This window comes from Erpetoichthys calabaricus, chromosome 2, assembly GCF_900747795.2.
Source record: "Erpetoichthys calabaricus chromosome 2, fErpCal1.3, whole genome shotgun sequence".
In the NCBI taxonomy this organism is placed as follows: Eukaryota; Metazoa; Chordata; class Cladistia; order Polypteriformes; family Polypteridae; genus Erpetoichthys; species Erpetoichthys calabaricus.
This window is the reverse complement of record NC_041395.2, coordinates 166,476,272-166,548,360: the sequence shown is the minus strand read 5'-3', so window position 1 is coordinate 166,548,360 and position 72,089 is coordinate 166,476,272. Positions and strand designations below refer to the sequence as shown.

The 72,089-nt window shown below is 39.6% G+C and overlaps 3 protein-coding genes across 4 annotated transcripts in view; 1 reads left to right on the top strand and 2 right to left on the bottom strand.

Moving 5' to 3' along the window:
* ubxn7 (UBX domain protein 7) overlaps nt 1–3,556 on the bottom strand; it is a 143,181-nt gene extending 139,625 nt beyond the window's left edge. The window contains exon 1 of the mRNA XM_028825689.2: nt 3,446–3,556. Coding sequence (XP_028681522.2) covers nt 3,446–3,554 — 109 coding nt within the window. The 5' untranslated portion in view covers nt 3,555–3,556. The remainder of the gene's footprint in view (nt 1–3,445) is intronic.
* LOC114669508 (presenilins-associated rhomboid-like protein, mitochondrial) overlaps nt 1–10,512 on the top strand; it is a 1,019,231-nt gene extending 1,008,719 nt beyond the window's left edge. The window contains exon 11 of the transcript XR_007934129.1: nt 10,500–10,512. The gene's annotated coding sequence lies outside the window, so the exon portion shown is untranslated. The remainder of the gene's footprint in view (nt 1–10,499) is intronic.
* A 17,347-nt stretch (nt 10,513–27,859) lies between these two features.
* rnf168 (ring finger protein 168) lies at nt 27,860–66,955 on the bottom strand. Of its 2 annotated transcripts, none has more exons than XM_028825709.2 (7): nt 66,808–66,955; nt 64,214–64,543; nt 60,144–60,220; nt 54,013–54,183; nt 42,658–42,743; nt 42,297–42,381; nt 27,860–29,051 (listed from the first exon to the last, which is right to left on the bottom strand). In XM_028825709.2, exons 2-7 carry the CDS (start codon nt 64,518–64,520, stop codon nt 28,164–28,166), a joined length of 1,614 nt encoding a protein of 537 aa, XP_028681542.1. In that variant the 5' UTR covers nt 64,521–64,543; nt 66,808–66,955; the 3' UTR covers nt 27,860–28,163. The 2 variants fall into 2 exon arrangements, with proteins under 2 accessions (XP_028681542.1, XP_028681541.1); XM_028825708.2 differs by lacking the exon at nt 66,808–66,955 and adding an exon at nt 66,299–66,505.
* Nucleotides 66,956–72,089: the final 5,134 nt, after the last annotated feature.

Here is a 72,089-nt window from a genome sequence, read left to right as displayed (position 1 = left end):
CAACCTCCTGTGTTTCTGCGCAAATCTGTGACCCAAGCATGACAATATAAAAATAACCATATAAACATATGGTTTCTACTTCGCGGATTTTCTTATTTCGCGGGTGGCTCTGGAACGCAACCCCCGCGATGGAGGAGGGATTACTGTACTTACTCTTTCAATTTAATTACGGCCCTATGCACTAGTAATTTCCCGGATCTGCTGCTTGCGATGAATCTTGCTGTGCTTTTGGATAAACACAAATATCAACTCTGTTTTTCACATCTCAGTCTTTCCAAACAATTCGTCACATGTTGGTTTATTATATATGCGAGCATGATCGTTCAGATTCATATAGAAATCCAAGAAAACTTCTTTATTCATGTTTTTCAGATAAATTTCATGTAAAGTGCGATACTTTTGGACGTATGGATTTGTATCTATTATTGGCTGTAGAATTTCTAATACGTCCGATCGTTTAACTCTTTTGATTCTATGTTGCATCGCTTCTCCGTGATCATAACTATAAACCAAATGAATTGTGGTTTCTTTGAAATTCAACTTGTAGTAGCTCTGTCATATCACCTATGTCCATATATTCAATCTCTTTTTGCTGTTCCATTATTTTACCGAGTAATAATTTCTGCTTGTTAGCACTAATGCGATCTTTACTATCAGGTTTTTGAGACTTTCGAATTTTAGTACTTTCATAATCTCTAATCTGCTCTGCATGTGTATCGTGCCAACGTTTTTGAACCTCTTTACGATGTTCTACTTTGTCTTCTACTCTTTGTCTTTTCTTCTTTTACTGTTTGTCTTTTATTTCTGCCCCTGCTTGGACCTGTTAGGTTTTCACTTCATCTCTTGGCACAAAGTCTTGTCTCGCGGGACGTGAAATTATCTCTCTGAAAATGTCTCGTCTCGTCCTAAGATTTTCTTATATAATAGAAAGATTACTTTTTTTAATTCCTTTGTGTTCATTCTACATTAAATGTATGATTCAATGTATATTTACTTCATGATTTATGTATTAATTTTATAATAACATGTTTTAATGTTAGATGTGATTAATCCTGATCAATTACACACATTTATGGAATTAATTAGTTAAAATTTTTTTAATCGATTCTCAGCCCTAGTAAACTGCATACAAATATGTGCATGCCAAGTTTTATAAGTCAGATTTTTTTTGATGGCACGCAAAGTTTCCTGTTTTTTGGCATACACATACTGTCATGCTTGAATCCATGCAAAGCTTCATAAAAAATAAAGTGACAACCAAGGATAGGATTTTCTTTTGTTTTTTGCATTTTAAGGAAATAGATGAGGGCTCCTGAACTGAGAGGGGGGGGCCCACAAAGGTGTCCACTTACATAGGTACTCACTGAAATTACAGATCTACAAGAACCCCAAAAAGTAATCATCATCAGTAAAACAAAAATTACAGTTGGAATGAAAGCTGTCAACCCGACTAGGAGAAGAAACCAATGGCCCGATGACAGTTGTCTAACTGATGGTGAAAGTTTGCACCAAGGAGCAGAAGCAACTGAAAACACCTAGACAATGATGAACGTGGCATTAAATGTATGTTTGACTTGATCTCTGCCTGTTGAGAGCATGTTCATATGTTGTATGAGATCAACCATGTGCCATGAGAGGCTTTCAACTCTAGCTCTAATTTTAATAGAGCACAATGTTCAAATGTTGTTGGAACTGAAGGATGTATTGGCTGCAATTGTAGTAGTCAAAGGCCGCAGAGATTTTGAAACTTACAAAAATACCTTTATGGGCCATTATGTGTTCGTTTTTAATTTATATTATGTAGACTTATTTTTTTTTTACTATTACAATGTGCAATTTGTATTTTTTATTTACCATTGGCATCTTACATTTGTTTTGTGTTTTATTTACTTTTTACTTGTTTAGATTTTTAAAATGTACTTTATGTTGTTGTTTTTCTATACAAATTTATTTATTGTGTTGTATTTATATGATCAGTTTTTCGCAAATTGAAATGATGGTTTTGCATTTATTATATTCCCCTGTTAATCTTATTAATTTAGACTTTGGGCTAAAACAATCATAATAAACTTTACCATGGGGGGTATTGGTGATTTGGAGGGCCCCATGGAGTTTTTTTGCCCAGGGCCTTCAGTGTCCTTAGAATCACTGCTGTAAAGTAGTTTGAAACAGTTTGGCCAAATGTCAAAATGTGGATGTAAAATCAAGTCCGAACAACAGGTATCAAAAATGTTTTACATATGACCTTTACATGTGCGACTTAATGAAAATAAATTTACCATTTTTGTCATAAAACCGTAAGCTACTTGCCACTGTAACAGTTTCTTTTGCAAAAGAAACATTCTTTCAGAAACTGATTTTTGAGCACAGGGCACAGCATGCCAATGCTGGACATAGACCCAAAAGCCATTTTATAATTTTCAATGAGCCTAACATGCAGCTCTTTATGGAAGAGGCATAAATACCACATTTAAACCAATGCTACGGATGTGCACACTACTGATTGATGATGATCCGGCTGCGAATGATACCCAGGTCTCTGGAGCTGACAGACAACATTGCAAAGCGCCAGTGCAAAAGTCCATCGGAATTTAAGGGAAGACTGATGCTAGTTAGCATGGTTTCTGTATTGTATTTAGACTACTGGATGATACTTAGTTTAAAAAAAGATCAAACAAAAGGTGACCCTACAGTTAAATGTAAGTGTGTTCTGGAGCTTGTCAGAATAAAATGTAACTGTTTTCATTTCTGTTTAAAATTTAGGATCACTTCGAAAGAAATTAATAATCAACTGCAAGAATTCACGTGGTGCTTTCTTTCTCTGCATACACATAAAGAAAGCTGCTGCACTTTTAGATCGCTGAACACTCTCCTCAACCACCCGCACACTATGCCCACAACTTCTGTTCTGAAGCGCGCTGAATTGAGGTTTGTGCCCAAGTTTACCAGGAGCTTCATCTGACCACCACTGGCGCAATCCTTATCCAATACCAAAAGCAATAGAAAACAAAAATGCCGCTTTTAATAACCGGCGAACCTGCCTTCTGACAACGTTAACAGCAGCCGCTGTTCGGAGAATGACGCTGAAGTGGGGAGCAGTGTAAAATATCACTGTGCTGTAAAAGCCATTCCCCAAAAGCCCGGAATGCTATAGTAGCGCAAACTAGTTGAGAAACCGTTAAAAGCCCAACTGTGTTTTTCTAAGTTACATTACTCTCAAACTCGCGCCATCCGTATTGGATGCTTATACGCCCATCTTTCGTAAAAATGAAAAAAGGCAGGCAAGTCCCTCACTCTATGACAGGGGGCATCACTTGACTGATACCCCCCCCCCCCCCCGAATATTTTTGCAAACGTATAATCATTTTTCAAACATGTTAATGATTTTACATGATATCCTTTTAAAATGTACGAATTATACTAAAATGAACCAAAAATTATTTACCAGTTATGGCTGTAAACTGCTGAATTAACCCCTTCAGTCCCGGAGTTGAACTGTCCCCGCGCGCCGCCATCTTACTGCTCCTGCCGAAAAACAACACTCTAAAACGCATGCGCATTGAAGGAGGCGACGTTTTGACCTCCGGCTCCGCCTCTCGTGAGGTATATACAGGACGGGTTGAAAGCCCCGGAGGATGCTGGGCATTGTAGTTTATGCTAATGAGCAATCGATACAGAGACGTTAATAAAAGGAAATTAAAATGAGTGCTTTTTATGTGTTTTTTTCCCAATACAGCATGTACACAAATTCGGAAAAAATGTATTGACAAACTGTTAATTCTTCTTTTCTGATTTAGCTGGCAGTGCCATTTATCATCATGAGTGATGCCTGTCAACAAGCAATCCACTGCATACACAACCCTTACAGATATAACAGTTCCTAATAATATTTACATTAGATTAGATAAAATAAACTTTATTAATCCAAAGGGGAAATTTAGATGCATACAGTAGCAGAAACATAAAAACCAAAGGTACAGTATCATTGAACAAAGAATACAGCAAATCAAGCAAGCGATAAATAAATATGTATCTTGTGCAGAAATTTCAAAATTAATTTAAGAGAAAGCATTGAACTGAAAGCATTTGCACAAACTAACATAATAATAAATATAATGATCATTTTCAATATCTGGTTGAAAATCCTTTATAGTCAATGACTGCCTGAAGTCTGGAACCCATGGTCAGCTCCAATTGCTGAGTTCTCACTCTAGTGATGCTTTGCCAGGCCTTTACTGCAGCTGTCTTCAGTTATTGCTTGTTCATTGAACTTTCTGCCATCAGTTTTGTCTTCAGCAAGTGAAATGTATGTCCAATTGGGTTGAGGTCACTTGATTGATTTGGCCTTTGAAGAATATTCCACTAGTTTGCTTTGAAAATCACTTGATTTGCTTTTATAGTATGTTTTAGCTCATTGTTAATCTGTACTGTGAATCGTTGTCCTAATAGTTTGACAGCATTTGGCTGAATCTGAGCAGATAGTATAGCCCTATACGCTTCAGAATTCATCATGCTACTTCTGACAGCTGTCATATCATCAGATCAGATATTCATCAGACCATGAGTCATTTCTTCTCTTCTCCATACTCTTCTCTTTCCAACATTCTGGTATATATTGATCTTAGCTTCCTTTTTCCAAGAAGATTGCTCCAGAACTGGACAGTATTTTAAAAAATATTTTCTGGCTATGTCTTATCTGTCCTTCATATGCTTGAGGCTTACCAGTGGTTTGCACCTTGTGGTAAACCCTCTATATTTACTTTAATGAAGTCTTCTCTTGATTGTAAACTTTTGGCAATAATAGGTCTACCTCCCGGAGAGTTTTCTTGGTTTAGCTAAATGTTGTGAAGAGGTTTTTCATCACCAAGGATGGAATTCTGCAATCATCAAGCTCAGTTGTCTTCTGTGGTTTTTCAGGTCTTCTGGAGTTTTCGAGTTCGAGTTGTGTTCCTTTGTTTTAAAAATATACCAGATAGTTGATTTGACCACTCCTTGTGTTTCTGCTATCTCCCTAAAGGGTTTGTTTTGTTTTTTAGCCAGATGAAGGACTGTTTTTACTTGCATGGATACCTCTTTGAACCTCACATTGACAGTTCACAGTGGCAGCTTCCAAATACACACTCCACAAACTCCACACTTGGAATCAATTCCAGACCTTTTACCTACTTAATAATTATAATGAAATAATGAGGGAACTGCTCCTACCTGGATATGGAGCAGCTTGTCAGTCAAATGCCCAAATACTTTTGAGACCGTGGAAATGGGGGAGCTATGTAGAAAAATGGCTGTCATTCCTAAAATGCACATACAATATTTTTCGTAAACCCCTTAAAGTAAAACTGAAAGTCTACACTTCAATCATGTAACAATTGCTTTATTTCAAATCCTTGGATTGGATCTTGGATAGGAGAGCTATAGCACCACTATTTGCCACAACCAGGAGGCGGCCTGACCGTACAGATCATTCACCCATTTTGGAGAATGGCAGGCCCAACCACCTGCCTCAGGAAAATAATGACAACACTATTTTACAGGAAGGCCTCAACATCTACTACCACCATCATGGACAGTACCCTGCTGCACAAATGCCAAGCTAGCCACATTTGATGGGAAAGAAGACTGGCAGATATTTTTTGCTTCTTTTGAGAGGGCAGCATGTAGGCATGCATGAACTGGGGCTGAATAAGTGGATGGCTATATGAAAGACTCAGAGGGCCAGCTATGCATTATGTGTGTTCACTCCCTGAACACATTCAAGAAGGCTATGCCCTTCTGGTGGAGCAGCTGACCCAGTGGTTTGGACAGGTGGACCCCCCCACCACCATTTGCCGATTTGGTGAGCTTCACTAACAAAAGGATTCCGGGGCAGAGTCTGCAGAGGAAGTGTGTCGTCTAATGACATTAGCATATCCTGGAGTAAATTTGGACCTGCAGGACCTGTTAGCCACTGATATTTTTCTGAAGGGGCTTCACAACCAGCGTATGGCTTATGAAGTCATGAATAAAGATCCAACAACTCTATCCAAAGCACAAAGGTTAGTTGAGGTGCATGAACATAATTACAGAGTAATACTTGCCAGAGAACCCAAGGCAAGGGGATGGGTTAGACGTGTTTACTGGGGCGATGAGGACATGGATGTTACTCCAAATACTGCCCTATGTCGTCAAGAAAACCCTAGTCAACTATCTGTGACCAGGGATCAGAGTCAAGATATACTTAATAAAGTGGAGAGACTTCAGGTAACTCTGGATGATGTCCTAAATCATAGTGGGCCCCCTTCCCATGAGCCACCCTCATACCCAAGGGACAGATTGTCCAGTATTCGACCAGAAATGGACTGAGAAAGGACCAGTGCACACCAGCCACCTAGCCCTAGCAGAACAACCCGGCTTCATTCACCAAACCCATCTTCTGTTGGCAAAGGAGTTTCCTACTCCTGTGGTGAAGAAGGCCATTTCAGACACGAGTACAGAAAGTCAGAAATACAAGTTAACTCGGTCCCAGATGAATCATGTCCTAGAGTCTGTGATGGAAGTGTTAAGAGGCTGACCAACTTATCTGTTGCCAGTATGGGAAAGATGGCTGCACCAAGACCAAGCCTACATATTTCAATCACCATAAACAATTTGCCTATTCAAGCTATTGTGGATACAGGAGCTGAGGTCACCATCATTTCATTAGAACTACATGAGAAGCAGAGATTGGGAGAACTATTAGCCTCCACAACAGTGCTGCTGCGTAATGCAGTCAGGAAAGGAGATGTTCGCTATAAAAGGGACAATAGTGAAGTTAAAAATTGGCTGAAAATTATGAAGATGGGAGGTCTATGTTGCTCCTATCCAAGATCAACTTCTCCTAGGCTTAGATTTCATGTTGGCCTCAAGCATGACCATTCATGCAGGAGGTAAGGTCTTCATTGGAGGCGAATCCATGCCCACTTGTATAGTGGAAAGAGCTATAGTGGAGTATGCTGTATCCTGCGAACATCTAGAGCACGCATCAACAGTCCCTCCGTGTAGTGAACTTGATGTATGGGGGACTGTTGAAGATCCAAGGCCTGGTGTTACAGGCCAAGTTTAGCAGATGGCATATCATCTGGTACTGTGCTGGTTCAAATAGAAAACTATATACCTGTTAGTGTGTGCCATCTTTCACTACGGGAGGCAGAACTTCCACTGGGGCACATCAATTGACTCAGGCGCCGCCGAGAGTGGCAGCCTTTTCAGCAGCTCCGTGTACGACTTTATTTTTCTACCTTTTATTTTTCTCTTTATTATTTTTTATTGATAACTCCTATCACTTTCTTTTATGTGGATTCGTTCCCTGGACACTTTTACTTTTACAACGTGGACATGGATTTTTACATGCCGAGACTTGTCTATTCAAGTAGTCAACTTCAAGCGCTGAGAACAAATGCCAGTGTCGGTGTGGTTCCCTACTTACCTGACGAGGTAAGAAGGTGGTATCGTGGCAGCAGAGCCGGCACTAAGCTAAAAATGAAGCGGCTTGCGAGAAAGTGGCGTTTTAAGCCTTCTGTGCCTTCTGTGATCCTGGGAAATGTGAACTCACTACCAAATAAGATCGACGAACTGGCTGCGCTGGTGAAAAATGTCAGAACCTACAGAGAATGCAGTTTGTTGTGCTTTTGTGAAACGTGGCTAACTACCACCATCCCAGATGCTAACGTGGAGCTACCTGGGTTTAGCACAGTTAGAGTGGACAGAGACGTAAGTACCTGCAGGAAGCACAAAGGAGGAGGACTCGCTCTCTATGTCAATACAAAGTGGTGTAACTCTGGACATGTAAACGTCAAAATCTCCACTTGCTGCAGGGACATCGAACTGTTGGCCGTAAGTTTGCATCCCTATTACTTGCCCAGAGAGTTTGGACATGTCATTGTTGTTATTGTTTACATCCCTCCTCGGGCGGACGTGGAGATAGTGAGTGACATCGTCCATTCTGCTGTTGCTAAGTTACAAACGCAGCACCCTGAGGCACTTGTGCTAATCACTGGGGATTTTAACCATGTGACGCTGGACAAAACATTACCCGCCTTCTCCCAGTATGTGGACTGTAACACCCGGGGAAATAAGACTATTGACTTACTGTATGAAAACGTTAAAGACGCATACAGCGCCACCCCGCTGCCTGCGCTTGGGGAAGCAGATCATAACCTGGTTCTGCTTCAGCCTCACTACAAACCAAGAGTGAGGGAGCTACCTACAACCACACGGTCATTCAGGAAGTGGTCCCCTGAAGTAGAGCAGGCGCTGAGGGACTGCTTTGGAACTACGGACTGGGATATCCTGCAGGGATCACATAGTGAGAACATTGAGGAGGTTGTTGACTGCACTACTGACTACAGCAACTTCTGTATGGACATTGTAGTTCCAGTAAGAACAGTACGCTGCTATGCTAACAACAAGCCATGGATTAAAAGTGACATCAAGGGTCTTTCGGAACCAGAAGAAAAGGGCTTTTAAAGGCAGTGATCAGCATGAGCTCAAGCGCGTGCAGAAGGAACTCAAAGTCCAGCTCAGGGCGGCGAAGGAGCAATACAGGAGAAAGCTGGGGCAGAAGTTGCAGAATAACAGCATGAAGGAAGTGTGGGATGGGATGAAGATCATCACTGGCTGCAGCTCGAAGCGGGGTGCCACCATCGAGAGAGACGTGAAGAGAGCAAACCAAATGAATAACTTCTTTAACAGGTTTGACCACCCTAACCCTCTCTCACCTCGGAGTACTACACCCTCCACCCATCCTTCTGCTGATACCAGCATAGGAGAGACATCCCCACCCACAATTACAGCAGCGCAGGTGAGCAAAGAGCTGAGGAGACTTCGTGCCAGCAAAGCAGCGGGTCCAGATGGAGTATCACCATGACTGCTGAAGGTCTGTGCACTGGAGCTGGGGAGTCCTCTACAGCGCATCTTCAACCTGAGCCTGGAACAGGGGAGAGTCCCGAGGCTTTGGAAAACATCTTGTATCACCCCAGTCCCAAAGGTATCACGTCCTAGTGAGCTGAACGACTTCCGACCTGTCACTCTGACGTCACATATGATGAAGACCATGGAGCGGCTGCTGCTTCACCACCTGAGGCCACAGGTACACCATGCCCTTGACCCTCTGCAGTTCGCATACCAGGAGAAGGTGGGAGCAGAGGATGCCATCATCTATATGCTACACCGATCCCTCTCCCATTTGGACAGAGGCAGTGGTGCTGCTCCTTAGGGACAAGCTGACAGAGATGGGAGTAGATTCATACCTAGTGGAATGGATCGTGGACTATCTTACAAACAGACCTCAGTATGTGCGTCTCGGGAACTACAGGTCTGACATTGTGGTCAGCAACACAGGAGCGCCGCAGGGGACTGTGCTTTCTCCGGTCCTGTTCAGCCTATATACATCGGACTTCCAATATAACTCGGAGTCCTGCCATGTGCAAAAGTTCGCTGACGACACTTCTATCGTGGGCTGCATCAGGAGTGGGCAGGAGGAGGAGTATAGGAACCTCATCAAGGACTTTGTCAAATGGTGTGACTCAAACCACCTAACAGACCTGAACACCAGCAAAACCAAGGAGCTGGTGGTGGAGTTTAGGAGGCCCAGGCCCCTCCTGGACCCCGTGATCATCAGAGGTGACTGTGTGCAGAGGGTACAGACCTATAAATACCTGGGAGTGCAGCTGGATGATAAATTGGACTGGACTGCCAATACTGATTCTCTGTGCAAGAGAGGACAGAGCCAGCCATACTTCCTTAGAAGACTGGCGTCCTTCAACATCTGCAATAAGATGCTGCAGATGTTCTATCAGATGGTTGTGGCGAGTGCCCTCTTCTACGCAGTGGTGTGCTGGGGAGGCAGCATAAAGAAGAAGGACGCCTCACACCTAGACAAACTGGTGAGGAAGGCAGGCTCTATTGTAGGCATTGAGCTGGACAATTTGACATCCGTGGCAGAACGATGGGCGCTCAGCAGGCTCCTATCAATTATGGAGAATCCACTGCATCCACTAAACAGTATCATCTCCAGACAGAGTAGCAGCTTCAGCGACAGACTGCTGTCACTGTCCTGCTCCACTGACAGGCTGAGGAGATCGTTCCTCCCCCAAACTATGCGACTCTTCAACTGCACCCGGGGGGGGGGTAAATGTTAACATTATTCAAAGTTATTGTCTGTTTTTACCTACATTTTTATTACTCTTTAATTTAATATTGTTTTTTTTTTTGTATCAGTATGCTGCTGCTGGAGTATGTGAATTTCCCCTTGGGATTAATAAAGTATCTATCTATCTATCTATCTATCTATCTATCTATCTATCTATCTATCTATCTATCTATCTATCTATCTATCTATCTATCTATCTATCTATCTATCTATCTATCTATCTATCTATCTATCTATCTATCTATCTATCTATCTATCTATCTATCTATCTATCTATCTATCTATCTATTGAGTAGGCAGGACATTGGCACTAACCCAGCTTTCATACAAGATGTACAAAATTGGAATACACCCACATGTATCAAGGAGCTACAGATATTCCTTGGACTTTGCAACTATTACCGGTGATTTGTACCAGCATTTGCAGAAATTGCCAGTCCAATGACCCAGCTAGCATTCAAGGAGTTGAAGAAAAGGTTGACACCAGCACCAATATTGGCTAACCCTGTGCCTTAAGGGACCTTTATACTAGATACAGATGCTTCCAACTTTAGCATCGGTGCAATAGTTTCCTAGCTGCAAGAGGAAGTTGAAAGGGTAATTGCGTATACCAGGTCATGTTTACAAAGCACCCAGCAGCGTTACTGCACAACAAGAAAGGAGCTGCTTGCTTTGGTAATGCTTACAAGGCACTTTAGGACGTCATTTTCTCATTCATACTGATCAAGGCCGTAATTTTGAAAGTGACATGTTCACAGAAGTTTGCCGTCTGTTGCAGATAACAAAAACAAGAACTACCCCATATCATCCCTCCAGCAACGGTCAGGTGGAACGTTTTAACAGAATCCTCTTCCAGATGGTTAGGTGCTATGCTGATGAAAATCAAAAGAATTGGGACCAGGGCTTGCTTCTACTCACTGCTGCATATAGAAATTCACTACATACAATTACTGGGTTCACTCCAAATCGGCTAATGCTGAGCAGAGAAGGCCAACAGTCCCATTCTGTCTGCCTAGGCATTGCCCAGGCTAATGCACAGGGGTCTGAAATCCCTGAGTATGTGAAAAATTTTAAAGAAGGTATGCATCAGGCACAGGAGATGGTCAGGAAGCACCTAAAGGTGGCAAAGATTCAGTAGAAGACGACGTATGACTTGTAGGCTAAGGCGCATCCTTATAAGGTTGGTGATTTAGTATACTGTATGTGAGGTATGTGAGGGACAGTACCAAGAAGGTGGGTCACAGTCCAAAGCTACAGGCACCGTGGCATGGACCTCAGGTTATTACAAAATGCCTTGGCCCAGTTCTGTATCAGGTCCGGATCAGCGCAATTCAAAGTTTTTGCATCATGATCGCCAACTTCCATACACTACTGATAGTGCTCCAGTGTGGATGAGGAGGCTATGCCATTCTTTGCTGGAAAACAATCTGGAGGAGGGAGAACCCTTACAACCCGGCACATCCAACCAAAGGGAGGATTCAGGTCACATGCAGCGTCTCTCCAGTGAAGAGACTTACAGCACACTAACACCCAAGAAAAGGCAGACAGCTGCCAGTTGTAGGCATCATAAAGAAATATGTGAATTGCCACATTCCCACAACCAATCTCATTCTGAAGATGATGCTCATGTATCAGAGTAGGGAGGGCTATAAGAAAACCTGTCCACATAAGAAATGTAACTTTTTTGTATTTTCTACTAGCAGACTCTCCCACTGTTTTGACTCTATTACTAATGCTTATGGTTTTGCATTATTTTCTATTTATAATTAAATCCATTTTTATTACTTTATACAAATGTGTACTAGTTTATATAAGTTCATAAATATTACTTTAATAGGTTGCTACTGTCCTGAATTTCAACAAATTCTAGAGGATGGGTTTCACTATCAATTCTAATTTATAGCATATAAAACATTTCCCAGCTAGCAAATTAAATGTAAAAAAAAAACCTGTCACCCAGGTAGCATGCTAAAAGGACTGGGCTTAGCAGGGGCCAAAGAGAGGAAATCTCACACTAGCAATTGCAGAGTACTTCTACATACACTTGGACTATCCAGTACTGAGAGTAGGCAACCTAAAAGCTACTAGGTAGAATTGGTCCTTTGAGAGACAAATACAACTTTTGACTGTGTGTTATGATGCAGGGCTCACAAATATCAAAAATAGGTCTCAAATCTCAAAAATCAGGGCTGCACTCTGGGTAGGTCACATTTAGTAAGGTAGTGAGTGAGGGTCGAATCCTCTGGATATTATGGAGAAAGAAGTGACAGGAATGGGTCATCGAAGATATATGTTCAATGAATGAAATCAATGTGTCCAGAGTCACATGAAGATTCTGAACCTTGATTGTGGGCCTTGACTTTTGTCAAGGGAAGAGAAAAGCAAGGAGTGGTTAATGGTATCAAAAGCAGACATAAGGTCAAGGAGGATAAGGACAGATTTCCCCTTGGGATTTGTGAATTTCCCCTTGGGATTAATAAAGTATCTATCTATCTATCTATCTATCTATCTATCTATCTATCTATCTATCTATCTATCTATCTATCTATCTATCTATCTATCTATCTATCTATCTATCTATCTATCTATCTATCTATCTATCTATCTATCTGACAGAGGAGAGAGAAGCAGGTCAAGCAGATCTAAAAGCATTAGTGATAGAAAGTAGTGCAGTCTCAATAGAGTGACCTTTTCATAATCCAAATGTAAGCAAATCTAGCAGATAATTGTCACGGAGAAAAGAAGAGAGTCATATGTGGTCTATACATTCTAGGGCCATGGACAGGAATAGCATCACAGAGACAGAATAGAGGTTCTCAATGGCAATGAGAGTTGAGAGAGGGGGTTACTTTAAAATAGGGGTTACATGAGACTTCTTGAAATCAGTAGAGAAGTAAGGTATTGAAAAGGCAATAGATCTAGGGAATCAAGAAAGGAGAGATGGATTGCAGAAAATGTGAAGGAATGTGGTCCAAGACACAGGTGGTGGGTCTGTGGTTACAGAGCAGGCCAGAATTGTTGGAGTCATTTACATTATTGTAGTAGGAATAGGAGAATCACACAGAGAGGAGGGTCAGAGTATGTTTTGGGCTCTTGAATTGTTTTTAGATGTTGGTGATTTTGGAAGAGAAGAGGGAAGGAAATTTATTAGAAGAGAAAGCCAATGGTTTTGGAGAGAGAGACTTGAAGGTTGAGAAGAGGTGGTGAATATTTCTTTCAGAGGATATGATTATGTTTTGAAAGAAGGATTTATCAGAGATGCAGAGAAGGAAGACAGGATGGACCTGTACCTATCCAGGAGGGGGAGTAGCTCTATGCTGTGCACAGTTCCCTGCAACCAACACAGAGAGGGGGAGATAGCCAGGGATGGACAGGAGCAGGACAATGGACAGAAGAAGAGGAAGGAAAAAGAAGAGTGCTTGTTGCAGAGTCTACAGAGAACTGGGTAAAGCAATATGGGTAGAGAAGTGCAAGCAAAACAGAAGTAGAAACGATGGTAGGACATACAGGTAGAGATGAAACAATTTGTTGCATTTTGACAGCTGGAAGTTATGGTGGAGAAGGGAGGGAAGGTAGAACAGAAATGAAAAAGTGTTCTGGGATATGCAAGGGATTGATAGATGGAAAGATAGGAGAGGATAGGTTGTGTATAAAAGTGAGAACAAGTTGATGATCTTCCGAATGAGTAGAAGAGAATGGAGGCAGAGAAAAGGAAGGGTAAGAAAATCAGATGAGCTGTGAGAGGCAAAATTGATGTTGATGCTTCCTTGAAGTATAATGAGACCCAAACATAGGGATACAGAAGAGGAAAAAAGTCAAGTTCATCCAGAAAATTCACATTAACCCGAGGACAACAGATTACAATGAGATACAGGTTATAGGAGAAGGTTAATGGAACAGCATGAAATTCAAAAGAAAAAAAATGAGAATGTGCTAAGATGATCAGAAGCGATAAATATCCAGTTAGGAGACAACAGAGGACCAGTGCCTCCACCTTGTCTAGAGGCACATGGAGTGAGAGAAAATCTTTAAGAGGAGGAAAGTGCAGCAGGAGTTAAAGAGCTGCATGGGCTGATCTCCGTTTCTGTTGGAGCTAGGAAGTCGAGAAAAAGATGACAGGCATAGACTGTGATGAAATCAGCCTTATTTGCAAGCTGAGCAAAAGCTCCACAGTGCAACAGAAATTGAAGACCTTGAATAAACTGGTGGAGATATTAGGCTAGAAGGAATAGAGACCCTCCAGAGTGGGAGGCAAACACAGTAATGATAAGAAATTGCAGGAAGACATGCTGGAAAAAGAAACGTCGGTACAAAATGAGAACTGCAGACAAGCAGGATATTGAGAACTATCACTTCTTCACCTAAATGACCAATAGGCACAAGAAAACTTGCATCAAAATTGACAACCTGACAAAGAAGGACTGTTAAATTAATAATACAAAGATTCAAACAAACAAGGAAAGAGCAAAAATGTAAGAAAATTCCCTAGGAGGCAAATCAAAATATAACAAAGTTGAGTCCATAATCTAAATAACAAAACAAGAAATGAAAGCAAGGGTATAAAACCACAAGAATCAAAAGTGAGTGCTTACAAAAGCCTGAATTCAAAATAAGTCATACAACATGTGCAGAACAGATAATGCGTCAGCACTGGTTCGGCAACATTTCAGACCTTATAAAGGCCGAGTGCAGATGCACAGCTGTACCATGAGGAGTTCCTGCTTCCCTTTGGTTCAATATATACAGCACAAGATATAAAAATCTTAATTGATATACACTACAGAAACAGTATAATTTGAATAACAAGATAGATTATATAAAAATATCAAATACAAGTCTCAACTAAAAAGCAGCACAAAATAATAACATAAAATAATCAAAACCAAAGAAAATAAAAACAAAGAAAACAGAGACCAAGTACAGAGCCCTGGCAAATCAATTTGATATCTAAATTCACAAGCACAGGGCAGGTGAAATTCAAGCATAGGTTTCTAAATCAAAATATGTTGAGCTTAATCAATACCTGCAAGAGTTAATACAAAAATGTGGATGAATGGATCACTGAGACGTTTAATAAGGAATTGCATGTAATGTGGCACTATAAATTGCATCTACTCCTTTATTTACATGGTCTGTACTTTTTCTCATATACTGTTTTCTTCCCATTATGTTTTGTTTTGACACATTTTTCATTTTAAAATAATATCTTTCTAGTAAATAAGACTTTTCAGTAATAAAATCACAAATCACAAGAGGATTTTTTGTACATCAGATGTTGTAATTAAATGTGTGTGCTGTATTTGGAATAGAGGAATTACCCAAGGAAGGTTACCTTAAATGTTTAAATATTACGGAGCACATCTCTCACTGTACTTTGATAAGTGCACCAGCATCCTGTTCCATTTCTAGCGGTTATGTTTTTGGCCACAGTTTCTGGTTAAGGTTTGGATATCAAACCCTGAAATTGTGAGTTCAAATCCTACTAGTGACACTGTGTGACCATAAGGAAGTCACTTGACCTGCCTGTTCTCCAATTGGAAAACCAAAAGAACTGTAACCAATTGTATCATAAATGTAAGTTTCCTTGGATAAAGGTGTTAGCCAAATATGTAAATAACTAGTCATTTAGCACGTTACAATAACGGGCACTAGAATAGTAGTGCATAAACATTAGTAGGAACAGTCTATATTAAATGGCAAGGGACTTTGACCTCATTCTTTTTGTTGGTCGTATTTTTCTTTCTGTCAGCCTTTCTTTTTTTGATGTTTACTTGCTGAGCTGACTGTTCTTCGTGGGCTGCCGCCGTGTATTGTGTGTCTTTAATTTTCTGTGACAGTAATACTGTCTTGTACGGCTCTATTCAATAAGGGCGCGCACTAAAAGGTGAGCTTCAAAAGGGCGACCTCAATTGAGCGCGGCGAATAAAGGCGTTCGTAGATAATTTAGTTCAAATGGCTCTGGAATATGTGAAGAGCAACAGGTGCAGATCTTTATTTACGCGCGCCTTTATTCGCTGCGCCCAATTGAGGTCACCCTTTTGAGGCTCGCCTTTTTGTGTGCGCCCTTATTGAAGGATGCCTGTGCGCACCCTTATTGAAGGATACCGTCTTGTACATCCGCTGGCTTATACAGTGGTGTGAAAAACTATTTGCCCCCTTCCTGATTTCTTATTCTTTTGCATGTTTGTCACACAAAATGTTTCTGATCATCAAACACATTTAACCATTAGTCAAATATAACACAAGTAAACACAAAATGCAGTTTTTAAATGATGGTTTTTATTATTTAGGGAGAAAAAAAATCCAAACCTACATGGCCCTGTGTGAAAAAGTAATTGCCCCCTTGTTAAAAAATAACCTAACTGTGGTGTATCACACCTGAGTTCAATTTCCGTAGCCACCCCCAGGCCTGATTACTGCCACACCTGTTTCAATCAAGAAATCACTTAAATAGGAGCTGCCTGACACAGAGAAGTAGACCAAAAGCACCTCAAAAGCTAGACATCATGCCAAGATCCAAAGAAATTCAGGAACAAATGAGAACAGAAGTAATTGAGATCTATCAGTCTGGTAAAGGTTATAAAGCCATTTCTAAAGCTTTGGGACTCCAGCGAACCACAGTGAGAGCCATTATCCACAAATGGCAAAAACATGGAACAGTGGTGAACCTGCCCAGGAGTGGCCGGCCGACCAAAATTACCCCAAGAGCGCAGAGACGACTCATCCGAGAGGTCACAAAAGACCCCAGGACAACGTCTAAAGAACTGCAGGCCTCACTTGCCTCAATTAAGGTCAGTGTTCACAACTCCACCATAAGAAAGAGACTGGGCAAAAACGGCCTGCATGGCAGATTTCCAAGACGCAAACCACTGTTAAGCAAAAAGAACATTAGGGCTCGTCTCAATTTTGCTAAGAAACATCTCAATGATTGCCAAGACTTTTGGGAAAATACCTTGTGGACTGATGAGACAAAAGTTGAACTTTTTGGAAGGCAAATGTCCCGTTACATCTGGCGTAAAAGGAACACAGCATTTCAGAAAAAGAACATCATACCAACAGTAAAATATGATGGTGGTAGTGTGATGGTCTGGGGTTGTTTTGCTGCTTCAGGACCTGGAAGGCTTGCTGTGATAGATGGAACCATGAATTCTACTGTCTACCAAAAAATCCTGAAGGAGAATGTCCGGCCATCTGTTCGTCAACTCAAGCTGAAGCGATCTTGGGTGCTGCAACAGGACAATGACCCAAAACACACCAGCAAATCCACCTCTGAATGGCTGAAGAAAAACAAAATGAAGACTTTGGAGTGGCCTAGTCAAAGTCCTGACCTGAATCCAATTGAGATGCTATGGCATGACCTTAAAAAGGCAGTTCATGCTAGAAAACCCTCAAATAAAGCTGAATTACAACAATTTTGCAAAGATGAGTGGGCCAAAATTCCTCCAGAGCGCTGTAAAAGACTCATTGCAAGTTATCGCAAACGCTTGATTGCAGTTATTGCTGCTAAGGGTGGCCCAACCAGTTATTAGGTTCAGGGGGCAATTACTTTTTCACACAGGGCCATGTAGGTTTGGATTTTTTTTTCTCCCTAAATAATAAAAACCACCATTTACAAACTGCATTTTGTGTTTACTTGTGTTATATTTGACTAATGGTTAAATGTGTTTGATGATCAGAAACATTTTGTGTGACAAACATGCAAAAGAATAAAAAATCAGGAAGGGGGCAAATAGTTTTTCACACCACTGTACGTCCGTAATATACCTTTAATTTTCTCTGGCGGTAATACAGGCGTGCGCGTCGGTAATATGCCTTTAATCTCCTCTGACAGTAATACTGGCTTGTATGTGGCTGGAATATGAGTCACTGTATTGTGTACCTTTAATTTCCTCTCGCAGTAATACTGGTTTGTATTTCCGTAAAACGCTTGTAACTTTCTCTGACAGTAATATCGTACATCGCACTGTGCCCCGCGCATGCGCACTTCACCAGAAGACACACACGGACACCTGGACGCACACAGGGATTTTATTAAAGAGGATTGTAATAATTTTGTACCTGGAAGCTGAGGAGGTAGGGCTATCCTGATGTCACTACTGCCGAGTTGTCCCTCTACCTTTATATTGAGGTCAGACAGAAGAGCCCAGCAGTGGATCATTGAGCTGGTGTTTATTGTATTGCTTTCTTTTGAATTTTTCCATTTTATTTGATTATTGCTTCTGCTCTTGGATCACTGATATTGGATTATGTATTGGGACTTGTTCACCTAGGATTGCCTTTTAGGCCAATTCTTTCTTGCTCTTTTGTGACACCTTCTGTTCTATTTTTGATTGTTTCCTAATTTTTTTTTTTTTTTTTGGCGAATAAATTCAAATTTACAAGCACTCTTATAAGTCAGAGGTTAGTGGTTACGCTCTCCTTTGTAAGGAATTTTTAATATATTTTGGGACTTTCATTATATTTTGAACTTCCAAAGTCAGCTTTTCATTTTGTGGCCTGCTTAGAACAAACTATGCCATTAATAGCTGGGGCTGGGGAGTAGCCTTATCTGAGCAGGCTCGTGAAGGTCCCAGTCTGCTTTGTGGCTCATATTGGAGCTCTCATACCCTTTCTGCCATATTTGTGACCGCAGTACACAAGACCAGCCTAGATTCCTAAATTGCTTATTTTTACATGCTCAGAATAATGAGGAGATTCTTTTGAACAAACCATTCTAAGAAAGTCTTGTACATTTACTGCTCAGGGCATTTTCTCTGAAAGTTGTGACTCATTTTTTTAGAAAACAAGTATGCAAATAAAAGATCTAACATATTTCAAAGAATATCAGCATGGTGACTATCATATGAATATTCTGTCTGTCTGTTAGGGTACCCATCAAGCTAAACATACACTGAAAAATGTCATTCACACTGTTGGTGTGGTGGCCTAGCTGTCCTTTATTGTATTTATCTCATAATCAAATGGTCCCTTATGAAATGTAACATCTGTTAAAGTTTGGCTGCCAACTACTGCTGGGTTTATTTACCCTTCATCTTCCCACGATGCTGTCCACAATATTTTCTGAGAGGTCTGTTACATTCTATCTGTTCAGGATGTGCTTCTTTGTTGGTGCATAGCAATGTCATGAGGCATTTCATTTCTCCCAAATGTAAATTTGCTACTCATATGTTGCGCAGAATGAATTAAGAATGTAAATTTTCTCACTCCTAAGAGAGGCCAAATGCTTACTGGTATTTTCTACAGAGATTTGTCTATTATAACTTACAGTCATGAAAAAGTTTGGGAACCCCTCTCAGCCTGCATAATAATTTACATTCAACAAAAAAGATAACAGTAGTATGACTTTCATTTCCTAGGAATATCTGACTACTGGGGTGTTTTCCAAACAAATATTTTTAGTGAAGCAGTATTTAGTTGTATGAAATTAAATCAAATGTGAAAAACTGGCTGTGCAAAAGTTTGCTGATTTGAATGCATGTAACTGCTCAATACTGATTACTTGCAACACCAAATTGGTTGGATTAGCTCGTTAAGCTTGAACTTCATAGACAGGTGTGTCCAATCATGAGAAAAGGTATTTAAGGTGGTCAGTTGCAAGTTGTGCTTCCCTTTGACTCTCCTCTGAAGAGGGACAGCATGGGATCCTCAAAGCAACTCTCAAAAGATCTGAAAACAAACATTGTTGAGTCTCATGGTATAGGGGAAGGTTACAAAAAGCTATCTCAGAGGTTTAAACTGTCAGTTTCAACTGTAAGGATTGTAATCAGGAAATGGAAGGCCACAGGCACAGTTGCTGTTAAACCCAGGTCTGGCAGGCCGAGAAAAATACAGGAGCGGCATAAGTGCAGGATTGTGAGAATGGTTAAAGGCAACCCACAGATCACCTCCAAAGACCTGCAAAAACATCTTGCTGCAGATGGTGTATCGTTTTACAATTCAGCACAATTTGCACAAAGAACGCCTGTATGGCAGGGTGATGAGAAAGAAGCCCTTTCTGCCCTCACGCCACAAACAAAGTTGCTTGTTGTATGTAAATGCTCATTTAGACAAGCCAGATTCATTCTGGAACAAAGTACTTTGGACTGATGGGACAAAAATTGAGTTATTTGGTCATAACAAAAAGCGCTTTGCATGGCGGAAGACGACACTGCATTCCAAGAAAAACACCTGCTACCTACGGTCAAATTTGGTGGAGGTTCCATCATGGTGTGGGGCTGTGTGGCTAGTTCAGGGACTGGGGCCCTTGTTAAAGTTGAGGGTTGGATGAATTCAACCCAATATCAACCCATTCTTCAGGATAATGTTCAAGCATCAGTCACAAAGTTGAAGTTACGCAGGGGTTGGATATTCCAACAAGACAATGACCCAAAACACAGTTCGAAATCTGCAGTCATTCATGCAGAAGGAGAAGTACAATGTTCTGGAATGGCTGTCACAGTCCCCTGACTTGAATATCATCGAAAATCTATGGGATGATTTGAAGCAGGCTATCCATGCTCGGAACCATCAAATTTAACTAGAGATTTTGTATGGAAGAATGGTCAAAAATACCTCCATCCAGAATCCAGACACTCATCAAAGGCTACAGGAGGTGTCTAGAGACTGTTATATTTGCAAAAGGAGGCCCAACTAAGTATTGATGTAATATCTCTGTTTGGGTGCCCAAATTTATGCACCTAATTTTGTTATGATGCATATTGCATATTTTCTGTTAATCCAATAAACTTAAATGTCACTGTTGAAATACTACTGTTTCCATAAGGCATGTCATATATTAAAAGAAAGTTGCTGCTTTGAAAGCTCAGCCAATGATAAACAAAAATCCAAAGAATTAAGAGGGGTTCCCAAACTTTTTCATATGACTGTATTAGGTGTTGATCAATCCATAAAGTGTTTTTGTTTATGTTAATTGCCTTGTGTTACAGTATGTGTTGGAGTGAGGAACATAGTGAAAAAGATATGAGGTCTACAAAAATGCCAGGTCTTAAAAGCATCAAAATGCCTCCCAAGAGACATAAACAGAGCAAACTCCCACTTGAAGAGACAATTAAAAAGCAAAGAATCTTAATCAAAGATTAATTTATTAACAAAAAATAAAAGGGGGCTCAAAAAGGGCAAAAACGAGTGGCCTAGAAGGCAACCAATAGCAGAAAATTCCTAATACACAATCCATAATTGAAATACAGAAAACACAACAAATGAATATAACCACAAAATCCAAGCAAAATAGTAATACTCCCAAACTCCAATGCCTCTTCCAGACAGAATATAAATTCAGAGAGGAGGTCTGAACAACAGTGACTTCAAGGTGGTCCCAAATCTTGGGGCTCCACAGACAAAGCACAGGAATGGAGACGTATTTAAAAATAAATACAGTACTGTGCAAAAGTTTTAGGCAGGTGTGAAAAAATGCTGTAAACAAAGAATGCTTTCAGAAATATAAATAATGATTGTTTATTGTTATCAATTTACAAAATGCAAAGTGAGCGAACAAAAGAAAAATCTAAATCAAATCAATATTTGGTGTTACTACCTTTTGCCTTCAAACTAGCATCAATTCTTATAGGTACACTTGCACAAAGTCAGGGATTTTGTAGGATTATAGTCAGGTGTATGATCAACCAATTATACCAAACAGGTGCTAATGATCATCAATGTCACACGTAGGTTGAAACACAGTCATTAACTGAAACAGAAACAGCTCTGTAGGAGGCTTAAAACTGGGTGAGGAACAGCCAAACTCTGCCTCACAGGTGGCACAGTGGTACCTGTAGTGCTGCTGCTTTGCAGTAAGGAGACTGTGGAAGATTGTGGGGTTGCTTCCCGGTTCCTCCCTGTGTGGATAGCGCTTTGAGTACTGAGAAAAGTGCTATATAAATGTAATGAATTATTATTACCACCAAGGTGAGGTTGTGGAAGACAGTTTCATGTCATGGCAAGATTGAGCACAGCAACAAGACACAAGGTAGTTATACTTCATCAGCAAGGTCTCTACCAGACAAAGATTTCAAAGCAGACTGGGGTTTCAAGATGTGCTGTTCAAGCTCTTTTGAAGAAGCACAAAGAAACGGGCAACGTTGAGGATCGTAGACCAGTGATCAGCCAAGGAAACTTAGTGCAGCAGATGAAAGACACATCAAGCTTATTACCCTTCGAAATCGGAAGATGTCCAGCAGTGCCATCAGCTCAGAACTGGTAGAAACCAGTGGGACCCAGGTACACCCATCTACTGTCCGGAGAAGTCTGGCCAGAAGTGGTCTTCATGGAAGAGTTGCAGCCAAAAAGCCATACCTCCGACGTGGAAACAAGGCCAAGCGACTCAAGTATGCACGAAAATATAGGAACTGGGGTGCAGAAAAATGGCAGCAGGTGCTCTGGACTGATGAGTCAAAATTTGAAATATTTGGCTGTAGCAGAAGGCAGTTTGTACGTCGAAGGGCTGGAGAGCGGTACAATAATGAGTGTCTGCAGGCAACAGTGAAGCATGGTGGAGGTTCCTTGAACGTTTGGGGCTGCATTTCTGCAAATGGACTTGGAGATTTGGTTAGGATTAATGGTGTTCTCAATGCTGAGAAATACAGGCAGATACTTATCCATCATGCAATGCCATCAGGGAGGTGTATGATTGGTCCCAAATTTATTCTGCAGCAGGACAACGACCCCAAACATACAGCCAAAGTCATTAAGAACTATCTTCAGCGTAAAGAAGAATAAGAAGTTCTGGAAGTGATGGTATGGCCCCCACAGAGCCCTGATCTCAACATCATCGAGTGTGTCTGGGATTACATGAAGAGACAGAAGGATGTGAGGAAGCCTACATCCACAGAAGATGAGTGGTTAGTTCTCCAAGATGTTTGGAACAACCTACCAGCCGAGTTCCTTCAAAAACTGTGTGCAAGTGTACCTAGAAGAACTGAAGCTGTTTTGAAGGAAAAGGGTGATCACACCAAATATTGATTTGATTTAGATTTCTCTTTTGTTCATTCACTGCATTTTGTTGATTGATGAAAATAAATGATTAACACTTCCATTTTTGAAAGCATTCTTTGTTTACAGCATTTTTTCACACCTGCCTAAAACTTTTGCACAGTACTGTATATAATTACAAACATAGTGGAATATACATAGACATGATAAAAATTCAAAAATAACAAACAACAATATACCACAAACTCAGGCTGATACTGTCATGACCTTGGGAATACCTTAGCATAAGTACCAACAATAGAAACAAAAAGCCTCACAAGCTGAAGGATCTGTTAACCTTCGGTTTGCAAAAACATAAAAGGCAGATGAAAAATCTTCATAAAAAGTATGGTTATTACACAAAAATGCACTGTAGCACAAGGAAGCTTGGATAAGGATAAAAAGCACAGAAGGAGCGGCCTTCCAGAAAAATAGGCAATCCAGTGAGGATGAAAAACAGCAAGAGGTCAAAAAGCCAATAAATTCAAAAGGCAAAATAATAATAATCACAAGAACTCACTAATACCAGCGTATACAATGTCCCACAAAGGACTAGGGTTTTTTTGAGCCTTTACAGGACTAAGAGCAGTCCCTCAATAGTGATAGGCAGGTGGACCCTTCTCTTGGAAAAACACCCACAAAACACATGAAACATAATAGAAAATATGTACATCGACAATCAACAATATTAACATAAGTAAAAGGAATCAAAAATGAAGACAAAAAAATAATTACATTAGATGAACCCTAGTTGAAACAATACAGATACATCACAGTGAGTCATTGCATTTTTGAATTCTGAACCTTAACAACAAGGGGGCTTCACTCGCCTACCCCCGGCGTTTTGAACCCCTGCCCGCTGGGCAGCCACGTGTGAGGATGACGCACGTTTAATACGGAGCGTTCGCCCGTGTCACTCTGGGGCCCCCCACTGTTAATACGGAGCTCCGTCCGTACTATTATGCTGTGCATTGTGGACTACTGCGGACCCCGTAGTGTTCCCCGTTTCAGTTTGTATCTCGGTCAGTCGAGCTTTTGTTTTTGAAGCTTTTGAATTCCGGTCTTCATTATCTGTAACCTGCTGTCCATGTGTTTGGCCCACTCGTTTAACCCGTTTATGACGTTTTACTTTGCTTTCTACTGTCTTTCATTTCTAATCTCGCTTTATTCTGCTTTTGTTTCAATGACACCTGGTCCGTGGTGAATATATTTTCCCTTTTTCGAGTAATAATTTTCATTTGTTTGCGATACTGTGATGTTTATCGTGTTAATAATGCATCACTGTAATGTGATTCAGCTACGCTGTATAGTTTGGACGTGTGAGGATGACGTATGTTTAATACGGAGCGTTCGCCCGTGTCACTCTGGGTCTCCCCACTGTTACTACGAAGCTCTTTCCGAACTATTATGCAGTGCATTGTGGAGCACTGCGGACTCTGTAGTGTTTCCCGTTTCACTTCGTATCTCGTTTAGTCGAGCTCTTTCTTTTTGGAGCAGCGCCTGCCTGGTCTGCGGCATTTCAGACGCACGTTGTAGGCGCCTGCGTTCATTAATTATATCCAGGCAGGCGCGTGTTTGTATCTCGGTCACTCAAGCTGTGTCGTGTTGAATCCGTGCCTGCTTTGCCTACGCAGTTTGAGACGCGCGTTGTAGGCGTCCACGTTCATTAGATCTGTCCACGCGGGCTCGGTGTCGAAGCTGTGTTAGTTGTTGAGCTGTTTGGTTTTGGAGCCGAGACAGTTTTGCTTCCGCGGTTTCAGACGCGTGTCCGTAACATCTCGGGTTTGTCTGTAACCCGCTCTCCATGTGTTCATCCCCGTTCTTTAATCCCTTTATAAAGTTTTACTTTGTTCCCTACTCTGTGTTTTATTTCTGACTTCGCTTTATCCTGCTTGCGGCATGTCAGACGGCTCGTAGTCTCTCTCGTTTTACTCTGGGCAGGGTGGCTTTGTTCTGTAACCTGCTCTCCATGTGTTTGTCCCTGTTCTTTAACCTCTTTATGACGTTTTACTTTGTTTCCTACTCTGACGGTTCGTAGTCTCTCCCGTTTTGCTCTGGTGCGGGGGGGGAGGTGGGCTTTGCGTGGCGCCTGCGCACGTGCGTTGTCTCTCCCGTTTCACTCGGGGGGGGGGGGGGCTTTGTGTGGCACTTGCACACTATGTCTTTTGCGTCCAAGGGCAGGTCCCTGCGTCCATATCCTGTTTACCATTCTCGTTTAGTAATATGGATTAACATGGCCAGTTTTTTTTATCTTATCCATATTTCTTTAATGTCAACCATTTCTTTTCTAAGCCTGACTTTGCCATTCCTCAGAAACTGGAAGACATGCATAAATACCCCAAGTCCTGACAAAGCATCCCCTTGAAAACAAACGGAGAAACTGTCAGTCAGACCATTTGTGAAAGACAGAGAAAAGAAAGAAAATGTGTAAAAATTTAATTACTGTTAACAGCTGTATCAGTCATTTATTGTCTGTAACAATTAGTTTATGGTGTAGTTTTGGGTGTCTTTTGCCCGCTAAATAAAAAAGTGAGTGCAATTGCTCATCCCAAGAGCTTCTGTAGCCGAGGATCGGACTGCCAAGGTTCCCGCCTTCGGCCACCACCCGACTCACACTGCACCCAACCCTCCTTGGCCCCCTCCTACAGGTGGTAAGCCCATGGGAAGGGGGACCCACGTTGCCTCTTCGGGCTATGCCCGGCCTAGCCCCATGGGTGCAGGCCTGGCCACCAGGTGCTCACCATCCAGAAAGGGAGCCCCGCTGACCTATGTATGAGTGAGGGAAAACGCCATCCAATGTTTATGTATCATAGGAGGTTTTCTGAACCGCTCTTTGTCACGTTCCTTGCCTAGGACCAGTTTGCCTTGGGTGACCCTACCAGGGGGTGTAAAGCCCCCAACAACAGAGCTCCTAGGTTCATTGGGAAACACAAACCCCTCCACCATGATAAGGTGGCGGGTTGAAGAGGGGATGTGCATGGGAGTTTGCCCAACTAGTCTACATGTGTTTTGTGGACTTGGAAAAGGTGTTCGACCGTGTCCCTCGGGGAATCCTGTGGGGGGTGCTCCGAGAGTATGGGGTACCGGACCCCCTAATAAGGGCTGTTCGGTCCCTGTACAACCGGCGTCACAGCTTGGTTTGCATTGCCGGCAGTAAGTCGAACCCGTTTCCAGTGCGAGTTGGACTCTGCCAGGGCTGCCCTTTGTCTCCAATTCTGTTCATAACTTTTATAGACAGAATTTCTAGGCGCAGCCAGGGTGTTGAGGGGGTGTGGTTTGGTGGGCTCAGGATTGGGTCTGCTTTTTTCAGATGATGTTGCCCCGTTTGCTTCGTCAGGCCTTGATCTTCAGCTCTCTCTGGATCGGTTCGCAGCTGGAATGGGAATCAGCACCTCCAAATCTGAGCTCATGGTTCTCAGCCGGAAAAAGGTGGAGTGCCCTCTCAGGATTGGGAGCGAGATCCTGCCCCAAGTAGAGGAGTTCAAGTATGTCTGAGTCAAGTTCACGAATGAGGGAAGAATAGAACAGGAGATCGAAAGTCGGATCGATGCGGCATCTGCAGTGATGCGAGTTCTGTATTGGTCTGTCGTGGTGAAAAAGGAGCTGAGCCAAAAGGCAAAGTTCTCAATTTACCAGTCAATCTACGTTCCTACCCTCACCTATGGTCATGAGCTATGGGTAGTGACCGAAAGAACAAGATCACGAATACAAACAGCTGAAATGAGTTTTCTCTGCAGAGTGCCTGGGCTTTCCCTTAAAGATAGGGTGAGAAGCTCAGCCATCCAGGAGGAGCTCAGAGTTGAGCCACAGCTCCTCCGCATCGAGAGGAGTCAGATGAGGTGGCTAGGGTATCTGATTAGGATGCCTCCATGGTGAGGTGTTCCGGGCACGTCTAACCGGGAGGAGACCCCAGGGAAGACCCAGATTACGCTGGAGGGACTATGTCTCTCAGCTGGCCTGGGAATGCCTCAGAATTCCCCCGAAAGAGCTAGTAGAAGTGGCTGGGGAGAGGGAAGTCTGGGCATCTCTGCTCAATCTGCTGCCCCGCGACCCAATCTCGGATAAGCGAAAGAGAATGGATGGATTGCTCGTCTTTCTTCTAGTACTTCATTGCACTAAAGAACAACAAACAACAGGATGTAATTTTATATTTTTTTTCCTCTATATAAAGTTACATACTAGCTGGTAGTAATTTGTCATGCAAAAGAAAAATGGAAAACACAGAACATTACAGCATCCTTCCTTTGGATGGATAATGTTACTATGAAAAGCTTAAATGATGTAAAGATCCAAACTCTTCTATGTTTGCCACAAACTGGCAAATGTATGAAAATTCAATAAATACTGTGAAAACACTTATTATTGTGATTATTCTTCTTGTGACAAATAACCGCATATACTTCTCCCTACTAATGGCAACAATTAAAAAATTATGCATCAACAATTATTAGACCCAACATTTTTATTAATACTATTTGTAACAATGTAAATACAACATTTGCATTCAATGCAAAGTAATTTTTCTGAACATTGCATCTTAAGTGCAGAATTTACAGATTGCTTAACCACAGTATAAGGCTCTCCGAGAACCTTTAGTTACCCAGTATTCCTTACACTTAACTTTTTTTAATTCAATTTGAAATAAACTAAAATAGCTGAAAAGTGTTAAGACTGGATGGCAATAAATTTGTTGAGTGGGAACTGGGTGGTGTTTAAGAGAACAAGAATTTAAGAATCCACAGAGAACAAACTGTTCAGTTTTCATTTGAAATTTCTCGGAAATCGCAACAAAAACTCTTTAGTGATCAGTATGAAAATTGGAATTCAGATACTTTAATTTAAATACAAATGTGTAACCAATCATTTTATTTAAATACAAAAAATGTGGTGTGTATCTAACTTAAGTAATAACCTTACACAAAATTTCAAATATGCACAATTTACCAGATATTCATCAATACTGAGCAACTATTATTTTGTACAAAACAAAAAAAAATTACTATATGTGAACTAGGAAAGCCTGTAAATCTTAATTATCCTGACCTTGGAACATTTGACTTATTTTTAGTTGTTTAGTATTTCTTGGTTTAGCAGTAGGTGACAGAGGACTAGAAACAGATGATACTTTCAAATCTGATCGATGTGCTGCAGAAGGTTTTGCACGAATATAACTTGAACTGCTTTTAGATCTTGCTTCTAGACTGTTACCAGGTTGTGACTGAGAAAATAATGTTGGGATTTTACTACGGAGTTGATACTCATTTTCAGAACCTTTCACTCTGACAACTTCTCTCATTTCTTTATTTAATCTCTGCTGCAACTCTAAAGCAAACATCCTATCTTGCTCCTCCTGTTGCTGTTTCCTGAAGAATTCCATCTCCTGTTCTTTCAAATTCTGGACATGTAGGGAACTAATATGGATGTTGGGCTGGTCCTGGAAATTGCATTCAAGTGACTGCAATGGTGTTTTCTTATTACTGAAACTGTTCTCTAAATCAGCATCAATCCAAATCTTTCTTTTTAAAGTATTTCCTAGAGGATACTGGTTATTCAAACGGTGTTCTTCTTGTTCTTTGCTTCTCTGAAAGGGGTAGCTTCTACAGCTAAAATGAACATTGGTACTTCCAGATCCATCCATAGGCATAAAAATGCAAGTATTTTTGTCGATGGTTACTCTATTAATTACTTTTGCAAGTTTTCCTAAAATTGCACAGTCATTTATGTTTGAAGAAACTGCAGGGCGATTTATCCCTGAAGTTCCTTCACTATTATTGCCTCCAGAGAAAATTAAGTCCGATGTAGACTCTTCAAGCATTTCTACAGCTTCAGTTTCGGAGAAATCTTGCATTTCATGACAGTTTAAAATTGGCATGTCATTTTCCCATAATACATTTCTGATATTAGCTGAAGTATTTGCCTAGATAAAAGAAAAAAGTAGATAGTTTAATTTCTCACACAGGCAAAAGTAACAAATTTTATCAAAATATTTATAATATGAAGCTTTTAAAAACAAAATAGTTCATGTTGCAACATATGTATTAAGTGCCAGAAAAAGTATGAATATCCAAATATATTTATGCACAACAAGGCACACTGCTTCAAGCTTCTTACAGTTTGTACTGTTTTGGCAAACCATTTTATAACAGAAAGAAAATAATTTTATCTTAAGTTTAAGAGAGAAAAAATATATACATAAAGTAAATAACTTAAATTGGTGGTCTTTTGTATTATAATATTTAGTATACAGTAAAATCTAAATAAAATCAAAATATTTTGTCTCTCTTTCCGGCTAAGCTTCTAACATGTTTTCTTTCTTCACAACATACCAACAGGTAACAAAATGCTGCCGACAGTGGTTTTTTGGTCAGAAAAAATGTCAAGGAATCAAATTCTTCTGGCACCATCTTACATACCATTTCAAACCATATTATTAATAAATTCTGTTTTGTGACTTCTACTGTCTAAAATGAACTCTTCATCTATTCAAGAAGCACATTCAGTTTTGATCATTTTCAAAATGATGATGCCCTAGCTGACTTGAGCTTTTGAGTTTCAACAGTTGCTGCAAAATTACCAAGATAATGCTTTCAATTCTACATTATATATTGCAAAGCTGTTTTAAAACTCTATCCATTTACTATTAACAATCCTGTATATTTAAAATTTTTTATGTGACAATAGTGTTCAACCCATATAGATAAATGAAGCGAAGCAGACAACAGTTATCCAAGCAAACGTCATTTCATTAATTTATATCAATGTTTTATTTAATTGCTTTCACTTTACTCCAATCCTGGTTATATGCCCATAGTGCACAACCCCACCATTCAACACACCAAATGAGTACAGGCAACTTTAAGGATGGCATTGGTTTATAGAGGTTTACACTAGATTTTAAGCAAAACTTTGCCAACAACAGACATAGATGTAACAGTTTTTCTTTTCACAGATAGCGAAGCCTGCCAAAATTCTGTATTAGTACATGCTTAACAAAGAAAAGGACTTTGGTTACAGTGATCTTTGATTACACTGCCAAAGTAACTAGACAAAGAATGGACATCCACATCCCTGTTTCTTTAAACTTAACAATATTGGTCTCAGCTACTTTTCAGACAGCTGCATTGCATTCTGGCCACAGTATACGTCATGTTGGACAATACGAGATTGATTAATTTCTTGTCTATTCTATGTGCACTGACCATGAAACAGCCAACAACCATGTCCCTGTATTATCACTATCATTTCAAACATCAATCTGCATGTATAGCATGACAGACTGACAGCACTTTTAATCTAACTGATTAAAATGTTCTCAATGTGAAACTCAACTACTCAGTTGTTAGTACCTGTAATCTCTAAACTCGCTCTGTCACTGCATGCATGAATGTTCCGTAAGCCATGGAGTGCTGACACATGGGAGCCGACCAATCACCTTGTATTATGCTGCCAGAAAAGTGAGACCATTTTATTCATTAAAAATATGTGGAGTTAACTAATGGAAATGCCGGCATAATTTAAACAGTTATACTATTTCCCATAAAGTTAGTATCACAGTTTCATTAATGGCCTCGAGTTATGAGGATGAAATGGCTGTAACCTCTGACTAGCAACAACAATAATAATACACATAAAATTATATCAACCAATCTATTTCAACCATACGTTCAAATACAGTCATATGAAAAAGTTTGGGAACCCCTCTCAGCCTGAATAATAATTTACTCTACTTTCAACAAAAGAGATAACAGTGGTATGTATTTCATTTTCTAGGAACATCCGAGTACTGGGGTGTTTTCCGAACAAAGATTTTTAGTGAAGCAATATTTAGTTGTATGAAATTAAATCAAATGTGAAAAACTAGCTGTGCAAAAATTTGGGTACCCTTGTAATTTGGCTGATTTGAATGCATGTAACTGCTCAATACTGATTACTTGCAACACAAAATTGTTTGTATTAGCTCGCTAAGCCTTCAACTTCATAGACAGGTGTGTCCAATCCTGAGAAAAGGTATTTAAGGTGGTCAATTGCAAGCTGTGCTTCCCTTTGACTCTCCTCTGAAGAGGGACAGCATGGGATCCTCAAAGCAACTCTCAAAAGATCTGAAAACAAACATTGTTCAGTATCATGGTATAGGGGAAGGTTACAAAAAGCTATCTCAGAGGTTTAAACTGTCAGTTTCAACTGTAAGGAATGTAATCAGGAAATGGAAGGCCACAGGCACAGTTGCTGTTAAACCCAGGTCTGGCAGTCCAAGAAAAATACAGGAGTGGCATATGCGCAGGATTGTGTATGCAAATGCTCATTTAGACAAGTCACATTCATTTTGGAACAAAGTGCTTTGGACTGATGAGACAACAATTGCATTATTTGGTCATAACAAAAAGTGCTTTGTATGGCAGAAGAAGAACACCACATTCCAAGAAAAACACCTGCTACCTACGGTCAAATTTGGTGGAGGTTCCATCATGCTGTGGGGCCTTGTCGCTAGTTCAGGGACTGGGGCCCTTGTTAAAGTCGAGGGTCGGATGAATTCAACCCAATATCAACACATTCTTCAGGATAATGTTCAAGCATCAGTCACAAAGTTGAAGTTACGCAGGGGTTGGATATTCCAACAAGTCAATGACCCAAAACACAGTTCAAAATCTACAAAGGCATTCATGCAGAGGAAGAAGTACAATGTTCTGGAATGGCCGTCACAGTCCCCTGACTTGAATATCATTGAAAATCTATGGGATGATTTGAAGCAGGCTGTCCATGCTCGACAGCCATCAAATTTAACTGAACTGGAGAGATTTTGTATGGAAGAATGGTCAAAAATACCTCCACCCAGAATCCAGACACTCATCAAAGGCTATAGGAGGTGTCTAGAGGCTGTTAGATTTGCAAAAGGAGGCTCAACTAAGCATTGATGTAATATCTCTGTTGGGGTGCCCAAATTTATGCACCTGTCTAATTTTGTTATGCTGCATATTGCATATTTTCTGTTAATCCAATAAATGTAACGTCACTGCTGAAATACTACCGTTTCCATGAGGCATGTCATATATTAAAAGGAAGTTGCTGCTTTGAAAGCTCAGCCAATGATAAACAAAAACCCAAAGAATTAAGAGGGGTTCCCAAACGTTTTTGTATGACTGTAAGGGTCTTGTGGGTATCTTATGTACTTCTTTTTATATATATAATTATATATAAACATTTGCCGGTTATGAATTTAAGTATAGACTTTGCATGTGATTTTTATTGTAAACAGATTGCACTTGAGCTAATCTAGGTTTACAAGAAGACAGAAACACATTTTTAATAATCCAGTTTCACTTTCCAGGAACCAAGATAGAAAAGGATCATCAATTGTGCACTGATAAATGCAATTAAGGAGTATGATGTCTTTAAGGGCAATCCACCTAAAAAAAATTATACAAATTCAGGGCATGGAACCACTTCAAATACTGTTAAATCAACTATGCCGACAGAACACAGGAAGATTGGAAAACAAGGATAGCAAAATTCAGAAAACAATACAGAAAAGGACAAGTCTGAGAAAGACTGATAGGAATGGCACACAAGAATATGTCTCATATATTTGGTTACCTAGTAAAAAAGAAAGGAATTTAAAATAAACCAACCAAATGGGTAAACTTTGATATATTCATTAAACAGCCTGCCTTTGTATTCATATTAACATATTTCTTCATTTGGGTTGTCAAGGATATAACATTAACAAAAATATTTCCTACCATTATAATTCCAGGTTACAGAGCAATAAATGCAATTATAAAACAGTTCTTTAAGGTGTAGGATGCAAGCATATACAGGGATATTTCAAAATGAAGGAGCAGATTTCAAAAATTAATTTCAAATGCAAGCATATACAGGGCTATTCAAAATGAAAGAGCAGATTTCAAAAATTAATTTCAAACAAACTGTATAAGACAGAAACACATTCCGCACATCATTGGATAGAGGAAAGTTCAAAGTTTAAAAATACAACTTCAAGAAGATTCAAATGACTTCATTTTCATGCAAGATGATGGCCCGCCTCATTTCTGCTTGGAGCTCCACCATTACCTGAACAACACCATTCCAGGACGATGGATTGGAAGAGGTGGACAACAAGATCTTGCTCATCGTCTATGGCCTCCCAGGTGTCCATGCCTTATCCCATGCAATTTTTATCTATGGGGTGTGGCAGACGGCTGGAAGGACTACCGAAGACCCAGCAAGCAAGCCCAAGTTGAGAGGTAGAAGACAGTGCTTGATGGGAGGTGTGGAGGAGAGAACTGCATTGATTTATTGTGTTTATGGTGGCTGTTGTGCTTGAAAGACACTGTGAAGAATAAAAAGAACTTCTTCATGCTTTTATCCTGTGTCTGACTATCTGTCTGTTGGGTTTAACGGGGCGACAGCGACCCCTGGTGTTCACATCAGGCGTAGTTGGCAGGATTGTGGCCATCAATTTGGTCAGAAACCTTTTATAATGTGAACGCCAACCCAACAGGCAGCGCTGCAACACAAGGGAGCCAACGGAAAAACCTCACTGTACATCGGTCCGTCATGGGGAAGAAGACGACGAGGCAGATCAGCAAAGCGCCTAGGAAACCCATGTTTGGGATTGTCTGCGTCAGTGAAGAGATGGGAAGAGGTAACTGTCTTCAGGGAAAGAATCTTCCGGATGATAACGTCCATGAAGAGGTATGTGCCAGGGAGGGACTCAAGAATTTTTACGAGTTAATAAACTTTGTCCTGTGCACATACCTCACAGATGAAGACGATCCGGAAGACTGGCAAGGAGCCTGGTACAAACCTGAAGACAAGGAACGCCTCTCTGACAGTCAGCCGAGCGACAAGGAGGGTTTCCTACAGTCTGTCGAAGCAGGACACATGACCTGCCCCGAAGGATTGTGGGAAGGAGAAGGTCAGTGTCATCCTGTCTGTGAGGTCGTCGTTTCCCTGATGGATTCGAATTCCTTGAAGGGGAAGGGGAGGCGAGCGAAGCACCGCCCACAACATACGAAGGTAAAGAGGGATGGGATATGACTGAACAGTACGCCATAAATTAGAACAGGCGGATCGCAGTTGGCCGGTGATGGCACCCCAGAACTCTATTTTTCGAAGCTCCAACTCCCAAGAGTCTATGCAAGTCCCGACGGCACATGCGGAGGGAAATGGCAATGCTTGCTGGCTCACAGCTGGGGGACAGGGCTTATGAAGGTCCAAGCCTGTCACCAGCCGATCAAATTTATGATTTTGACGTGCAGGAGCTGGAGAGGTTGATCCAGCTGGTACAGAACTTTATACAGACGATATCTTCCATGAAGAAGATAACGGAGGAGCTGGAAGTGATGGATGAGACGACAATAAGACCGGTGGAAGACCTGCAGCGACTTGGGCGGGAGCTTCCCCAGTTAATGAATTCAGCGACACAGGTAAGTCAAGCTGGTACCATACATGAAACAGGAACGCAGTGTGAAAGGGCCCAGCGATTGGTCAGTAGAGGGTGCCAAGTAATCTTGTGTCCTACAACTGAGAGGGAGACCATGACCTATTGCCTGGTGGAAGGGTCAGGTAAGTCAGCAGCCGTGTAGTGCTGACATCCGGGTTGTCCCACCCCCTGAGACATCGGCATCTGTCATGCATAAATTGAAAGGGGCACATACTGTAAAAAGTCTCTCTGTTATTCATAGAGAGACCCAGACTGTCAAGAAACTCCAGATAAAAAAGGGGATCCGCAGTGAAAAGCTGGGATCTCCTGACACTACAGAGCCTGGAGCTGCGAGCTCTGTGTGGCTGAAGGACCATCACCGCGTGGGCGGAGAGATGGTCCACCCTCAGCTGCTAAGGGGGCAAAGCAAGCGTTTCCAACCTGTTTTCAGTCTCGCAGGGGGAGACTATCCGGAGGGAGGCAGCTGTGTTATGAATGCCGCCGGCCAGGCCATTTGTGGAGGAATTGTCCACAGAGAACTGGGGAGGTGGATAATCGACAGCCTGTATGCAGTATCTCCCCACAACACTCCTGTGCTTGTTTTATAGGACAAAGCCACGGTCCGGCCATTGCAGACAGTCCCTCCTGGAGAACAACAACCCTCGCTGGACTGGATGCTTCGCCCCACAGTGCTCAGCTGAGGGAGGGGCACTGTGGCGGACGGCCAGCTGCTCAACCCAGCCAGGACACCCAAAGGAGAGAAGGACGGGGGAAGGCAGCAACTGTGGGACACTGCCTCCCGCAAGACGCCAGAAGGCGAGTTCTCTGCAGCATAGCGGTGCCCCAGATTCCCGCAGGGCATCATGGAATCTGTAATTCAGCATCACAGCCCTGCTGAGTACTGTGGGTGCCGCCAGGAGAAGCTGCAGGAAGATCTGGGGATTCGCATTTCCCATATAGCCCAGAAGTACTCCCAAGTCACGGATCAGAAGCCCCAAAGTACTTCCAGGCTGAAAAGAAACCTCAAGTCCTCCATCTGACCCGGAATTGCTGGCAAGTCACAGGGATGGAAGAACAGAAGCACTTCTGGGTCAAGGACTATATAAAGGACTACTGAAGACCCAGCAAGAAAGCCGGAGTTGGGATGTAGAAGATAGAGCTTGCTGGGAGGTGTGGAGGAGAGAATTGCATTGATTTATTGTTTATTTATTGTGTTTATGGTGGCTGTGGTACTTGAAAGGCACTATGAAGAAGGAAATGAAGAAGAACTTCTTTGTACTTTTATCCTGTGTCTGCGTATCTGTCTGTTGGGTTTAACGGGGTGAAAGCAAACCTTGGTGTTCACAGAGGTACATTAAAGAAAGAGTGTTTGTTCCACCTATGCTCGCTAATCTTCAAGATTTGCGACATCAAATTGGGGAAGCTGTGAATTCAGTAACTAGGGACCAGTTGACTCGTGTGTGGCAAGAAATGGTCTACTGTTTTGATGTTTGTTGCGCTACACGTGGTGCCCATGTTGAGTGCATGCAACCTCAAGGACCATAAGTGATGTGCGGAATGTGTTTTTGTCTTATACAGTTTGTTTGAAATAAATTTTAAAATCTGCTCTTTCATTTGAATAGCCCTGTAAAATATGTCTGCATATACTACATATTACAATACAATAAATTTGAAAATCCATTGTGAAGGAAAAAAGGTACAGGCAGAAGCAGTGCTCCAATTAAAAAAACTGTATTAAAATTAATTTTTTCAATTAAGGACTTCAAAAGAGAGCGATAAACAATTCAAAAATGGTGGGAACAAATCATTTGGGAAAACAAAAAGATGGCACAGACATAACTAACAGACTGCCGATACCATCTATAGTAAGCTAACTTTGAGCAGCAGCACATGCATTGGTTAGGAGAGGAAGCGGTGCTGCTGCAAAATCAATACTATGGAAAAGGACTAATAATCAATCAATACGTTTAGCTATATTGATATTTTTCTCACTACTAGTGGTAATAATAGTGTCCATGTTTGTGATGTTGCTAATAAAATCTAATGTTAAGCTATCAATTTATTACAATAAAATTTTAAAATCTTTTTCACATTTTGAAAATACTCTTTTCTATAAGATTTTTTTAATGTCCATTAAACAAAAATGTAATTTATATATGCATAAAACGAAACCACTAAGGCAAACAAGGTTACCCCGATATTTATTATAGTAAATGCTAATTTAATTTGACAACAATCTGCTTAGTATCTTTTCTTTGGGGATAATGAAATGTGGCAGCACTGCAAAACAGTTTTTAAGCTATGCCCATAACCCAGTAATTTATGATCATATAAAATATTATGTCCATCTGCTCACTTCGCAACAGCTGTCATTTGCTGCACTTTCTATAAGGTGTGTCTTGTAAATACCAAGGCATTTCATTTGGATTCTGCATCATAACCACAGGTTGAGATCTGTGATTTTTTGTTTACGCTTCCAATAACCATTTGCCTTGTTTGGAATTTTCCCATCATTATACCAAACCCTATGCTGAACATGTTCCAGAATTTTCAAAAGAATCACAGGGTCAAATTCATTTTAAGAGCAAGCATTAGAGCTGCTTAATTACACTAACAGGAATTATATGAAGGATAATCTTGTTCTGTTTCCACACGATAATAAATTACATTTTTTGAATAGGCAACATGGGCATACAGCCAAAATTATGGATTGGAAACTAGAAGGTAGTGCATTTGGGGTATTGTATTGAGCCATGAATGCTACATACAATACAATATTATACTGATGCATAGTTCATCATAGCAAAGGATCATCTCTCTATTATAAAAGGAAATCCTGGAAAGCAAAGCACAAGCAAGGCTACGATACGTGATCCTCTCGGAAGACATTTTAAAAACCCGCGAGACCAAAGAGACTTGCCACGGTGCAAGACATGCCCTACTTACAAGATAAGACCACGGGAAGAAAAAAAAATCAGTAGTGTAAAGGCAGTCACGCAGCACACACAGCTCCATGGCTCTCAGTGCATATAAAGTGTATAAGGTCAATACGGTAGAAATGAAACGTCAACAACTAAACGAAGAAGAAAAGTGCAGAGAAAAGGGACCCAAAAGCGGTGGAGAGAAAAAAATGCTAAAAAAAAACCCCAATAACCTAGGTGCAAATTTAGAAAATAAGGAAAGTGATAATCAGCCCGGAACAAGTGGAACTGAAAACAAACCACGTCCAATAGGGCTCAGAATTAAAAGATTAGAACTTCATAAACGGAAGCAGCATTATACGTCCTGTAAGAAAGAGATTTAACCACGCCCGGGCCGGAAATAAAGGACAATTATTGTTTTTACAACGTCACGCGAGATAAGTCATGGAGCCATCATTTAAAACAAGTCCACAGACATCTAACTAAGCAGTTGTTGGATTGCTTTTGGCAGACATGCATCATGTGCTCCCTGCTCTTAAAACAATGACATGCGACAAGCAGAACAGGCATCTCGCCAGCAGGTTGAAGCCTTTTTTGTTTTAAGTGACTGATAGGTCCGATTGAGGGGGGCAGAGTACAGCACGGAAGACTGATAGCGGGGTACTGATTGATGCGGTAAGGGGGAGGTGAGGTCGGAGAGGGTGCTAGACAGTTGTGTTTGGGGTTACGAGGTCGGCGATTTTTCAAGTAAAACTTTTGTGACACTATTGCGTCAGTCGCAAAGATAGTAAAGATCTCATTAGCACAAACAAAAGGTAATTAATCATCAGAGCCAGGTGTAATTGAAAAAATAGCAGGACAAAGCAAGGTCGTCCCGCAATAGTTAAAGCAACGACAAGTTTAATTTCAAAGAATACACAATTCGGTTTGGTGTATATTTATGATGACGGAGAAGCGATGTAAATTTTAACAGGCGACAAGAAAAGTGATGTAAATATTCCGCGAATAACATTAGACACCAAAGGAGATTGTGATATGCCATTCATATTAAAATGTTTCCAGTTTACCGTGAGAATAGCTTTTGCTATGACAATTAACAAATCACAGGGACAACCATTAGAAAACATCGGATTATTTATTAGAGAAACAGAAACAATATTCACTCACGGGCGATTATACATTGCGTTGTCACAATGTATCTCCAAAAAACGGATTCAAAATTCTATGCGATCTTGAAGAAAAGGTAATTACAAATATTTTTTTAATAAACCTTTAAAGTAAAAAGTGCAACTAATGAAACAAACAATTCCAAAGAAAATAAAAAGCTTTTAAAATTGTATATCCGATTAACCAAACAGCGGCATTGTGGCGCAGTGGGCAGCGCTGCTACCTCGAAGTTAGGAGACCTGGGTTTGCTTCCCTGGTCCTCCCTGCATGGAGTGTGCATGTTCTCCCCATGTCTGCGTGGCTTTCCTCCGGGTGCTTCTTCCCAAAGTCCAAAGACAGGCAGGTTGGGTGGATTAACGATTCTAAATTGTCCCTAGTGTATGCAAGCCCTGTGATAGGCTAATGCCCTGCTCGGGATTTGTTTCCTGCCTTGCGCCCTGGCTGGGATTGGCTCCAGCAGACCCCAGTGACCCTGTAGTTAGGATATAGCAGGTTGGATGATGGATGGATGGATGGATTAACCAAACACAGGGGTTGGCAAGCGAAGTGAGCAGGGGGCAGAGCCCCCTAGTCTTTTAAAATATTAAACATTCCAATTCCAATCTGCAGTATATTTTAACATGTTATTCCCTGTTTCACAGAAATTAATGCTGAATTCCCTATAAGGAAAAATGTGTTAAGTATTTGAATCAACACATTTAGAGATTAATTTCAATTATCTCAGCACATACAAAACACATAATAAGGGTACATAGTCTAAACTAAGTAGGACTGGGGAGCCCTGAAGTCTGCAGTACTGCTATTAATATTTTAAATTAAAAACTTAATTCTTAAAATACTGTGTAAATGCATAAATCTTTCTCTAAAACTTGCTGTGTTACCTGGCTCCACCCCAAAATTTCAGAAGACTATGGCTGTCAGTTATAGAGATATTGGTCAAATGGGTGCATCAGAAGTACAGTACTATGAAACTAAGTAAGTGTTTATGTATACAATACTATCAAGGTTTTTTTTTTTAACAAAAGGCTAATATTATTGGCAGGCAGTGTGCTGTAATGGTGGGTGTATGTGGTTTAAATCCTTCTGCAAACAATGTGAGACCATGAGCAAGTCAATTCACCTGCCTGTGCTCCAACTGGAAAAACAAAAGAACTGTAACAAATTGTATCTCAAATGTTGTAAAACGACCTTGGATAAAGCCACTATTTAAACAGTAACTAGTAATAATATTATTAGGATAAAGAGCTAGAAGGTTGGGAGAGTGACTTCCCTTAATGTTTTATGGACCACAACTGAAGAGCAGAGGTGGGCGGGAGGGAGGCTAGTTTTCAGTGGCCTGACCTGGGGCTTGAGGTTGATGGAGCATAATGAATAACTAAGATGAGAGCCAGTACTATGAGTATCAGTAGTCAACAGTAAAAACCATGCTTGCTAATCACTGAGCCCTGCTGAACTTTCTCTTTTCATTTCACAACTTGATCATGCTTCTTTACTTCTGTTCAGGATACCCACCACACCACACTTCATCAGTTGTCCTTCCACCCTACTGGTTAGTGGTGCCTGTGGTGAGGCCCGTCAATCATTTCTGAAGCATCTCTCATTTGCATAAAGCACCCTACGTTAGCATAATAAATACCAAAAAAAAGACATTTTGGCTAATTATCTTTTTTCATAAGTTACCAAATTTCAATCAAACCCATCAAGACATTTGAGATTTCAGTTCATTTACTTTTTCTACTGGGGGGAGGGGTTACCCCTAATACCCCCGATATATATCGAAATGTCCTTTTCTACCACATGTCTACTGACCTAGTGTTTCTGTTCTTGTGTAAGTGAGTCAAGCCAGTCAGTCAACTTTGCATTGTATATATACATTCTTGGGATTGCATAAGTATTGTCATTTTCATGTGTAATAAGTGGTATGTGGTGCTATGCTGATTTTAAATAAATAATTGCTCCAATCAGGCTCGGGTGTGCACAAGCATTATGGTTAGGGGTACCTGGCTGATTGCGTTTGCACATGCAAATGCAAGCATCAGTAAGGAGGCTTCATTATTGCCTCGGAGGGATTGGAGCACTACATCTGTGCCTAATATAAAGCCAAATAAAAGAGGAGCCTACACAGTAGGAGGAGGCAGATATGAAAAGACAAATGGAGGTTAAAGGATGGAGAAAAAGGCAGGAACAGGAGAGAGGAGGCAGGCAGCCAGGAGGAGAGCCCCTAGGGGAGAGTGATGCTGACACTCAGGAGAAGAGAACATGGCCACTCCAGCTGAGTAGTCAGGTGTAGATGGAGTGACCCAGAGCTTGCTCCAGCATAAGTCCAGGGAGAATCGTTGGGAAAAAGATGGAGCAAGGTGAGGCTCAGATTGGGAGTCCTGCTGGGATCCATGGACAGCAGGGACCTAGGCATGGAAATGAAGGTTAGCTGTGCCTGTCGGTTGGACGTCTCCACTGCTGCGAGGGCCCATGCTTGGAAAGCAAAAGAAGACGTTGGTTTCAAAGGGATGTACCACTGACTGAAATTTTAAGAAAGGTTTCCTGCAATGGAATTTTAACCTTGTTTTTATGGTTTTATTTATTTGGCTTGTTTAAACCTCTACAATTATTTTAGACTTTTAATGGATTATTTATTTATGGAAGGTTTAGCACACTGCACTGATTTGAATACTAACTTTTTTTTTTTTTTTTTAAATTGTTTTTTAACAAAGCACTAATCACATTTGGCACCTATCCCTTGGCTGGACATGTGGGTCCTCATTTGTCCAGCTCATCTCAGTTACGACTATCAGCAGTGGCTGGTTCAAGAGGCTCCCTATAGATAATACAAGGAAGAGTGAAGCTGACCCAGACCATCACATCATGATATACATGTGATATTTTCTCTAGAAATGATTAAACTTTCATACACTATCAAAATATGTTTAGCACTACTGTGTTCTGAAATACTACTAAAAGGTTCATTTTAATTAACTATTGGTGGGGAGACATCCTGTGATGCTTTGTATCCCCTTGCCATTTTTTTAAATTAGCATTCATTTCTTTTGCTTGTAGTGTTTGTTTTTTCAACCAAATATTAATTTTTTCTTGCCAGGCAGAGAGCAAACCATACACTTGATTTTAACCCGACAATTGCAGATTTCATATCAAGCTATAATGTAGTCAAAACCAAAATAAACCCAACACTTGACTTAAATGTGCATAGATTATTTGGTATAGGAATCTTTCCAGCAGAAGGATAGCAGCAGGATTGCAGTATGCTTCCACATTCCTACAGAAGATTCCATGCAAACAGTAGTACTGCCTCATTGAAAACCTTAACATTAAGAAAAAAACCAAACAAAATAAAACATATCCTGATAATTTCTTCACTTCATCAATTTTCCCCTAATTTCAAGTGTGGAATATGACTACCAGTACATAACACTCCACAGATTATGTGGGGTCTTTAACAAACCATGTTTTTAATAGCCTTATCTGAACATGTCATCTGCGCTGTTCAAAGGTGGTATAGAGATTAATGCTGTCTACTGTACGTTTGTACTAGCCATCTTCATTCCAAAACAGCAGGCTACTTTTAAATTAGTTACTTCCAGAAAAGTTTAGATATATTCCAATAAAGATATATTCCAATAAAGATTAAATAATTTACCTTCTTTACGGACTTCTTTGCACTTCTGCTGGTCTCTGGATGCACTGCAGAACTTGAAGAAAGCAACGGCAAAGGAGATAAGTACCTAGAAATTAGAAAAGCTAAGTGTAAATTAATAGGCTGATATCAAACTGTTAAGCACATTTCTTGAGTTGCAAAATGAATGATAATTATGATACAAAATTGACTACAGTGAGTAAGTAAATATAAATAGAGTAAATATACAGACTCACTAGTAAAAACATTTAACTGCAGATACTAAACATAATTTACTAGCTGAATTCTGAAGTACTCTGTAGCTCTGGCAAATTAAATCCAAAAACTAAACTCAAGCATAAGGTTGTTATATGAAGAAACTTACTTTTCAATATGTCCAGATTTCTTTCTCTTTTTTCCAGTTGAGTATGATCTTGCACTATCCTGTCTTGAAGACACAGAGCTTATATGCTAAATAAAAACAAATTAATAAAAAAGCATTATTTTAGAAATACGTAGTCCTCATTTTCATAGCGCAAAAATTAAGAATTAGAAGATAAATAATATTTAAAGCCTAAAAAATCCATATTACTAAACGAGAATGGTAAACCGGATATGGACGCAGGGTCGTGCCCGTGGACGCAAAAGACGTAGTGCGCATGCGCCACACAAAGCCCTCCTCCAACGAAATGAGGCAACGCGCCCCTAGCACACAAAAAAAAGGAGTCAGACGCAAGCGCCACACGCAGCCCATGCGCCCCCAGCACACAAACAAAAGGACATAGCACACGAAACGGGACGCACACAAAAAAGAGGATTCAGACCCATGACACACAAACCCCCCCCCTCCACTAACAGAAATAAAAAATGAGGCAACGCGCCCCAAGCACACAAAAAAAAAGGAGTCAAAGGACATAGCACACGAAATGGGACGCACACAAAAAAGAGGATTCAGACCCACGACACACAAACCCCCCCTCCACTAACAGAAATAAAAAATGAGGCAACGCGCCCCTAGCAGACAAAAAAAAGGAGTCAGACGCAAGCGCCACACAGAGCCCATAGATTCAGACCCACGACACACAAACCCCCCCTCCACTAACAGAAATAAAAAATGAGGCAACGCGCCGCTAGCACACAAAAAAAAAAAGGAGTCAGATGCAAGCGCCACACAAAGCCCATAGCACACAAAACGGGACACACACAAAAAAGAGGATTCAGACCCACGACACACAAAGCCCCCCTCCACTAACAGAAATAAAAAATGAGGCAACGCGCCCCTAGCACACAAAAAAAAGGAGTCAGACGCCAGCGCAACACAAACATACGGAGTCCACACACTGACGCCAGCGCAACACAAACATACGGAGTCCACACACTAACATAAATAATAAATGAGACACAAAGCACCCCTCCACTAACAGAAATAAGAAATGAGGCAACGCGCCCCTTGCACACAAAAAAAAAAAAGGAGTCAGACGCAACCGCCACACAAAACCCATAGCCCTCCAAACGGGACAGACTACGGAGTCCACACACTAACATAAATAAGAAATGAAACACAAAACACACCTCCACTAACAGAAATAAGAAATGAGGCAACGTGCCCATATCACACACAAAAGAGGAGTCAGACACACAGTGAAACGGAACAGACTACAGACTCCACACACGGTCGAACACTCGAGATCATACAGAAACCCCACACATACGGACAACACACACGGGTACAAAACGATACGGCTCGAGTAACGGGACCACAAACACGAACCCGCATGAAAAAAAACAATAAACGTCGGCGCCTACAACGCGCTTCTAAAACCGCGGAAGAAAAAATGTCTCGGCTCCAAAAACGCAAAGCTCGACTAACACAGTTACAGAAACGAGCCCGAATGGACAGATACAATGAACGTAGACGCATGCAGTGCGCGTCTCAAAGTGCTGAAGCGAAGCAGGCACGGGTTCAAAAGGAAGGAGCTCGAGTCACAGAGATACAAAAACTGGAGCGACGGGAAAATATAAATGAACGCAGACGTCTACAACGCGCGTCTGAAATGCCGGAAAACAAGCAGGCAAGGCTCCAAAAAGACAGAGCTCGACTGACCGGGATACAAAAACGGGACAGGCTCAATAAAAACAATGAACGCCGGCGACTACAACGGGCGTCTCGCACAACACAAGCAAAGCGATTACAGCTCCAACACAACACATCCCAAATGCTGGACATACAACAACGCGCCTCTGAAACGGCACAACCAAAACATAAACGTCAAAGACATGAACAACAAACACCTGCTAAACGATTCCGCCAGTTGGCTGACAACGCGTTCAATAATGAGTCCACTATTCATGAAAATTCATTGGGATTAATGAATGTCATTTGCAATCATTGTCATTCACTTAACTTCCCTGAAGAAACGACTGGCAATACAACTAATGAGTTTACACGTTGTTGTCAAAAGGGTCAAGTTAGACTGCCTCCTTTACATTCATATCCTCAATATCTACGGAAGCCTCTAACTAACGATGTACCTGAAAGTGAAAACTTTATGAACTGCATTAGATCCTACAATAGTTCATTTGCTTTTGCATCTACCGGAGTAAATATCAGGCCACCAAAAAGCAATGGCCCATACTGCTTTCGCGTATGTGGACAAATACTACATCGCATTCGAACAGTGCACCCTGAAACATATCAAGAACGCAAATTTGCACAAATCTACATCTTAGATCCAGATGACGCAATCTATCAACGAATGAACCATTAAACCTGCATTTGCCATGACCAACAACAAATCACAAGGACAAACCATGGACAAGGTTGGCATCTACCTCTCTGAGCCCGTATTTGGACATGGACAGCTTTATGTAGCCTTCTCACGAGTTCGACGTTCATCTGACGTTAAAGTTATAAATGATCCATGCCAAGGAAAACTCATTCGAGGACAAGACACCATCTTTACTACTAATGTTGTGTACAAGGCAATTTTCAAATAAATCTTTACAATGTGCCATGCGGTTTATTCTTTGCTTCCTATATGCGTAATCTACACCTTCCCACTATGCTATGTCTCATACATACATCACGCTATTTGGAATTACCCAACACCAGGGGTTGGCGAGCGAAGCGAGCAGGGGGCAGAGCCCCCTAGTTAATACTAAACCACAAACATTAATACAGTGATCCCTCGCTATATCGCGCTTCGCCTTTCGCGGCTTCACTCCATCGCGGATTTTATATGTAAGCATATTTAAATATACATCGCGGATTTTTTGCTGGTTCGCGGATTTCTGCGGACAATGGGTCTTTTAATTTCTGGTACATGCTTCCTCAGTTGGTTTGCCCAGTTGATTTCATACAAGGGACACTATTGGCAGATGGCTGAGAAGCTACCTAGCTTACTTTTCTCTTTCTCTCTCTTGCGCTGACTATCTGTGATCCTGACGTAGGGGGATTGAGCAGGGGGGCTGTTCGCACACCTAGACGATACGGACGCTCGTCTAAAAATGCTGAAAGATTATCTTCACGTTGGCTACCTTCTGTGCAGCTGATTAGTGAAGCGACATGCACGGTGCTTCGCATACTTAAAAGCTCGAAGGGCACGTATTGATTTTTGCATGTTTGTTTTTCTCCGTCTCTCTCTATCTCTCTCTCTCTCCCTGCTCCTGACGGAGGGGGTATGAGCTGCCGCCTTCAACAGCTTTGTGCCGCGGTGCTTCGCATACTTAAAAGCTAAACAGCCCTATTGATTTGTTTGCTCTATCTATGTGACATTCTGTGCTCCTGACAAGCACTCCTTTCAAGAGGAAGATATGTTTGCATTCTTTTAATTGTGAGATGGAACTGTCATCTCTGTCTTGTCATGGAGCACAGTTTAAACTTTTGAAAAAGAGACAAATGTTTGTTTGCAGTGTTTGAATAACGTTCCTGTCTCTCTACAACCTCCTGTGTTTCTGTGCAAATCTGTGACCCAAGCATGACAATATAAAAATAACCATATAAACATATGGTTTCTACTTCGCGGATTTTCTTATTTCGCGGGTGGCTCTGGAACGCAACCCCCGCGATGGAGGAGGGATTACTGTACACACAAATGTTCCTGACTGAGTGTGTGAAGTGACTAACTGACAAGAAATTCTTGGCTATTTGCATAGAACTTAAGAAAAAAAAGTTTTCATTGACAGATCAATCTCTTTAAACTTATATAGTTACTAGCATGCAAAACTATACAAATAAAATGAAAGACCTTTAAGCAAAGAAATATGATAATCTATATTGTTCAACATCAAAAAACAGTCTTTTTCAGCATACCCAATCTTTAATGTCGATAATTTTTTTCAGAGAAATCATTTTAACACCGCATTTCTTCAAAGTAAGAAACTTTATCAGTATATTATATATCCACTCACAGGACTCTTACTATGAGTCTATGTAAAACTGCATATTTACTTTCACTATTCACAATAAATTTCTTCGCTCGTTCAGAAAATGCTACAGCCATGTTTTGATTCCAAATTTTGATTATGTATGGGTAAGGATTGCCAACAAAGCTTTTTCTCACACTTCTTTTGTGGAACTGCAATTCTTTGTTATCTTATGAATAAAGTTAAAAAAAAAAAAAAAAAAGATTGATGATGTAAAAACTGAAAGAATGATTTATAATAACGGTTCTCCATGACTAAACTACAAGATGTATGCTATATTGCAAATCTAGTGTACAATACAGGAGATGCATATATATATTTTTTAAACATATACATAAGCATATTTACATATACACAAATATATAGCTTATATATGTAAATACCTGAAATCCAAATACAATAGAACCTGTTCATGACCACACGCTCTAGTGGCGAACAAAAACACTGGCGGCCAGTTTCCCTACACGTGTTCATACACACCAATGACTTCCCATTCTCCGTTGCCCATTTTCTTTTGTTTGCGTATACAGGACCTAACAAAGCAGCTGATGTTGCAAAAGGAGTTATAATGTTAACCAAGCAGAGGCCTCAATTGCTGGAAGAGGTGGAAAAGGAGGTGGAAAAACTGTTGCTAGTGTGGTTGAACGAGAAGCAACTTGCAGGGGAGAGCTTAAGCGAGACGATCATATGCGAGAAAGCCAGGAAGATTCATGGCGATTTGCTGAAAAAAAATCCTTCTTCGAGTGGCGAAGGTGAAGAATTTAAAGCCAGTAGAGGATGATTTAAAAAGTTTTGCAAGAAAAGTGGCATTTAATTTTTTTCCCTGTGCTTAAAACTCATAAAAAAGTGTTTAGAGCGAGTGGTTCATAAGGCTATAGCGCGAACTCTTACAATGTTAGTTTTCTCAGTGTTATTCACTGTTTTTACATTTAGTTTACTATTACACTGTGCATTCTATGGTAGAATTAACTATTTTTGTGCTTAAAAAAATATATATTTACATACAGTTCGTACTGTCTGGAACGGATTAATTGTATTTACATACAATCTTATGGGGAAATTACGTTCGGGTCGGGACGAAATCAGGTCGTGTCCAGAGTTCTGGAACGAATTACGGTTGTGACCAGAGGTACAACTGTATTAGAACATTAGAAAAATTTAGAAAAGAACAATTTACCCCAAAAAAGTTCTGTAGTCCTATTCACTTAATTCCCCCAAAATAACTTCAGGCTAGTTTTGAAGTCCTACTTGTCCACCACACTACTAAATTATCCCATGGATCTCTGCATGAAGAAAAGCTTTGTGATGTCTGTGCAAAATTTATGCTCAACAAGTTTCCATGTGTGTCCTATGTTCTTGTTGAATTATTTTTAAAATAACATTCTCAATCCACAGAACTAACTTCCTTCATTATTGTAAACACTTCAATTATTACATCTCAGGCTTCTTTTTCTTAAAATGAAAAAGAACAGCTCTTTCCTACAGCCCTGGAATCAGCCTAGTCGCTTTTCTCTGGACTTTTTCTTGCACGGCTAGGTCTTTTTTTTTTTTAGCCTGGAGACCAAAACTGTATGCAGTTCTCCTTATGAAGCCTCATGATTGTGTTATAAAACGTGTGCGTAACCTCCTTTGACTTGTACTTTAAACATTTTATATAACCCAACGTTCTGTTAGCCTACTGGCTTCTGAAAACTGGAAATTGAAAGTGACAAGTCCACGATGATTCCTAAACTCTTCTCATAAGGTGTCCTTTCAATTTTCAGACCTCATAATGTGTATTCAGATCCAATGTTTATTTCCTACACGTAATACTTTAAAATTTTATATAAATTAAATTCATCTGCCACAAATCTACAGATACTAGATATTCTGACAATCTACCTAGCCTGATATCATCTACAAACTTAAATAGCTTGTTATTTATATTCCTATCCAAATCATCTACATATATTAAAAATAGCAGCAGCTGTAGCATTGACCCTGATGGACACCACTCTTCACCCAATTCTGCTAAAGTTCCTCGTACCATAACTATCTGCTTCCTGTGTTTTAGTTAATTCTGCACCAATCTAGACACTGCACCCTGAACTCCCACTTCTTGTGGTTTGATGCCTAACCTCTCACATGGTATCTTATATGTTATCTGAAAGTCAAGATAAAAATCATATGCACTACTCTGCTCATATCCTTTACTTGGTATCTTACAGAAAACTACCTAGATTTACCTGTGATGAACATTGATCTTACTGGCTTATAGTTACTAGGATCTAAAGAATCACCCTTTTTAAATAATGTGAAAATATTTTGCCACTTTACAGTCCTTCGGAACTTCCACGGTGCCATCCAAAAAATGAGTCCAAGGTTCATATATGTATTCACAAAACTCCTTAGGCACTCAAGTATAAATACCACCTAGTCCGGGTGATTTGTTTGATTTCAGTTTGTTTAATCAAAGCACTAATTCTTTTTCTACAATTTCCAAATCACTCCGTGCCTTCTTACTAGTTCCCATTAACAACTTTAGAGCACTTTCCATTTCACAGTCTCTATATTTTAATTCCCTTTTACTATTTCTTACACACTTCACTGCCTCCCTGCGTGTTTTTTTTTTATTACTAAAATACTGAAATAATCTCTTTAGGTCATCTTTTGCCTTATCTGCAATAATACTGCTTAATTTACTGCTTAAAATCAATACTAAAAATACCACAATATCAGTAGTTACATGAATTAAGAAATACCAAAATTATTCAGGTTATTTTCAATTACACAAACTCTATAAAGCTGCTTTTGTACCCACATACAATATATTTCAAATCAATCACTTTGTTTGCTCTCTGGCATTTGCTGTTGTGACACTTGTGCTTGCATTAGCTTATGAGAAAATAATACAGTGGAACCTCGGGTCACGACCGTAATTCGTTCCAAAACTCTGGTCGCAACCCGATTTGGTCGTGACCTGAAGTCATTTCCCCCATAGAATTGTATGTAAATACAATTAATACGTTCAGGACCATACGAGCTGTATGTAAATATATATATATTTTTTAAAGATTTGTAAGCACAAAAATAGTTAATTATACCATAGAATTCACAGTGTAATAGTAAACTAAATGTTTACTTACTTCTTCTGGTCACTCCAGCTCCTTGATCGCTCAGCTGGAGCGACCGCTTCCTTCTGCCCCACCGAGTGTCAGCCAAAACACCCCTGCTCGCGCTCTCTCTCTCTCGTTCGCGCTTGCTGCACATTGAATGCACAGGGAGAGACTGAACACGTGCAGAAATCATCGGCGCGTATGAACCGGAAGGGAAACTGGCTTGTTCGTCACCCGAGTGTGTGGTCATGAACAGATGCAAAAGTTTGGCAAACCTTTTGGTCGTAACCCGATTTGTATGTGGTCCGAGACGTTCGTGACCCGAGGTTCCACTGTACCTGGTTAATAGAACTTACTGAAGAGTAAAAACTCATGAAAATGTCTGGTTATTTTAATTACTAATTTCTTTCACTTATTTATTAATTTATTTTATTTTAATTAATAATTTAATTTTCAATATCACTACCACCTTTTTTGACTTTATAAAATTTTACAAGTAACTTTATGAAATCAAACTTGTCAACTGAAGATTAATCCATTATTTCAGAACCCTATAAAACAGAATTTGTTCCGTTTTTTTTTTTTTCTTTTCCAAGCTCCTTCACATATATAACCATACTTTGTTACTGGTTATCCCTTGTGGACTGGTGCAGAATTTGTCACTGAACCAGACTGGCAATAACTGCCCATAACTGAAGACTGCATCCCATTTGTTCCCATGCCATTCACATGTGTTGTATGTGCTTTCACTATATTTGTCATATTTGATTTTTCACTCAAATAAACACTTCTTTGGCGCTCAAAGTCCAAACAACAATTCAAACTTATTGCTTGTGGATATCTTTTCAGAAATGAAGTACAGTGTTTTAGAAGCCCCGATAACTGTGTCTCAGTGATTATGAAAATGGATTGATGGTGGACAGATAACTGTAGCCATGTCAATTGCATTCAGAGGATAACTGTGAAGCCTCTATTGTTTTATCAAAGCCACATGTGGTGCTGTATTAACACTAGAATCCTTGAAACCTATGAAAAAGTCGTAATCCCAGGCGACCTTAAATTCCTTTGCACCTCCTCATCAGTGTCTTTGTCTTGCAAATGTGTCAATCAGCACAAGCAGCCTGCTATACCATCCTCCCCCACTGACGCAGCTGAAGTTCTCCCAGCTCAAACCTCTTTATCTGGGTGTGAGATGCCTGGAGTTGTATATGGTAAATAATACATCATTATTTGGAATACATACATTTCATGTGTGTTCCATGTCTACAATGATCTGTTTAAATGTAGGATGACAGGAAATGCGAGGCAAGAAATACTGAACACATACCTAAAACAGAAACTTTTCCCATGTTATAGTAATAATGACTTTAGTCCAAATATCAAATAAATGTGCGCTTTTATTCAAGAATATAACCAAAGGGAAAAAAATCATTCAATTTACATGTTGATGTCAATGAGTTAAAAACCTAAGCTCAAATGTCAATTGACAGAAAGCTGATATGTCTTCTTGTATGATGCAGAGGTAAAAACTGCTGCCTTAAAACCAAAATGTTGCGGGTTCGAATCCAGATGCTCCTCGTTTTGAGTAGTGAGCTGCTATTACTATAAAATAATAAAAACATACATTTGATTTGAGTGTGAGTCTAACACCCAGTGTAAATTTTGACTACTTGTAAAAAGTTAGTGCCTTTTATTTTATTATTCAGTTTATTCTGTATAGATGTTATATATATATATGTAAAGAAGTGAGATGATGATTAATGAGCAGCAGTATGGTTTCATGCCAAGAAAGAGCACCACAGATGTGATGTTTGCTCTGAAGATGTTGATGGAGAAGTATAGAGAAGGCCAGAAGGAGTTGCATTGCATCTTTGTGGACCTGGAGAAAGCATGTGACAGGGTGCCTCGAGAAGAGCTGTGGTACTGTATGAGGATGTCTGGAGCGGCAGAAGTACGCAAGAGCTGTACAGGATATGTATGACCCTGGAGAGGTGGAGATATGCTCTGGATAGGAGAGGAATGAAGGTCAGTAGGAACAAGACAGAATATGCGTGTGTAAATGAGAGGGAGGTCAATGGAATGGTGAGGATGTAGGGAGTACAGTTGGCGAAGGTGGATGAGTTTAAATACTAGGGATCAACAGTACAGAGTAATGGGGATTGTGGAAGAGAGGTGAAAAAGAGAATGCTGGCAGAGTGGATGTTATATGGGTTGGAGACGGTGGCACTGACCAGAAAGCAGGAGACAGAACTGGAGGTAGCAGAGTTAATGATGTTAAGATTTGTATTGGGTGTGACGAGGATGAATAGGATTAGAAATGAGTACATTAGAGGGTCAGCTCAAGTTGGATGGTTGGGAGACAAAGTCAGAGAGGCAAAATTGTGTTGGTTTGGACATGTGCAGAGGAGAGATGCCGAGTATATTGGGAGAAAGATTATAAGGATAGAGCTGCCAGGTAAGAGTAAAAGAGGAAGGCCTAAGAGGAGGTTTATGGATGTAGTGAGAGAGGACATGCAGGTGATGATGGGTGTAATAGAGCAAGATGCAGAGGACAGGAAGATATGGAAAAAGATGATCCGCTGTGGCAAACCCTAACGGAAGCAGCTGAAAGAAGAAGAAGATTCACTTTATTCTGTCACTGACGTTCACGTGGTACAACAAACTTGGCTCTCCCTCTCTGAGTTGATGGCGTTTATCTCCATACTTTTCACAAGAGCAGCGATGACCACAGTGGATGCTGTGGTTGATGCCTGCTCAGAAGTATTTGTTGTAACGGCAATCAAAGATACAATGCCCCGTGACCGCTATCAGACTATCATGCGAAATTTGTGCTTTCACAGCAAACACACCCGTGAAGAACATGTGGAAAAAAAAGCAGATTTGTTGCGATTTCCGATATCTGACAACGTTTTGTTGACAACTGTGTTTTGAGTTACAACCCAGGGAAAAGACTTTCCGAGACTGTGGTCATAAAGCTTATGGAGCTGTTTCTGGACAAAGGCAGAACCATAAAAACAGACAGCTTCTTCACAGCACTTCCTCTGGCTAACAGACTGTCGCAATGCAACACAATTCAGATCGGGGAGAGCTTGAACATGAGAGAATAAAAGTGAATAATAAAACAAAACATTAACTTTTACAAGTACAATAAATTTTCACTGGCTGTTACAGCCCCAAATTAATCAAATGTATGTTTTTATTCTATAATAGTAATAATAGCTGCTCACCACTCAAAATAGTTAATGCATGAAGGACCCAAGTTCGAACCCGCAACCTCTCAACTTGGGGACAGCAGTTCTTACCTCTACACCAGCCAAGCATATATGTGTGTGTGTGTGTGTGTGTGTCATACCCTATCCCAATTTGTTTTACTTTGGTTAAATTCTAGAAAAAAAACCCACACTTGTTTTGTTGTTTCGGTGTCTTTTGTGAAAGTGTGTATTTGATATATGGACTTCAGTCTTCACACATTATACACTTCACGTCAGTATTTTGCCAATTATTAGCAGAATTTCTGTTCTAGTTATGTATTCAACATTTCTTTCCTCGCATTTCTTGTCATCCTACATTGACACAGATCGTTATAGACTGGAACACACATGAAATGTATGCGTTCCAAATAACTATGTATTTTTTACCCTATACAATTCAAGGCACCTCACACCCAGATAAACAGACATGAGCTGTGAGAATTTTGTGTACGACTAAAGCTGCATCGGTGGGGGATGGGATAGCAGGCTGCTTGCTGCTGATCAACATATTTGCAAAACAAAAGACACTGATGAGGAGGTGCGAGGCAGTTTAAGGTGGGCATTACAAGTTTTTTCAAAGGCTTCACGGATTCTACTGTTAAAAAGTGATTCACATCATGTCGTATCATGCTTTTGAGTGAAGGAGCTAGACAAGTTAAGCAGAGTGCAACACTGCAGTGACTGGTCACATCATCTTGCTCTCAAGGTATGCACAACTCATATATTTTTATTTCTAAACTAATACTATAATGGAATATATTTTTAAATTAGCAATTTTCAGCACATTTCCTGCAATTCCTTGCACTAAAATGATGAGGTTTAACAAACTTCTGTTCACTTGTTAAATAACTATGTCAAAAAAGGCCTCCAATTGATATTACAAAAAAAAGAAAAAAGTTTTTTTATGCAAAAATAGAAGACCACATGGAAGAAATATAAATTAAAAAAAAAAACAAAAAAAAAACTTACTAGTTCTTCACTAAGCAGATAGGCTAGCCTTTCGTCATTTTTTAACTGCAACTCTTCCTCAACACGCCTTTCCTCCGTTCTGCGTTCCTCATCTTCTGCCAGTAGTTTCTGAATGTATTCTTCACTTGCTTGTCGCTCTTTTTCTTCCAGTGCTTGTTTTTCTTCTTCTAGCTATATTTATTAATATTCATATTAAGCAAAACAAACATAAACCAGTTAAAAATCAACAATTTAAACAATGAGTGAAAAAATAAAATAATGCAATTAAATGCATCTTTATCAATACAACGTGGGACTTCAGTCTTTTTTAATTTTTTTAATTTTATGGGTTCCCACTTCTTCCAATTACTGGATGTTAATAAAATTTTGTAATCTCATACAGGGCTCCACCCTAACTCAATGAGATTATAACAGTGCAGATCATGTTATAGTTTTAAAATTGCACTTAGTTTTGAAGTTTTATGTTCCTTAAGTTCTTCAGCATCAAATTTTTAGATGATTTACTGTGTCAATGTGCTCTTTTAAAGTACATTAAATTAGAAGCATTAAAGCAAAAAAATAAAACCTCAAAGGTGTTAACACAGAGGAATTAAAGTTGTTTCAGATGATAAAATTAAATGACTGGGCATGAAAGTCATCTGCAGTATCCATTTCAGCTTGCTGTTTGAAAATTAAAAATTTAACTTCCAACCACAAAGATAAATTTCATAAAGTATACAACACATTGTTGAATTAATTGTCCAATAAAGTGAACTTAAAAAAAATTAACAATGAAACGAGCACCAACTTAACATGGATTTTGCAAAGATCTTTATCTTATGTACTATACCTCCATAATCAGTTGTGGAGTTTTACAATTATTAACTGGAAAACCAGGAAAGAAAATGGAAGAATTAAAAACTTTTAAAAACTTGAATTTTAAGACTGTGTTAGCAAGGTTATTATAGTTTTGCCTTTTTATTAGGGCTGGGAATCGCAATGAATCACACCTAAAATTAAAACATGCAATCATAAAAAAAAAACACAAATCATGAAGTAAATATACCCAGAAACACAAAATTAATGTACAGTAGAATCAACACAAAGTTATTTTAAAAATTAAATTGCATAGTTAACATTTAAACAATGACCTGAAACCTGACCTTTTAACAAAATACTACTTGAACAAGTACAGCATAAATTTGAATGCCTTAAATGGTCACAAATGACAATAGAGTTTGAATGAAATGCTAAACACTGACTTAATTGAAATAAGCATCTCTTAAATGGGAATAAATTAAAACTCTTCAAATGCCATCCTCAATTTTTCATCACCATCAATGACTCTGTAATAATACTCTAAACAAGTGTTTTTCAACTGGTGCACAATGACAGATACCATGGAGTGCTATACAGGATTGCCTGTATGAGCAGGCAAAGAGAAGAAGCAGCTGGGAAAATGCATTCAAAGAACTAATTAAACGCCGTGTTTGTGAATATCAACCTCCAAGTTGCATTATTTTTGGCCAGCATCACTGATAGTCCCACCCCTTCAGGCAATTTAGCAAGTGTATAGATGTGATAATTTTGTGTTTGGTAAAATCATGGGTATGCCTTGGGATTGTATGGGTTACCAAAAGTGTGCCACCACAGAGAAACAGTTAGAAAGCGCTGCTCTACCTACACCATTGATCCTAAAATTCTTGCTTAAAAACTGACACAGTGCATTCCTTGGGTGGTTATATTGAGTTCTTTGCATAAATTAGCAAAGATGCTGCAAACTGGAATAATGGGTAGGGATAATCATTACACTTATGTTTCGTAGTATTTTGTCATTATATTAGGGTAGTAAGCACTGTAAGCTACTTGGCAGACTAGAAAGATAAAAACAGATGTACTAGAGACTTATCTTGGTTCGAGTGCCACTCAAAGAAAATATACTTTGCACATACAGTGGAACCTAGGTTCACGAACATCTCGGTACATGTACAAGTCGGTTTACGACCAAAAAAGTTCGCCAAACTTTTGCCTCGGTTCACGACCACATACTCAGTATACGAACAAGCCAGTTTCCCTTTTGGTTGTAAATGTTCAGTCTCTCCCTGTGCATTTCCTGTGCTGTGAGCAAGAGACACAGAGCGAGAGAGCGCAACACACACACAAGAGACACACACACACACACACACAGGCATGCGAGAGAGAGAGAGAGAGAGAGAGAGAGAGAGACGCACACACACAGGCAGCCCGAGAGAGAGAGAGAGAGAGACGCACACACACAGGCAGCCCGAGAGAGAGAGAGAGAGAGAGATGCACACACAGGCAGCCAGAGAGAGAGACGCACACACACAGGCAGCGTGAGAGAGAGACGCACACACACAGGCAGCGCGAGAGAGACGCACACACACAGGCAGCGCGAGAGAGACGCGCACACACAGGCAGCGCGAGAGAGACGCACTCACAGGCAGCGCGAGAGAGACGCACTCACAGGCAGCGCGAGAGAGACGCACTCACAGGCAGCGCGAGAGAGAGACGCACTCACAGGCAGCGCGAGAGAGAGACGCACTCACAGGCAGCGCGAGAGAGAGACGCACTCACAGGCAGCGCGAGAGAGAGACGCACTCACAGGCAGCGCGAGAGAGAGACGCACTCACAGGCAGCGCGAGAGAGAGACGCACTCACAGGCAGCGCGAGAGAGAGACGCACTCACAGGCAGCGCGAGAGAGAGAGAGAGAGAGACGCACTCACAGGCAGCGCGAGAGAGAGAGAGAGACGCACACACAGGCAGCCAGAGAGAGAGACGCACACACACAGGCAGCGCGAGAGAGACGCACACACACAGGCAGCGCGAGAGAGACGCACACACACACAGGCAGCGCGAGAGAGACGCACACACACAGGCAGCGCGAAAGAGACGCACACACACACAGGCAGCGTGAAAGAGACGCACACACACAGGCAGCGCGAGAGAGACGCACTCACAGGCAGCGCGAGAGAGACGCACTCACAGGCAGCGTGAGAGAGAGAGACGCTCACACAGGCAGCCAGAGAGAGAGAGAGAGACGCACACACACAGGCAGCGTGAGAGAGAGACGCACACACACAGGCAGCGTGAGAGACGCACACACAGGCAGCGTGAGAGAGAGACGCACACACAGGCAGCGCGAGAGAGAGACGCACACACAGGCAGCGCGAGAGAGAGAGACGCACTCACAGGCAGCGCGAGAGACGCACTCACAGGCAGCGCGAGAGACGCACTCACAGGCAGCGCGAGAGACGCACTCACAGGCAGCGCGAGAGAGACAGAGAGAGAGACGCACTCACAGGCAGCACGAGAGAGACAGAGAGAGAGACGCACTCACATGCAGCACGAGAGAGAGAGCTGGACGCATAAGGTAGGAAGGCAGTTAAAGAATGCACTGGGTTTGATTTGTTTTCACTTCTGTTTACAGCGATTGGTTCGTAGCATGCATTGTTACTTTGTTGATGGTTTATTAAATTACGGATTTTTTCAAATGTTTATTTTTTTCCCTGTGCTTAAAACTCATTAAAAAAAGTGTTTTTAGCCAGCAGTTGGTAGCGCTATAGCACGAACTATTGCAGTGTTAGTTTTCTCTGTTGTTCAAGGTTTTCTCAGTGTTATTCAATGTTTTTACATTTAGTTTGCTATTACGCTGTGCATTCTATGGTTTAATTAACTATATTTGTGCTTAAAAACTTTAAAAAAAAATATATTTACATACAGTTCGTATGGTCTGGAACGGATTAATCGTTATTTACATACAGTTCTATGGGGGAAATTGCTTCGGTTCACGACCAGAGTTTTGGAACGAATTATGGTCATGAACCAAGGTTCCACTGTATATGATATGATATTGATGTGATTTTCTTACAAATCTTTTACCTTCGCTATTTTTCTTTATTGCTCCAGGATTACCATCCCACACGCCTGCAACTATGTCAGTATGTATAAATCAAGGAATGAATACCAGTACCACATACTGACATGTGGTAAGGTGCTGTGAAATGTGTCATTTGAAACTTTAAAAAAAAAAATTTATTTCTCAAAAAATTTTAAAGGGAGTATATAAATATGGTACTAGATGTATAAGTAATACTTTAGGTTCACACTGTTTTTTGTATTATTGTTTCGTAATGTAAAAACATAACACTGACACAAATTGAGACAGATTGTTAGTGTGATTCAGTTATACATCTTTCTGTTCTCCAGTGGTCATTCTGTTTCAAAATCCAGATGACAACTGTCCAAAAGCAACAAATGCAAGTGCAACAGAGGTACACACAAAATCAGCTGTGCACTTTCAAAAGGCTAAGGATGGTTTTCTGGGTTCAAGCTAATTAGTTCATTAGTTAAGATCTTATATTTCTGAAGGACTATGGTGTTTGCCGAGACTGTTACAATCTATGCAGCGTCATGTTATTGTGAATCAGTCAATAAAAATAATTCTGCTGAATTTACTGTTATTTGAAGCTAAGTAACGGCCAGTGCACATGGTTGGTTTACCTAAAATTAACATCAGTATCATTTTAGTCCACATAATGCAATATTTCTGTATTTTACAAGTCTATTTTTGCATATCACTTCCAAAATCAGTCTTTTCAGAATTTGAATGTCAAGTGTGTGTCATCATTAGTAAAACTGATATTCTTTATTTCTTAAAAACACACCTACTGAACAGATTTTAGGTCAGAATTTTTTTTCTGATTTACAGTTGCACTAGACTCAGATTTTGAAACCCTTCTCCAGCATCATGAAAGATCATCCCGATCCATTGTGATTCATGTGAATCTATGGACTGTCTTATAATACAACTGTTAAGTAACCATCTCAGCAGTTTTGATTAAAGCTTACCCTGGCAAAGTTGTCCCAGACCATGAAAACTCAGTTTCAGAATAATAAGCAGATTCAAAAAGATGTACTTTTTGAATTATAAGAATAAAGTAATGCGCGTGTGACAATTTCTTCCCACAATGCTCCACACTTTACAAATGACAAAATCCAAATGTGGGTACCTCAACATCTGGCATGCTTATATTATTTCTCTTATAAAATAGCCAAAAGAGGCCAATTGTGCTAGAAGGGGGAAAAAAAGTCTTATTCTAATCTCTGGCTGGTCAACTGGTTCATCACTACCAAGCAGCACTACGTACTAATACCCATACTTATTCGTATTGGACAACAAATAAACTCAAGCCCATGCAAAGCTTGTGTTCCTGGAAAGACTTGCAAGTAGCCAGTTGGAGAAAAGAAAACCTCCATTGAGTTACTGACTAAACACCATCCATAATTACACAAACACTTATTATTATTATTATTAAACACTTAAATAGACCAAAAATCAAGTCACCGATCAAACTAATCTGCATGTCTTCATAAAATATTAGGTTGTGGACCACCAAAGATTTTCAATTAATCAGATAGTGCTTTTTATATGGAGTAAATTCATAAATTGAATGTTAGTTGTTCCTGTGCAATTTATGTATAGTCCTGAGTAATACTTTGCAGTGAAAATGGCACAGAGAGTGATTAATAATGAGTCAATGTTATTTCAATTACTGACTGCAAATGAGTGAACATTCAACATACTACTGATGGCACAGTTATTATGTGGTATTTGATCACACACTAGTCTCCCTCATAGGTAGAGAAAAAATGTAAACCATAGCCATTCAGAAAAACATTTCTTGCTACTACATACTACATGCAGTCAATTCCTTATTTTTGCCACCCCCAATAATTCAAAGACCCTCCGCCGAATATCTTAAGAAAACACTATTCTTATGTTACCCAGAGCAGAATTTGAAATCAAGTGTCAATTATGAAGCAACAACTCCAACAAATGCATCCCCATTCAGACTATTAGAAATGATGCTATCTATAAATTATCTTTGGAAGGAAAAAAAACTATAGTAAATCAAATTTTAAACTTACCATGCTGAAAAACTATTATAGTTGATTAAAAGGATACTAAGGGGGTTGGTCTGGCACTCTGAAGAACAGACAATATTCTAATAGATATTTTTCTACTAAAGTAAAATAAAATTCTCAACCTTATGTCTTAGGATTAATTATAGTATGCACATAAGCATAATGTGTATACCATAGACTAATGGATTAAAAACATACCAGTTACCTTTCTCATCTGCTCCTCATATTCCTTTCTCAGCTCTCCAGGACTGCACAGTCGGGGAGGAGGACTCGGATCACTTTCTGGAATCAAGACATTAGAGCTCACATTAGACAGGAAGATATAGCATACATGTACTATCAGTAAATAAGATCATGAATAATGTGATTTATAAGCCTATTGCTTTTCTTACTCCTACAGTAACTCAGGTTGTCTCTCTAACCCTAAATCAATATTTTATTATGTAAAAGACAAGACAAAACACAATAAAACAATTCCAGCATACAATATGTAGCTCTGGTAAATGTAACTCCTTCAGCCATATGTGAACTTCCACAGTCACAGGCATAGAAAGCAGATATTCATAGTTAACTACAAACACCATTTTTTCATGTTTAAGTGGCAACAGAGAAAACCAATTTAAATAAAGCCAACTTTTACCAAAACACTGGATAAATATGCTACTGAAAAGCAAACTCAGGCAACACACATGCAGAGCTAAGAACTGTACGTTGCACAGTTGCTGCAGTCTATGACAAGACAAAATGAAAAAGAAAAACCTTTCTCAGTCTTGTAAATTCAAGTATTTACTGACTAAATCTTGTATTGGCATAGGCAGGATGGTACCGTGTTTTACCAATCGCTACAAGTATAGATTTGACCATGACTTTTAAAGACACTACAGCTTGACGATTTAGGCACAGTATCTACAATCCTCCTAAATTGGTAAGAAGGTCTGAAAAAGGATAGTAGGAAATCAAGCAAGTTTCAGATGTTTTCGTGATTGCATTCCTTGATTACTTTAATTCAACACAGTAGTAAGCTAAATACACAATATGACATATTTTGACAACCTGCCCAAATGAAGTATGCAGAATAGTACTATTTTCTTATTTTTAAATCAGTAGTACTGTTAAAGAAAATTTTACTAAACAGTACACATTTTGGCCAATTACTGCGTATGTTGTACAGTCGTGGCCAAAGATTTTGAGAATGACACAAATATTTATTTTCACATAGTTTGCTGCTTAAATGTTTTTAAATCTTTTTGTCAGATGTTTCTATGGTATACTGAAGTATAATGACAAACATTTCATAAGTTTCAAAGGCTTTTATTTACAACTATATTAAGTTTATGCAAAAAATCAATATTTGCAGTGTTGCCCCTTCTTTTTCAAGACCTCTGCAATTCGCCCTAGCATGCTGTCAATCAACTTCTGGCCCAAATCCTGACTGATGGCAGCCCATTCTTGCATAAATCAATGCTTGGAGTTTGCCCACCTACCTCTTAAGGATTGACCACAAGTTCTCAATGGGATTAAGGTCTGGTGACTTTCCTGGCCATGGACCCAAAATTTCGATGTTTTGTTCCCCAAGCCACTTAGTTATCACTTTTGCCTTATGGCATGGTGCTCCATCATGCTGGAAAAGGCACTGTTTGTCACCAAACCATTCTTTTCTTGGATGGTTGGGTGAAGTTCCTCTCAGAGGATGTTTTGGTACCATTCTTTATTCATGGCTGTGTTCTTAGGCAAAACTGTGAGTGAGATCACTCCCTTGGCTGAGAAGCAACCCCACATGAATGGTCTCAAGATGCTTTACTGTTGGCATGACACAGGACTGATGGTAGCGCTTACCTTTTCTTCACCGAACAATCTCTTTTCCAGATGCCCAAAAAATCTGAAAGGGGATTCATCAGAGAAAATGATTTTACCCCAGTCCTCAGCAGTCCAATCCCTGCACTTTTTGCGAATATTAGTTTGTCCCAGATGTTTTTCTTGGAGAGAAGTGACTTCCTTGCTGCCCTTCTTGACACCAGGCCATCCTCCAAAACTCTTCGCCTCACTGTGCGACAGATACACTCACACCTGCCTGCTGCCATTCCTGAGCACGCTCTGCACTGGTGCTGCCCTGATCTCGTAGCTGAATTAACTTTAGAGGACAATCCTTGCACTTGCTGGACTTTCTTGGGCGCCCTGAAGCCTTCTTCACAACAGTAGTGGAAATTGGTTTTTTGGGATTAAGTTAATTTTCACAGCAAAAAGAGACTTTGCAATTAATTGCAATTCATCTGATCACTCTTTATAACATTCTGGAGTATATGCAAATTGCCATCATAAAAACTGAGGCAGCAAATTTTGGGATTTGTGTTCTCAAAACTTTTGGCCACGACTATACCATGTCGTTTTTGCTTTGTACGCTTAACATACATTAGGGCTGTTTGAGGTATTAAAAGTTTGCATTGCCATTTCAAAACATCAATGATGCACGATTTCATTGCCTTGGGAAGCATTTGATGAAGAGATGCTTGTGGATTATGAATAATTAGTTGCGTCAACACTTTGGGGAATGGTGTGCGGGCATTTTAGCTCGGAAAACACATGATTCAAAGGTGATTCATTCCAAATTCATTTAAGATTGCTATAAACCACAATGCCATATTGGTATGCAAGTCTAAAATTGCGCAGTGGTAGTGCTGCTGCTTTGCAGTAAGGAGACTGTGGAAGATTGTGGGTTCGCTTCCCGGTTCCTCCCTGTGTGGATAGCGCTTTGAGTACTGAGAAAAGCGCTATATAAATGTAATGAATTATTATTATTATTAAAATTAAATCTGCCTCATCATAAAATGGATTTGAATGACTGTATCAACAGGAAACTACATCTTTTTTTTTTAAAGGAAACTAAAAAAAGAGAGATTAAAATCCAATGAGAGAGAGGCAGATATTTTATTTGTTCTAATGGGAAATTTAACTTTTATAGACACTAAAGAAATATTAAAATATGATGACCCAAAGGTCACATCAGTGTTCAGAATGTGAAGCATATGTACAAAAATGTAAAATTTGGAAACTTTCTTGCTTTTTTTAAAGTTAGGGCATTTTATTGGAGGTCTTTAACATCTGTGAGCTGAAAAGACTGCATTTTGGTAATTTTTATGGATTATGAACAAACTACTCTTTAATGTCAATGGTGGATCAAAACAGACAAAAGACAAGGTATGGCAAAATTTTTAGAAAAGCTGTAAAAATCATGAAATGTTTAATTTTTTAATTGTTCATCATTTTGGGGAACTATACGAAAATTTACAAGGTTTCATCCTGAACAGATTAAATTTTGAGTGCTTTGATTGATTTCCAATGTTAAACAAAGACACTTTAGGGGTTACAGCATTTGTTTAAAACATGATTAAAATTAAATGTATAATACTGCTAATATTCTGCATATACATTGTATACAAAAATCTACTTCCAGGACCATACGGACTTCAGGGATCTGAGATTAATGTGCTAGGCTGAAATAGGTTTCAGTTTTAAACATGTAATGCGTACTAGCTTATACATCACTTGAAAACAATTTAAAAAATTACATATTATCAACTTTCAAAAACACACTAACATAACAGTAATGTACTTCTATTACCGGTCTTCTCATATAAGAAACATTAACACTACTCCAGTGATATTTTAAGAAATATGACTATTCATACCAAAGCAATTTTTTCCTTTGATCCATCTCATGTTCTTGCATAAATGCTGCTTAGAATGTATACCTAGAGTTTACTAGCTCTATAAAATTTTAAATTTGTGAAAGCAGGTTCTGGTTCCCTAAGACCCAGAATATGCACATTAAGTGAATGGACTGATAGGGGCATAACATTAATAATATCATGTTAAAGTATTTTGTCAACTATTTCTGCATAAAAAAATCACTTTCGTACACAAAAAAGAGACTGCTTGGCAAAACTGACAATGAGATCTGACAGATCACCTCTCTAATTTCTTTGTGGAAGAAACATTTTCAGAACAAGGAGACTTTAAAAAAACTTTAAACGAGCCTTATATTAAAGCAGGGAGCAGATAAAACATATTAACCAGCTTTTGAATGAATCACTAAAAAAATGCAGCCACTTTTGACATACTACATGAGTGGAGTTGGACACAAAATTTAAATTTTCACCACACCTTATTTTTTATAAATAATGAGTTAATCGCTGCTTGAACCAGGCTTGCTGTAATCAATTAAAATTTGTTGTGAAAAAAGTTAATCATAGGTTCTAGGAAGTAATTAAAACTTACTTTCATCTTCTTCTTCCGGGTCTAGACCAGCCATTCTACGCTGACACTGAACAGGAAACTCTTCTTGAATTCTTTTCCACAAGTCTTCATTTACTAGAGTATTGTTGCGACTATGACACCTAGTCCATGTGGAAACTCTTTTCCTACAAAGTGGGCAACACAGGTTGGTTTTGTCGATGGCCTCCAGAAAGCATGATTTACAAAAGTTATGACTACAAGGCAAGGTCACTGGCTCCAAAAAAATCTCCAGACACACTGGGCAACTCAATTCTTGTGGCATCTCTCTTTTCACCAATACTTGTGGCATCTTGCACTTTAACAAAAATCAACCTATAAATGTGTGCAAAAACATAATTTCAAAAGTCCATATTAAAACCAACACTGATCAAAATTTAAAAAAGATTCCAATGCATAACAGCAGCTATACTGTAAATTGTATGTGATAAACTTAAAACATTTAAAACATTGAGGCAGGGCCAAAAGTAACTATTATAAAAATTTATGAAAACACATCTGAACAACAATTCTAAAGTAACATGCTTTTTACACAAAAAACCTTCTGAATTCTTAACCTGTAACTCCAGAAATGTCTCACCGTCTGTAGGCAGTTTAATTTGTTATTAAACTATTTATAAAAGTGGTCCAGTTTTGTTTATTGATTGCTTTAAGCTTCAAAAAGGTCACTTTGAATTAAACCGTTGCTTCAAACCCTTGATAAACCATGTTGACAGATGTTTTATTATAAATACTTTTATATTATATAGTCATACATCAAACCTACAACATTTTTATAGCAAGTTTTTGTTCTAAAAAAAGTCAACTTTGTTGTTGTCAGTGGACTAAATTATATTATTCGTATCTGTCCTTTCACATAAAGAAATTAGCAAGGGTTTAGTTTTGTCTATGAATTTAGGATGTTCATAGCCATTGGAGATTTCAGTGCATGGAAATCTATTCACTGCCCAAGATTTTCCTCAGTTTATTTCACTGGCTCTAAGGTCTCAGCCATTGTTTCTTCAACTTGGCAACAGATTGAAGAGCATCTGTTTATCATTAAAATCGCTATTTAAACTGTAAAGAAATCAATGCACTTTATGGGTTGGTTGGAGAAAACCCCATTTTCTTTTTCCATATATTTAGTTTTTCCCTAAGAAAACTAAAAACTCTTTTGAAACGTCTACATTTTAACTGGACCCAGTGGCAAACAAGTGATCCAATTTAACAAAAAAAAGTGGGATATAAACGCCAAGTCATGATAAATGAATATATTCCGATAAAAAGAAAAGGGGCGGTCATAAAAGTCTCGTGAATTTGTTAACACTTAAGATGCACACTACAAGTTAAAAACACACAAAAACATGGACATTTGCATTTGACTCGACATTAACATTTTACAAGAAAACAGTGTTTTCAGCAACTCGGGCCGTCACAGATGTATACATTAAACGTGAATTCACGGATGTAAAAATATCTGCAGGCATGTATTAGGTTTTTAAGCATATCCCACCCAGGACTGCAATTTAAATTTTATAAACATTTGAAATTAACACAGAAAAAAACGGCATTCTAGCGAGGGCAGAACAGAAATTTGACATTTTCCGCGTACATTTTAAATCTCAGTGGCGGACGCCACTTGAGACGGCTTCCCCCCTCGCCCAAACACTAACCTTAAGGTCAATAAAATAGGTCCCTGATGTTAAGTCCACTATTTTAGTGCTAAAATGATAACAGAAATGTGAAACCTACTTATATACCTAATCTTAATTATTGTGAAACAACCGAGTGGCATCCGTGTGAAACAACCAAGTGGCACCTGCTTTCTGAACAAGAGCCCAAATTTCGTCTTCTATTATTGTTTTAAGCAAATAGTAACTTCACGTCATCTCAGCCAATGTCCACCTAAAAACAATAATGCAGAAAAGAAACGTCTATTCCATTCAACGAAAATACTGTTTTTAAACGGAGGAAAATACTTAACATTAGAGTGTCTCTACAAATACATTGTTTGAAACACTAGAGACAGAAAATGGATTTTTTTTTTTTAAATAACATACGATTAATCTAGAAGCGTAACGTATTATTTACCTTTGTAGCGATTACGCCACCCTGGAGAGAACACAAATTATTCAAGTCGTTCACCGATACGCTCTTTTTTCCAAAAATTTTGGGCGCATTACTTACGATGTACGTTATCTAAATCATAAATCCAAAGCCTCATATTACATGAGCAAAATTATGCGAAAACCTATACAGTACTTCCGCCATACTCTAATCTGGACAAGGCGCGAATGAAACTGACGCGCATGTACACAACACAAGGTGAAACCCGTCGCACACAATTGTCGTTCTCGATTTCTACCAATCCGCTTCAGACCTCTGAACATGTGACATTTTAAAACAATGGCATTTTTACTCATTTTGGCAAATAAGGGAGGGGCAGCTAAAAGGTAACACATATTCAACATTCGCGGACGGCACTACTAAGTAGTATTTACTGCTATATTAACTTAGTGTAATGTAACCTGGCACATTTAACAATACGGCGCGTTACTTTCAGATAAACTGCAGTGTTGTCTTTTATATACATATTTTACCCTTTATTACGCTCTGGTTCGTAGTGGTACAAGTCATGATGGAGTAGGCTTTAAACTGTTGGAATCGTCCCTTTAAGTTTCTTTTTAATGCCTTCCGGCCTAAACATTGACCCTCACCACACAACAATACTGACAAGAATGGCCACTCTTTACATTAGTGCCTTCCTTATCAAGCCAATAACGCTGTTTGATTGGATGCAGTGGCAATAACCACGCCCACATCTAGTTGTTCTCATCCCCACCTTTATGAAACTTTTCTATTTGAACGTCTCCCGCCTTTTACCTCGTGAGATTTAGCGGGTTTTTTTATGGCATTGTGTTTTTGTGATTTTTTTGTGTTGCACCCCGAAGAAATAATAATAAAAAAGAGAAGCCAAAGTACGCTTCGATACGAGTTGTGGGGTGGCCGGAGTGATTATGTAATACGACGAAAAGGATTATGATTAAACGTTACTTAGATATGTCCACATTTACCATGTATATATAATTATATAGGATGAAAATGTATATGGTATTGTCCTGTTTCAATACACAAACCATAATAAGATATTCAACATGTATAATTAAAGAAGGAGATTACGATACAGAATCACAAATGAATGAGAACTGCGCAACTCGTAAAGATTTGTTCGTGAATTAAATGAACGGAAATCATTAGACTGTTTCTCGGGTACTCGTGCCACAACTGTCTAGCGGCGAACCTCGATTCGTTCGTATTCGCGATTCCCGATGTTTTACTGAAACAAATCCATCCATCCATTATCCAACCCGCTGAATCCGAACACAGGGAAAACAAATCGTTCACCATTAAACACCCCTTAACATTTTTCCTAATCCTAATTAATATGTTATGCTATGTATACCTGAGCACTGTGCTGACCTTCAGAGTCCCGATATAAAAGTCAGATTTTGAAATATCTTGCTATAAGGCCCCCCCAGCGAAATGCTCTGTCTGTCCAATGAAAACTCTGGAGAAGAATAATATTTGATTTTCAAAACTGAGTTGCTTTTCAATCGGCCCGTTTGAATTTGGGGCGTATCCGCCACTAGACAGGCATCGTGCTGCTCACAGTTCACTTCGCCGCACATTTTGCAGCACGTTTTGAACCTGTTGACCGCATTCTTTAATTAAAACAGCGTATACGTTCCATTCTTCTTTTATTTTCTGGTTGGTAACACCAAAGGCTATGCATAGATGGCTTATTAAAAAGCAGACATCGTCAACCTCTGTCCCTCCGCAAGCTGCTGGCTCCACGGTTGAGCCCAGCACCGCTGCTACCAACACGGAGCACATCGCACCCACGTCGGGAACTGAAACTCCAAAAGATGTAGATAAGCCTACACAATCCTCCAGCTCTGCGCCCGTGTCGGGTACTCCAAACCTCTGCCTTCAACAAAATATACAGTCCGGTCTGCCTGACTTAAATATGGATAGCCCATCCCAGCCTATTTTAATTAATTATCCCAAGCGCGCATTCGGAAAGACACTCAGATGTTTTAGTGCACGCTGGTATCAGTCTCGACCATGGCTTGCATATTCTGTTGTCCGTGATGGCAGCTTTTGCTTTGCCTGCCACAAATTTAGTGTTTCCAGATCGGACCGCGAGGACATATTCACCAAACACGGCTACAGTAATTGGAAAAAAGCTTTAGAAAAAGACGGTGGCGGCTTCCACAAACACGCGTCTAGTATCCCGCACGTCAGAGCCATGTCTGCATCACAGCACTCATCATTGGTGTGTCTTCAGCTGCATGGGAAAGTTCTTTCTCTACTTTGAACCGCATTCTCACTCCACTCCACCGAACAACGCTGCATTCAAGGAAGAGAAATTTAGTCATTCTGGCACATGAGAAAAACATCACAGAAAATCTAGACATGAATTTATTTCAGAATTTGCCAAGAGTAACCGCAGACTGGTCCTGTAGATAACATCCAGGTTAAACACTGGAAACTGATGTCCTATAGCCTCCCATGACTACAATAAGCCAACGTTTCTGTTCTTGCTCTCATATGTTGTATACATTTGACTTTATTGATATTTACCTTGTAGATGTAGTTCTATATTTGTTCACAAAAAACAATACAAGTTCCATTGCCTCTGTTAATTTTATTGAACAATAGGTTATGATTTATGCCACAATTTTTGCTTTTATATGTTATATAAAACTATGTTGTTATTATTATTATTTGACCCCCCTACAAAAATGGGGATGGATGGATGGATATTTTTTGCCCCCCCAGACAAGCCAAATGCCCACCCACACATGATGTTCTGGTCACACCTCTGATTAGGTCCATGTTAAGTTCTTCATCTCCTCAGGATTAAACAGTTGTGTGCAATCGTTTTTATGCTACTCCGTTGTCCGCTAGTTTTTCAGATCATTTGTTGCTTTTACATGGCACACAGTTACAGTATCAGCCCCCAGTACTAGTGTATTCGTTCTTCAGGGATCTTAGTTGCAGCAATCTCATAACCAGTGTGATTTGTTTCCACTTCTTTTTTTTCGTTTCGTGAGAATTCTAGAAAAGTACATTTTTAGACACGTCTCCCGTTTTTACTTTATAAAGTCATTTTTTCTGTAGAGTGTGTTCCCTTAGTTTTATCCAAATGGTGATAATTAATAACAGACAGACGTTGGTGCGGAATTAAATGACTGCTAAAGAGCAGTGCTTCTCAAATTATTTTCTGCTAAGGCCCCCAAGGCGTTTCCCTTGCAGTCCCAATAAATTAAACCTAAAGGAACACAAAACTATAATAAAAATTCTTCAAGAGTGGCATTCAGCGCATGCTCCCAACCTTAGCAACCTCAACAATTCAGCTTTGGGTGGTCTGACCTACAGACATCTGAACAGTTCCACAAGAAAAGCAATTTATTAATGAAAATTATTTTCACAAAAAACATACAAGATATGAAAAAATGAACTGAAATAACTACTTCCAAAACTAAAAAAAATATGAACGAGGCTGAATATTTTTACATGCAAAATCAATTTCTTTACCCCACCTCCTGATGTAAAACTAATCCTGTTTGAATATGGCTTTAAACACGTTGATTCACTTTTGTACTGAGACTAAGCTCTGTTTTTAACAAACTGAAAAAGTAAATGGCACTTTCCTCCATGAAAAACTGAGGAAACCAGAGAGGAAAAGCAGGGACACTACTAGGAAAGGAGATTAAAGGGTAACTTGTTCTAGCCTTCTAAGAACTCGAGGTCCTCACATTTCTCAAGACTATCAATTTCTTTCTTTTTTTAAAATGCTATTGAATTTATTGAAATCAAACAACATTCCATACAAGCAAGTCAAATTTTACAAAACTAGGTTCAAGTCAAGTCAACCCCCACCCATGAGAAAGAGAGGTGGGACAACATAGTGAAACTTTAACAGTAGAAAAGATAAGTAAGTAAATAAATAGAATAAAAAGGGGAAGAGAATCTGCTTCCTCAAATTAAATGCTTATTCTAAAATGTTATTAATTAGATCCTGCCAGGTTTTAAAAAAGTTTTGCACAGATCCTCTATGTGAGTATTAAATTTTTTCCAATTTCAAGTAGTATATAACATTGGTTCCCACTGACTGATAAGAGGAGAGCTAGAATTCTTCCAGTTGAGCAAAATAAGTCCACGTGCCAATAGTGAAGTAAAGGCAATTACAGTTTGTTTGTCCTTCTCCACTTTAAGCCCATTTGGTGTTAGTTGATTAGGAGAAGACTATCATTTTCAGTTCCTAGAATTTTAAAATCATACAATTTATTTGACTGCTAAAAAGAGATTCAGATAATATTAAATCCACCAAGACATTCATTCCTCTATTTTCTTGTAGGAAACTGTTCCTTACTCACCCACAATTCAGAGACTATACCTACAACACCCAACATGCCTACAATTCAGAGAAATGTACCATTCTAGTGTACATGACTTTGGGATGTGTGAGGAAAACTACAACACCCAGAGAAAAAGCACAATAATGTAAAGACAGTTATGATGGGTTAGTGCTTATACTGTAAAACCTCAGAGAATATTGCCTAATAATTGTTTGTGTGGTGTTTGCATGCCATGGTGTCTGCCAGAGTCTGGTTCTGTTACCAGTTATATTATCTCTCTCACACAAAGATGATATTCAGAAATGTAATATTCATTGTAATTAATATACCAGTGACACTTATGAATAAAATTCTTCATACTTCATTTACATCATTACCTGCTTTAGTGAAATGAAAAAGTTGATAAGCGAAAATCATTCATTAAATCAAAAAAAATAAAAGTTTAATTAGTCATCAATTGGGTGGTAATCTGGAAAGTAGTACACTCAAAAAAAATAAAAAAATAAAAAAGGTGCCAAAGTGGTTCTTCAGAGTGATATTTTTTTTTGTAATTTTCACCCTTAACAGGATTCATACATTGACTAACCATGAATAGATTGTAACAGATCTATGAAATGCCAATCGGTCATGATTTTAAAAGGACTCTAGTTGCATAGAGTAACGGGCTAAATCCAGATTTTCTTAATCTGTTAGCGTCCTGCTAGGTAGCCTACCATACATTAAAGATTTCAGTTTATTTTTCTGCATATTAGGAAGTTTCTCAAAGCACAAATAACCACCTTCATATGCAGAGAATCCTTCCCAGAATTAAATGGTGCTTTGTCAAGCAACTGTTCCATTATGTACCACATATCCCAGTATAGAACCATAAAATGGCATTAAAGAACTATTATTTTTAAGAGTGTAGTATAAAAATTTGTTGTAGTAGCATTAAGTGTACGCAGTACAGTACATTCCTACTTGCATGTATGACCAACATGCAGAACATTGTCACTCTCCTGTACAGTGAAAAGTAAGAATGTATTAAATGCAGAACATTTTTAAAATTATTTTTTAATTATTAGATTAAAAATCACAATTCAGTCTACCTAATGTTATCATTACTCCAGTTTCTATGCTCCCATTATTTGATGACAACTAGATTCTGAGTAAGCATATAATTTTGTTAAATGTGCACAGTATTAGTATTATGATTCAGCTTAGCTGACCATCAAAACCTAGAAAGTTAATTGTTAAAAATATAAATGTGTATGAAGAATAGGCTTTTCATTTTCTTGTGTGTATGTCTTATACAGATAAAGCCAACAAACATCTTAAATATCTTAGTTGATACTGAGGCCGGAACCTATCCCAGGGGCACTGAGCACAAGGCAGGAATCAGCCCATAGAAGTTATTTATAGGGCCCAGTCACACAAGCCCATTTTGGAATCATCAGTGAACACACATCTTTTAGGAA

Excerpts from the sequence above, each read along its gene's own strand:
- rnf168 (XM_028825709.2), bottom strand. The coding sequence starts at position 64,520 with ATGCCACAAGTATTGGTGAAAAGAGAGATGCCACAAGAATTGAGTTGC. Across the intron at positions 54,184-60,143 it reads ATGAGGAGCAGATGAGAAAG|CTAGAAGAAGAAAAACAAGC; the intron begins GTAACTGGTATG and ends TAATAAATATAG. Across the intron at positions 29,052-42,296 it reads CAAAGAAGTCCGTAAAGAAG|GCAAATACTTCAGCTAATAT; the intron begins GTAAATTATTTA and ends TCTTTTATCTAG.